Genomic DNA, 63,376 nt, shown 5'->3' on the forward strand with positions numbered 1-63,376 from the left:
GAAAAATATATACTTTTTTACCACTTTTCTCACAAGTTACAGCTTTTTATTAACTTTTTTTGCAAATGAAACTGCAGTCAGCCTGCTTATATTCAGAGTAGACAGACACAGCAGAGCAGCAGCCACTGACTGGAGTGGATGGACAGTGCACACAGCACAACAAAGAAGCAGCATTGTAGAGGATATGGACTCATTTGGGATCAGATCTCCTCAAGGGATACTCAATGGGTTTTTGTTCGGATCCACAAAATCCTGGTCGATTCGGCTTTCTGGAGAACTGAACCGCACATCTCTAGTAACACTCTAAAGGCCCCCACACACTAGAACAATTTTTTGGCCGATTGTCCGTTCTAGTATGTGGGGGCCTTTACTTTGTGTTATAACTAAAACTAGGTACTACTGCTGATGAATGAGGTACACCTTAATATGGGGACTAAGTACAAACTGGAACCGGACCAGACCCCTGAATGCCGGACCGGACAGGCTCCATTCATCAAACCAAATTCCGGAGCTTGTAGTATCTAGTCCATGGGGAGCTTGTCCGGGGTGTGCCTGTGATAACTTTCAACAGGGACATGGGGAAGGAGAGATTATAGCCTCCCTGCATTGTCTGTTTCTGGACCATACAGGTAGGTGTTATTCTCTCCCTCCTCCTCTCCTCGGAGACACGTGCCACAGGCAGCACCACTGGATGGAACACTCTCCAGACAAACACCCCCGGACCGGACACTACAAGCTCCGGAATGACCCGGGAACATGTGTAGTCCAATTATAATAAATATGCAGCTTTAAATGTGTAGTGCAAACCAGGTTGTTTTAGTAATTGAGTGCTTCTAAGGATAGTCACAATATTCTAAAAACTAGTAAAATTCAGAATTGATTTTTCATCGTGAAGCTGCCAGTTTAGAAATTATAAAATATTTCCAGTGCAGATAAAGTGTCCTCCTGTGAGCAGGGCTAATTACACACCAGAGCTTCTGATCTCATCAATGCTCATACTCCGAGAGAACATATTCTGCTTTCAGTTATGTAAAGCTGGCTTAGCACTAAAGAGTAAGGAGCATCTGGACGGAGAACACATTCCTGTACAGCTGCGTCTGTAACAGTGAAAACTTTCCATCATTAATGCTCAGCAAGAACAAAGCTATTCTAATCCAACTTAAACCTTGTCTTGTACTTGGGGTGAGCTCTTAGCATTATGGGGTCAAATGTGGCACTGACAGCACTAATGAACAGGTTCTGGCTGTATTGATCTGGAAGCTGTGGGATATAATTGTAGACTGGAACTGCTACTTTGTATCACATGTTATTGCTGGAAAAGGATAACGTAACCCCAGAATATAACCTGATTTATATAAAAGTACTAGCAACTAGGGATGCCAATCCCAGGCATTTTTTCAATCCTGGGATTCAGGATTGAAAAATGCTAAATCCTGGGATTTGCTTTCCTAATAAAAAAAAACCTCAGCCACCCCGCATATTTTCTTATATGGGCGGGTGCGGTCGGGAGCCAGGTTGGCAGTGTGACCGGGAGCCGGATGGGCCGTTGCGGCCAGGGGCGGGTGGTGCGACCTGTGCAGCGTGACCTCTAACCACATCACCCTGCAGAGAACCGTAAAAAAAAAAGGAGAGGAGAAGCCGGGCAGTCTGATCCGGAAAACTCCAATCCCGGGATTGAAATCCATGCAATTTTGGGGCCAAATACTGGTATCCCGCTGATCCCAATCCCAGGATTGGTCACCCTACTAGCAACACTGCCAAATATATATATATATATATATATATATATGTGTGTGTTCAATAGATGAAGATGCGGCGACTATTGCTCTTTAAAAATAAATAGTAGTGCAACCTGCCCTAATCAGAACATGGTTTGCCAATGCTGAATATGGACCTAGAACCACTATAGGTGAATTAATTGGCTATGGTTATCAATTAAAAGTAATCACTAGATGTTAGTAAAAAAATTACATTTATTATTACAATAAAAATATATGGATAATAATACAGTAAAAAATGGGATATTTTCTAAAAACAATACAATTCCTATCCTAAAAAATTCTTTAAGAATATAATGAAGAGATACAACTAAAAAAATATATTCAAGGTGCAAAAAGTAAGTAAGGTCTTGTCTTAGATGAGGCAGGAGGGCTAGAGTGTCTCAACGCGTTTCGTCCTTCTGACTTTATCAAGGGATTATCCCTTGATAAAGTCAGAAGGACGAAACGCGTTGGGTCACTCTAGCCCTCCTGTGTGATTCTGTGAGGAGACCTTCAAAACATGCAGTGTGTGGGGTCCTGAGGACCGGCTTTGAGAACCTTTAGTCTATAGGCTTTTTAGTAAAGATATCCAAATATGAGCTGCCTGCACAGTCGAAGAACAACCTTCATGAACGACCGGTGGGTACGCGCATCATCGTTCGCAGCATACACACTGAACAATATTTTCACCAATATCGTTCAGAAGGGCCAACATGAATGATATGAATGTGTAGGCACCTTAACAGATATTTTAAAATATGTCAGTGAGGAATGAGTACACCTGTGCACCTGCTGGGTGACTTTGAAAACATGAGCAGTTAGATGCCACAAAACTTATTGGGTGAAATTTACTAAGATGTGTATTCTACCTCACATGTGATGTTGCTATGGGCAACCAATCAGATCCTGTCTACTATCTTCTACAGGGTGGTAAATAAATAAGAAGTAGATTCTGATTGGTTGCCCATAGCAGTATTACATGTGAAGTAGAATACACATCTTAGTAAATTTCCCCCATTGTGTTTTCATATTATTAAATATAAGAGTGGTCTCTGTGATTTTTTTTAAAGGTATATAGATTGCAAGCTTACAGCAGGACCCTCTTACCACCAAGTATGTCTGTTGTTACCCAGTTTTATCACTGTGGGCTAGATTCTCTAAGCTTCAAAAGTGATAAAATGGAGAGTGATAAACCACCAGCCAATCAGCTCCTTCCTGCCATGTCACAGACTGTGTTTGAAAAAATGTCAGACAGGAGCTGATTGGTTGGCTGTTTATCACTCTCCATTTTATCACTTTTGAAGCTTAGAGAATCTGGCCCTGTCTCTACAATTGTAAAGCGTGCTCAGACGCGGCTTCTCCCATCCCTGGCAATGCGCAGCCGGATGAGGTCGGAGGTCACGCTGCCCAGGCTACACAGCCCCCCACCGTCCTGAGCTGCACAGCCTGCCTCCATCCTGAACCGCACAGCATGCCTCCCTCCTGGGCATGGCCCACCCAGGTTCCATCAGCCCGACTTGCCACCCGCCCCGGCTCCATCAGCACGGCTCACCCACCCGCCCACAGTGGGGATCCCAGCAGTCATTATCCCAACGTCAGGATCCTGACTGCCGGTGCTCCGACAGGGGGGCGAGCACAAAGAAGCCCCTTGCGGGCTCGCTGTGCTTGCTCACCACAGGTTCTGTTCTCCCTCTATGGGGGTCATGGTCCCCCACAAGGGAGAATAGCCGCTGTGAGTTGGGATACCCCCTGTCGGAGCACCGGCAGTTGGGATCCCGATGTCGTGATACTGACTGTCGGGATCCCCACTGTTGGAGCGTCATCCGCCCCCCAAAAATTCAGGGAAAAAAAGATGTAGGTTTTCCCCAGAATTTTTACAACCAGCGCCTGGCACAAGGGCGAGTCCTGATTCCCAAAATGTGGGGGACAAAAGGAGTATGGGTCCTCAGTATTTTGAGAACCAGAGAGCAAAGTAATGCCACAGCCCAGAGGCAATTATTTATATTAGTTCCCCAGCCAAAACATTAACCACCTGACTGGTCAGCCTGGGCAGGGACCCTGGGGGAGTGGAGAACCCCAAAAAAGGGTTCCACCTGTCCAGAATTAACCATTACCGGGCTGAAACCAGTGCCGATGGCATTTGTGTAAAAAACAGAATTAACTATGAGTCCCAGCAGGCCTCCCTAGCCTACTGGAACTTGGAGAACCACAAGTTGCAGCATGCAGGGCATCAATGGGCATGGTGGGACTCTTAGTTCCCCAGCAAAACGAATAGCCCTAAAAAAACACACATACACACCAGAACAATAAATCTTTATTACATCTAGAGCCCACTAATACCGATACTCACCAACCTTGACACGAAGGATCAGACCCCTTCTCCAGTAGTATCCACCGTGTACCTGCGGAAGGAAACTATACTCACCAGCTGCTAAGTATTTACATTCTCTGCTCCTCCCCCGAAATGCGCAATTGGCAGCCTAGCGGCTAATCAGGAGCCGGGTTTAGGCAAACTCGGCTACTGATTGGCTGCTAGGCTGTCAACCATGCACTTTGGGGGGAAAGAGGAGAATATAAAGATTACATTCTCTGCTACTCCGGTCCGTGGGAATGGGTGGTTGTGGCTTGTTTTTTTTCTTCGCATGGATGCCTACTTCGGAACTAAGAGGACGCGATCCACGCCCAGGACCTGGTCAGTATAATTTCTTTCCACAGGTGAATACTACTGGAGAAGGGGACCGATCCTTTGTGTCAAGGTAGGTGAGTATCAGTATAAGTATGAGTGTGCTCAGGATGTAAGAAAGTTTGGTACTTGTGTATTATCTGGGCGCCCAAGATTTCCATTGTAGGGCATTGTACAATCAAAAATTGGGTCCCATCGCATCGCATGCGACCCGATTTTTAATTGTACAGGCACCCTGATGCCTGATTCCTATGTTAAATGCACCCCCAGACCCAATATTTAATTGTACACCCACCCTGATGGGTAATTACTATGTTAAATGGCCCCCCCCATTGTTAACGCCACCCCACTATCAACGCCAACCCGAAGCGTGGAGAGGGGCGGCGGTACACGTCCTCCGACCTTTTCATACCCCCACTATCCACGTCGGCGAGCCACCGAGCCCGAAGCGTGGCGAGCCCCGAGAGGGGACGCGGAATACATGTGAAGTAATCCGCGTCCCCTCGCAGGGCTTGCTGCGCTAGCCACACTATATAAATTCAACTTCACGCCGAAGTGGATAGTTCACGCCGGCCATGCATGCTTGGAGTCCACGTGCTGCAGCTGCACATATGTGATTGCTGTGCTGTCTCGCAGCGGCGATGTCCCCTGCGAGACAGCACTGCTGGCTCGGCTATCTGAGGCCGATGTTGCTGACTGCCGCCCATAAAATGTGCCGCCCCTAGGCCCGTGCCTCACGGGCCTAGTGGGAAATCCAGGCCTGACTGCCACCCAAAACAAACTATATACACATATCCCCCTCCCCCCCACACACACAGAGTATATGCACACCACGCCCCCCACCCGTTTATGTGCGCGCGCACACACACACCCCAACACCTTATCACACACAAGTCTCAAGTGTGTTTGAAGGGCTTTATTTCTCACCAAGCTATGCTATCCCTGTACAGCACTTGCACTGGTAGCCCTGGTGACAACGCAGCAGCTGACTGGTCTTCTCTCCCTAGGGCTGCAAGCTGCGGAGGGGGGAGAGGACGCATCTGCTGTTCCTCTACCGATGCGTGTTGCTCCGGAATACTTCTCACTCCGACCTAGTATAGTACACTTGGCTGTGTGTGCGCGCGCGCGCGCCGCTTTCTCCTTAGCCCCGCCCACCACGAGCCATGCTATTAAGCCCCGCCCACCACGAGCCATGTCGTTAAGCCACGTCACATGTCGTGACGTGTGGGGCCAGATACCAGCGCGGGGACGAGATGAGAGACACGCGCTGGATGCGGCCGTTAAGTGGTCCCATGTTTCCATATTCAGGTGGGTTATTTACAGTCATTGCTTGCCAGCATATGGCCCAGCACGGAGAGGGAGAGGAGGCAGAGGTAGCTGCAACTGCGGTGTTATGGGCGGCCGCTGCCAAATAGGAGAGAGAGGCAGAAGCTGTCCCCTGTGTTGGAAGCGGCTGTCGGTGGAGGGCTGGCCCCGGGGTACGATGTGTGCACCCCACACCCCAGGCCAGTGCTGAGCTCGTGTCAGGGGGCTGAGTTCGGGGGCGGGGTTTCCGGGACACTCATCAAAGCCCCTCATTTAAATATAGTGAGAGAGTGTTGTCCTACTTGAGGATAACGGGATAGCCCGTTTTGATAGAATTGTACATTGGCTGGGCCCTCCGCTAGGACCAGCCATCAGTGGGAGGAGATGTTTTCCAGGCTGATCCCTCCTGTCATCAATGTCCAGCTTCCTGACCATAGTATTCTCCAGAAACCAGATAAATGAGTTACTCATTCAAATTACTGTGTGTGTACTTATATGTGTGTGTGTGTGTATGTGTGTATACACATACCGTATACGTACCTACAGTATAACATAATAGTTACAAGTAACTATACCACCCAACATGACCCTCTCCAGGAGGGACACAATGCTCTGATTCTGGACTTCCCTCATAATGTATGTTTGCCATCACCTGTTTCACACAGGTTAATTGATTAGAAAGGTGGTTCAACACAGGTAATGGCAATCATTAATTAAGGGACAGGTCCAGAAACAGAGCAATGTGTCCCTCCTGGGGAAGGGCATGTTGGGAGGTATGAGTAAATAGGATCCAATCACCTCAGTCCACCCCCACCATCCAGTCTCTGCGGATCATCCTGCCTCCGTGCACGCTCATGTTTACCCTATTCAGACATATCTATCGATCGATTGATCTATATAAATAAAATTTGCATAGAAATATCTGTCAGACTGGCATAAATTATTGGTGTGGGGTGTTTTATTTGGGGGGGGGGGGGGGGGGGCTGCACCCAGGTGTCACCTTTCAGTGGGATGACACCAAAAAGAGCTGCACTCTCAGACTCGCATCCACACATCCCGCCAGCTGACTTAAACCCCGGGCCAGTACAATATTGCTGTTTTCGGCCAGCAGGTACAGTGTATTAATGCATAACCCATGCTCACGTGGACTCGGGGTCAGTGTTTTGGAGGTGGGGATATTCGGGTCAAGCCCCTTATCTATAACAGAATGTGCTGTCTTCACATAATATTATTGACAGCCTCCTTTAGCCAATACAGTGGTTGGCCCCACCCATGGGACAAGCCATCAATGAGTTGAGTTCCTTACCAGACCAGTCTCCTATCCTCCGCCCTTCTGTGTCCCAGGCTCCTCCTTTGCCTGTAATAATCCTTCCACCTGATTTCTACTACATACACAGGGTAAGTTGGTAGTATATTGAAACCAATCACCTCAGTGCCCACCACTCTCCTTGTTCTGCTGTTCAGCCTGTCATAAATTATGTGTTTATATTATATAGATCATGCTTTGTAGTTATAGTATTATTTCTCTTTTTTTTCTTTGCATTTTTTCTCCCCTCCCCACCATGCCCCTACCCCCACCCTGTTTTTCATGCTATTTTATACTTGTTTTGTATATTATAAAAAAAAAATTCAGTTTAATATATGTTTGCTTTATTGTTTATATTGTTACCCACTGATGAGGGTTAATCTTGGTGTATCTTGGTGTATTCAACAGCCAAAATATTTGCTGTAGACTTTGGTATAAAGGATTGTTTTATACTAGCCCCGCTGGTGCTAGATATTATAGTATTATGGGTTATATGTAATTGTAAGGGGCATTTTGGTGTGTGTTATAATATGTAAGGGGCATTTTGGTGTGTGTTATAATATGTGAGGGGCATTACGTGTGTTATAATATGTAAGGGGCATTACGGTGTGCCATTATGTATGGTCCTTACAGTGTGTAATGGGTCCCGCGGTGTGTGGTATATTGTATAATAGGCATTATGGTGTGTGGCGTAATGTGTAATGGGCCTTATGGTGCATGGCATAATGTGTTATGGGCCTTACAGTGTGGCATAATATGTAATAGGCATTATGTGTGTGGCATAACTTGTAGTTACTGTATAGTATTGTTTCTCTTTTTTTCCTTTGCTTCAAAAAGTGGTAAAGTGGAGAGTGATAAACAACCAGCCAATCAGCTCCTCCCTGACATTTTTCAAACCCAACCTTTAACGTGGCAGTTAGGAGCTGATTGTCTGGCTGTTTATCACTTGTAATGTGTGCCTATGGCAAGAGCAAATTAGTTATTTATAGATTATCATAGATTATGGATTTATTCAGCATGCTGGATATTAATCGGCGCATCGCTATCGCATTGGCCCCTGCATTTGGTTTGCTAATGGACAAAACCATGCTGCACTGCAGGGGGCAGATACAACATGAGCAGAGAGAGTAAGATTTGGGTGAGTTATTTTGTTTCTGTGCAGTGCAAATACTGGCTACTTTATTTTTACACTGCAATATAGATATCTGTTTGAAGCACACACCCCACCCAAATGTAACTCTCTAATACCCTAACATCTCTACTGTAACACCCTAACATTACATCTGCCCCACCTGCAGTACACATGGTTTTGTCCAGTAGCAAACCAAATGTGCTTTGCGAATGAAACTGAATCAGGCCCTAAATAATACTTGCCTACCTGTCTATCTCTTCACTGGCTCCCCATTCCTTTCCGGGTTCTCTTTAAACTCCTCACCACCACCTACAAGGCTCTCTCCTCCTCCACCGCTCCTTACCTCTCTTCACTGATCTCTATCCACAATCCCTCCCGTCCTCTTAGCTCCTCAGCCGACCGCCGACTTACCTCTCACCTAATCACCTCCTCCCACTCCCGTGTCCAAAATTTCTCTCGCGCTGCCAAAATTTTTACCTACTTTGGTAGAAATGAAGTGATAATATATAGGCCTCATATATCATTTTCACACCGCTGTACCCTTTCACACTTGATTGGGTTGTGAAAATCGGAATCGGCAAATAACTTGTTCCGTATCTAGCTATGTGATTGAAGGGTCAAAGCTGGAACCAGTGAATGAAATGTTCCCACCTTGGCAAGGTGCTTGGGGGGGTTAAAGCCAGAACCGACGCATGAGATTTTCTGGCCCCTGTGAGGTACTTATATTCTTCAAAAGTAGGTGAAAATTGTAATTTTTCACCTATTTTGGTAGAAATTAAATGATAATGTATAGGCCCTATATACCACTTTCACACCGCTGTACCCTTTCACACTTGATTTGGGAGTGAAAACCGGAACCAGCGAATAACTTGTTCCATAGGTGGCTATGTGCCTGGTGGATAAAAGCTGGAACCTGTGGATGAAATGTTCCTGCCCTGGCAAGGTGCTTGGAGGTTAAAGCCAGAACCGACGCATGAGATGTTCTGGCCGCGACGAGGTGCTTTTGGGGGGTGAAAGCCGGAACCGGCGCAAGAAATGTTCTGGCCGCGGCGTGGTAGTTGGGGAATGAAAGCCGAAACCGACGCATGACATGTTTCGGCCGCGACAAGGGCTTCGAAAGGGTGAAAGCTGAATCCGGCGCATGAGCTGTTCTGGCAGCGGTGAGGTGCTTGGAGAGGGATGAAAGACTAAACCGGAGAATGAGATGTTCCGGACGCTGTGAGGTACTTATTTTCTACAAAATAGGTGAAAATTTAAATTTTTACCTACTTTGGTAGAAATGAAGTGATAATATATAGGCCTCACACCATTTTCACACCGCTGTACCCTTTCACACTTGATTGGGTTGTGAAAATCGGAACCGGCGAATAATTTGCGAATAACTTGTAACCTGCAATGTGATTGGAGGGTCAAAGCTGGAACCAGTAAATGAAATGTTACCACCTTGGCAAGGTGCTTGGGGGGTTAAAGCTGGAACCGACGCATAAGATGTTCTGGCCCCTGTGAGGTACTTAGTTTCTACAAAAGTAGGTGAAAATTGTAATTTTTCACCTATTTTGGTAGAAATTAAATGATAATGTATAGGCCCTATATTCCACTTTCACACCTCTGTACCCTTTCAAACTTGATTGGGGAGTGAAAACCGGAACCAGCGAATAACTTGTTCCGTAGGTGGCTATGTGCCTGGAGGGTAAAAGGTGGAACCTGTGGATAAAATGTTCCCACTTGGGAAGGTGCTTGGAGGTTAAAGCCAGAACCGACGCATGAGATGTTCCGGCCACGACGAGTTGCTTTTGGGGGGTGAAAGCCGGAACCGGCGAAAGAAATGTTCTGGCCGCGGCGTGGTGGTTGGGGAATGAAATCCGAAACCGACGCATGAGATGTTTCGGCCGCGACGAGGGCTTCGAAGGGGTGAAAGATGGATCTGGCGCATGAGCTGTTCTGGCAGCGGTGAGTTGCTTGGAGAGGGGTGAAAGCCTAAACCGGAGAATGAGGTGTTCCGGCCGGTGTGAGGTACTTTTTTTCTTCAAAATATGTGAAAATTTTCGTTTTTCACCTACTTTGTTAGAAATGAAGTGATAATATATAGGCCCCATATACCACTTTAACACCGATGTACCCTTTCATACTTGATTGAGGTGTGAAAACCGGAACCGGCGAATTACTTGTTCCGTACATGGCTATGTGTCCGGAGGGTAAAAGCTGGAACCTGTGAATGCAATGTTCCCACCTTGGTGAGGTGCTTGGGGGGTTAAAGACGGAATCGAGACCTGAGATGTTCAGGCTGCGGCAATGTGCTTTCAGGGTGCAAGTCAGAACCGACGCAATATATATTCCGGTTGCGGCGAGGTGCTTGGAAGGGGATAAAATCCGAGACCAGTGCAGTTTGTAAAACTGTGTCCCGGGTCCACAGTTCAGCGTAAAATATGTGCTGTAGCGTGTATTTGCAATCACTGCGGCAGGGCCTGAAAAGGATGACTTGTGTTGTCTGTACAGTTCGGCATTTATGTGTGTTACGATGTAAGACACAGTAATAATAAATATGCATGTATGTCATGAACATATTATCGCGCCTCCTTCTATTTTTCAGGTAGGCCTTCTCCACAAATGAAATGTGATGTCATCTACTTACCCAGCTACGTTTCTGGACTACTGTGACGTCATTTTTAGTACAGCATATTCTAAAGGTCGAATGGCAGGAGCAGCTACCCACAACAGGTAAGGAGGCGCGATAATATCTTCCTGGCATACATGCATATTTATCAAATATGTATGTTTGTTATAGACCCTTTCCGTACATTATGTTTAAAGTTTGATGAATTTAGGTCCTTATATTATTTTATGCAAACAGCTAGCCAAAACAGGATTAATATCTGTGCAGGAGATATCAGTGATATCGTCTGCATTGCCTTTTTATTGAATGTCAATAATACTTATTTTCTACAAAAGTAGATGAAAGTAATCATTTTCACCTACTTTGGTACAAATTAAGTGACAATATTTAGGCCCTTTATACCACTTTCACACCGCTGTACCCTTTCAAAATTGATTGGGGTGTGAAAACCTGAATCGGAGAATAACTTGTTCCGTACACGGCTATGTACCTGGATGGTAAAAGCTGGAACCTGTGAATAAAATACTTCCGCCTTGGCATGGTGCTTGGAGAGGTTAAAGCCAGAACCGACGCATGAGATGTTCTGGCCGCGACGAGGTGCTTTGGGGGGTGAAAGCTGGAACCAGCCCAAAACAAGTTCAGACCGTGGCGTGGTGGTTGGGGGTGAAAGCCGGAGCCGGCGCATGAGATGTTCTGGCAGCGGCGAGGGGATTGGAGGGGGTGAAAGCCTAAACCAGCGCATGAGATTTTCCGGCTGCTGTGAGGTACTTATTTTCTACAAAATAGGTGAAAATTTTAATTTTCAACTACTTTGGTAGAAATGAATTGATAATATATAGCCCCATATACCACTTTCATACCACTGTACCCTTTCACACTTGATTGGGGTGTAAAAACCAGAACCGGTGAATAACTTGTTCCATATCTGGCTATGTGATTGGAGGGTCAAAGCTGGAATCAGTGAATGAAATGTTCCCACCTTGGCAAGTTTCTTGGGAGGGTTAAAGCCAGAACCGACGCATGATATGTTCTGGCCGCGACGAGGTGCTTTTGGAGGTTAAAGCTGGAAACGGCGCAAGAAATGTCCCGGCTGCGACGTGGTGGTTTGGGAAAGAAAGCCGAAACCGGCGTATGAGATGTTCCGGACGCTGTGAGGTACTTATTTTCTACAAAATAGGTGAATTTTTTAATTTTTACCTACTTTGGTAGAAATGAAGTGATAATATATAGGCCTCATATACCATTTTTACACCTCTGTACCCTTTCACACTTGATTGGGTTGTGAAAATCTGAACCGGCGAATAACTTGTTTTCAGTATCTAGCTATGTGATTGGAGGGTCAAAGCTGGAACCAGTGAATGAAATGTTCCCACCTTGGCAAGGTGCTTGGGGGGTTAAAGCCGGAACCGACGCATGAGATGTTCTGGCCCCTGTGAGGTACTTATTTTCCACAAAAGTAGGTGAAAATTGTAATTTTTCACCTATTTTGGTAGAAATTAAATGATAATGTATAGGCCCTATATTCCACTTTCACACCGCTGCACCCTTTCACACTTGATTGGGGAGTGAAAACCGGAACCAGCGAATAACTTGTTCCGTAGGTGGCTATGTGCCTGTAGGATAAAAGCTGGAACCTTTGGATGAAATGTTCCTGCCCTGGCAAGGTGCTTGGAGGTTAAAGCCAGAACCAACGCATGAGATGTTCTGGCCGCGACAAGGTGCTTTTGGGGGGTGAAAGCCGGAACCGGCGCAAGAAATGTTCTGGCCGCGGCGTGGTGGTTGGGGAATGAAAGCCGAAACCGACGCATGACATGTTTCGGCCGCGACGAGGGCTTCGAAAGGGTGAAAGCTGGATCCGGCGCATGAGCTGTTCTGGCAGCGGTGAGGTGCTTGGAGAGGGATGAAAGACTAAACCGGAGAATGAGATGTTCCGGACGCTGTGAGGTACTTATTTTCTACAAAATAGGTGAAAATTTAAATTTTTACCTACTTTGGTAGAAATTAAGTGATAATATATAGGCCTCATATACCATTTTTACACCGCTGTACCCTTTCACGCTTGATTGGGTTGTGAAAATCTGAATCGGCAAATAACTTGTTCCGTATCTAGCTATGTGATTGAAGGGTCAAAGCTGGAACCAGTGAATGAAATGTTCCCACCTTGGCAAGGTGCTTGGGGGGGTTAAAGCCGGAACGGACGCATGAGATGTTCTGGCCCCTGTGAGGTACTTATTTTCTACAAAAGTAGGTGAAAATTGTAATTTTTCACCTATTTTGGTAGAAATTAAATGATAATGTATAGGCCCTATATACCACTTTCACACCGCTGTACCCTTTCACACTTGATTGGGGAGTGAAAACCGGAACCAGCGAATAACTTGTTCCGTAGGTGGCTATGTGCCTGATGGATAAAAGCTGGAACCTGTGGATGAAATGTTCCTGCTCTGGCAAGGTGCTTGGAGGTTAAAGCCAGAACCGACGCATGAGATGTTCTGGCAGCGACGAGGTGCTTTTGGGGGGTGAAAGCCGGAACCGGCGCAAGAAATGTTCTGGCTGCGGCGTGGTGGTTGGGGAATGAAAGCCGAAACCGACGCATGACATGTTTCGGCCACGACGAGGGCTTCGAAAGGGTGAAAGCTGGATCCGGCGCATGAGCTGTTCTGGCAGCGGTGAGGTGCTTGGAGAGGGATGAAAGACTAAACCGGAGAATGAGATGTATCGGACGCTGTGAGGTACTTATTTTCTACAAAATAGGTGAAAATTTAAATTTTTACCTACTTTGGTAGAAATGAAGTGATAATATATAGGCCTCACACCATTTTCACACCGCTGCACCCTTTCACACTTGATTGGGTTGTGAAAATCGGAACCGGCGAATAATTTGAGAATAACTTGTAACCTGCAATGTGATTGGAGGGTCAAAGCTGAAACCAGTGAATGAAATGTTCCCACCTTGGCAAGGTGCTTGGGGGGTTAAAGCCGGGACCGACGCATGAGATGTTCTGGCCCCTGTGAGGTACTTAGTTTCTACAAAAGTAGGTGAAAATTGTAATTTTTCACCTATTTTGGTAGAAATTAAATGATAATGTATAGGCCCTATATTCCACTTTTACACCTCTGTACCCTTTCACACTTGATTTGGGAGTGAAAACCGGAACCAGCGAATAACTTGTTCCGTAGGTGGCTATGTGCCTGGAGGGTAAAAGGTGGAACCTGTGGATGAAATGTTCCCACTTGGGAAGGTGCTTGGAGGTTAAAGCCAGAACCGACGCATGAGATGTTCTGGCCGCGACGAGGTGCTTTTGGGGGGTGAAAGCCGGAACCGGCGAAAGAAATGTTCTGGCCGCGGCGTGGTGGTTGGGGAATGAAATCCGAAACCGACGCATGAGATGTTTCGGCCGCGACGAGGGCTTCGAAGGGGTGAAAGATGGATCTGGCGCATGAGCTGTTCTGGCAGCGGTGAGTTGCTTGGAGAGGGGTGAAAGCCTAAACCGGAGAATGAGGTGTTCCGGCCGGTGTGAGGTACTTTTTTTCTTCAAAATATGTGAAAATTTTCGTTTTTCACCTACTTTGTTACAAATGAAGTGATAATATATAGGCCCCATATACCACTTTAACACCGATGTACCCTTTCATACTTGATTGAGGTGTGAAAACCGGAACCGGCGAATTACTTGTTCCGTACATGGCTATGTGTCCGGAGGGTAAAAGCTGGAACCTGTGAATGCAATGTTCCCGCCTTGGTGAGGTGCTTGGGGGGTTAACCCCTTCCTGACAGAGCCAGTTTTTGCGTTCCTGACAGAGCCCTTTTTTTCAAATCTGACATGTCTCACTTAAGTGGGGATAACTTTTTTTTGCTTTTACTTATCCCAGTGATTTTGAGATTGTTTTTTCGTGACACATTGTACTTCAAATTAGTGGTAAATTTGGGTCGATACAGTCTGTGTTTTTTTGTGAAAAATACCAAAATATCGTGAAAAAATGGAAAATTTAGCGATTTGCAAAATGTTAAATTTTCTGCTTGTGAGACAAATAATCTTACCACTCAAAATAGTGAATAACTAACATAGACCATATGTCTACTTTATGTTGACATCATTATTTCAACTTCCTTTTAATTTTTTGGGACACTAGGAGGCTTACAATATGAATAGCAAATTCTCAAATTTTCAAGAAAATTTCAAACACTGATTTTTTTAGGGACCAGTTCAGTTCTGATGTAACTTTGAGGGACTTGTATGTGAGACACCCCCATAAATGATGCCATTTCAAAAACTGCACCCCTCACAGTATTCAAAACAGCATTTTGGAAGTTTGTTAACCCTTTAGGTGTTTCACAGGAATTAAAACAAAGTGTAGGTGAAATTTCAAAATTTCTTTTTTTTTGCAGATTTGCAATTTTAATACATTTTTATAAGGAACACAGTACATTTTACTAGAGAAATGTGACTAAAAATTGATTCCCCCAATTCTTTTGTTTTCATAAATATCCTATATGTGGCCCTAGTGTGCACGGTGACCAAACCACAGGCTTCATAATAGAAGGAGCACCTACTTGATTTTGGAGCCTCCTTTTTATGAGATTATTTTTTAGGCACCATGTAGGTTTCAAGGCACCATAAGATGCTAAAAGTTAGGAACCCCCCCACAAGTGACCCCATTTTGCAAACTACACCCCTCAGGGAATTCATCTAGGGGTATAGTGTACATTTCAAACCCCCAGGGGTTTCACCAATTGTGGTACAACTGGGCAGTGAAAATGAAAAATTATTTTTTTTACACAAAAATGCAGTTCTGGCTCCAAATTTGTCATTTTCAGAAGGTATGAAGGAGACAAAGCACCCCAAAATCTGTGCCCCAATTTCTCCCGAGTACGGCAATGCCTCACATGTGACCAAAAAATACCAGTTGGGTGCATGGCAGGACTCAGAAGGGAAGGAGTGATTTTTGGATTTTGCAGCTCAGATTCTGGTGGAATTTTGGTGGGTGCTATGTCGCATTAGCAAGACCCCCCAAGCACCAATACAGTGGAACCCCCCCACAAGTCACCCCATTTTGCAAACTACACCCCTCAGGGAATTCATCTAGGGGTATAGTGTACATTTCAAACCCCCAGGGGTTTCACCAATTTTGATACAAGTGGGCAGTGAAAATGAAAAATTACATTTTTTTACACAAAAATGCAGTTCTGGCTCAAAATTTTTCATTTTCAGAAGGTATGAAGGAGAAAAAGCACCCCAAAATCTGTGCCCCAATTTCTCCCGAGTACGGCAATGCCTCACATGTGACCAAAAAATACCAGTTGGGTGCATGGCAGGACTCAGAAGGGAAGGAGTGATTTTTGGATTTTGCAGCACAGATTCTGGTGGAATGAATGGTGGGTGCTATGTTGCACCAATACAGTGGAACCCCCCCACAAGTCACCCCATTTTGCAAAGTACACCCCTCAGGGAATTCATCTAGGGGTATAGTGTACATTTCAAACCCCCAGGGGTTTCACCAATTTTGATACAAGTGGGCAGTGAAAATGAAAAATTACATTTTTTTACACAAAAATGCAGTTCTGGCTCAAAATTTTTCATTTTCAGAAGGTATGAAGGAGAAAAAGCACCCCAAAATATGTGCCCCAATTTCTCCCGAGTACGGAAATGCCTCACATGTGACCAAAAAATACCAGTTGGGTGCATGGCAGGACTCAGAACGGAAGGAGTGATTTTTGGATTTTGCGGCTCAGATTCTGGTGGAATTTTGGTGGGTGCTATGTCGCATTAGCAAGACCCCCCAAGCACCAATACAGTGGAACCCCCCCACAAGTCACCCCATTTTGAAAACTACACCCCTCAGGGAATTCATCTAGGGGTATAGTGTACATTTCAAACCCCCAGGGGTTTCACCAATTTTGATACAAGTGGGCAGTGAAATTGAAAAATTACATTTTTTACACAAAAATGCAGTTCTGGCTCGAAATTTTTCATTTTCAGAAGGTATGAAGGAGAAAAAGCACCCCAAAATCTGTGCCCCAATTTCTCCCGAGTACGGCAATGCCTCACATGTGACCAAAAAATACCAGTTGGGTGCATGGCAGGACTCAGAACGGAAGGAGTGATTTTTGGATTTTGCAGCTCAGATTCTGGTGGAATTTTGGTGGGTGCTATGTCGCATTAGCAAGACCCCCCAAGCACCAATACAGTGGAACCCCCCCACAAGTCACCCCATTTTGAAAACTACACCCCTCAGGGAATTCATCTAGGGGTATAGTGTACATTTCAAACCCCCAGGGGTTTCACCAATTTTGATACAAGTGGGCAGTGAAAATGAAAAATTACATTTTTTTACACAAAAATGCAGTTCTGGCTCAAAATTTTTCATTTTCAGAAGGTATGAAGGAGAAAAAGCACCCCAAAATATGTGCCCCAATTTCTCCCGAGTACGGAAATGCCTCACATGTGACCAAAAAATACCAGTTGGGTGCATGGCAGGACTCAGAACGGAAGGAGTGATTTTTGGATTTTGCGGCTCAGATTCTGGTGGAATTTTGGTGGGTGCTATGTCGCATTAGCAAGACCCCCCAAGCACCAATACAGTGGAACCCCCCCACAAGTCACCCCATTTTGAAAACTACACCCCTCAGGGAATTCATCTAGGGGTATAGTGTACATTTCAAACCCCCAGGGGTTTCACCAATTTTGATACAAGTGGGCAGTGAAATTGAAAAATTACATTTTTTACACAAAAATGCAGTTCTGGCTCGAAATTTTTCATTTTCAGAAGGTATGAAGGAGAAAAAGCACCCCAAAATCTGTGCCCCAATTTCTCCCGAGTACGGCAATGCCTCACATGTGACCAAAAAATACCAGTTGGGTGCATGGCAGGACTCAGAACGGAAGGAGTGATTTTTGGATTTTGCAGCTCAGATTCTGGTGGAATTTTGGTGGGTGCTATGTCGCATTAGCAAGACCCCCCAAGCACCAATACAGTGGAACCCCCCCACAAGTCACCCCATTTTGAAAACTACACCCCTCAGGGAATTCATCTAGGGGTATAGTGTACATTTCAAACCCCCAGGGGTTTCACCAATTTTGATACAAGTGGGCAGTGAAAATGAAAAATTACATTTTTTTACACAAAAATGCAGTTCTGGCTCAAAATTTTTCATTTTCAGAAGGTATGAAGGAGAAAAAGCACCCCAAAATCTGTGCCCCAATTTCTCCCGAGTACGGCAATGCCTCACATGTGACCAAAAAATACCAGTTGGGTGCATGGCAGGACTCAGAACGGAAGGAGTGATTTTTGGATTTTGCAGCACAGATTCTGGTGGAATGAATGGTGGGTGCTATGTTGCACCAATACAGTGGAACCCCCCCACAAGTCACCCCATTTTGCAAAGTACACCCCTCAGGGAATTCATCTAGGGGTATAGTGTACATTTCAAACCCCCAGGGGTTTCACCAATTTTGATACAAGTGGGCAGTGAAAATGAAAAATTACATTTTTTTACACAAAAATGCAGTTCTGGCTCCAAATTTTTCATTTTCAGAAGGTATGAAGGAGACAAAGCACCCCAAAATATGTGCCCCAATTTCTCCCGAGTACGGCAATGCCTCACATGTGACCAAAAAATACCAGTTGGGTGCATGGCAGGACTCAGAAGGGAAGGAGTGATTTTTGGATTTTGCAGCTCAGATTCTGGTGGAATTTTGGTGGGTGCTATGTTGCATTAGCAAGACCCCCCAAGCACCAATACAGTGGAACCCCCCCACAAGTGACCCCATTTTGCAAACTACACCCCTCAGGGAATTCATCTAGGGGTATAGTGTACATTTCAAACCCCCAGGGGTTTCACCAATTTTGATACAAGTGGGCAGTGAACATGAAAAATTACATTTTTTACACAAAAATGCAGTTCTGGCTCAAAATTTTTCATTTTCAGAAGGTATGAAGGAGAAAAAGCACCCCAAAATCTGTGCCCCAATTTCTCCCGAGTACGGCAATGCCTCACATGTGACCAAAAAATACCAGTTGGGTGCATGGCAGGACTCAAAAGGGAAGGAGTGATTTTTGGATTTTGCAGCTCAGATTCTGGTGGAATTTTGGTGGGTGCTATGTCGCATTAGCAAGACCCCCCAAGCACCAATACAGTGGAACCCCCCCACAAGTGACCCCATTTTGCAAACTACACCCCTCAGGGAATTCATCTAGGGGTATAGTGTACATTTCAAACCCCCAGGGGTTTCACCAATTTTGATACAAGTGGGCAGTGAAAATGAAAAATTACATTTTTTACACAAAAATGCAGTTCTGGCTCAAAATTTTTAATTTTCAGAAGGTATGAAGGAGAAAAAGCACCCCAAAATCTGTGCCCCAATTTCTCCCGAGTACGGCAATGCCTCACATGTGACCAAAAAATACCAGTTGGGTGCATGGCAGGACTCAGAAGGGAAGGAGTGATTTTTGGATTTTGCAGCACAGATTCTGGTGGAATGAATGGTGGGTGCTATGTTGCACCAATACAGTGGAACCCCCCCACAAGTCACCCCATTTTGCAAACTACACCCCTCAGGGAATTCATCTAGGGGTATAGTGTACATTTAAAACCCCCAGGGGTTTCACCAATTTTGATACAAGTGGGCAGTGAAAATGAAAAATTACATTTTTTTACACAAAAATGCAGTTCTGGCTCAAAATTTTTCATTTTCAGAAGGAATGAAGGAGACAAAGCACCCCAAAATCTGTGCCCCAATTTCTCCCGAGTACGGCAATGCCTCATGTGTGACCAAAAAGTGGCAGGACTCAGAAGGGAAGGAGTGATATTTGGATTTTGCAGCACAAATTCTGGTGGAATGATGGTGGGTGCTATGTCGCATTAGCAAGACCCCCAAAGCACCAATACAGTGGAACCCCCCCACAAGTGACCCCATTTTGCAAACTACACCCCTCAGGGAATTCATCTAGGGGTATAGTGTACATTTCAAACCCCCAGGGGTTTCACCAATTTTGATACAAGTGGGCAGTGAACATGAAAAATTACATTTTTTTACACAAAAATGCAGTTCTGGCTCAAAATTTTTCATTTTCACAAGGAATGAAGGAGACAAAGCACCCCAAAATATGTGCCCCAATTTCTCCCGAGTACGGCAATGCCTCACATGTGACCAAAAAATACCAGTTGGGTGCATGGCAGGACTCAGAAGGGAAGGAGTGATTTTTGGATTTTGCGGCTCAGATTCTGGTGGAATGAATGGTGGGTGCTATGTGGCATTAGCAAGACCCCCGAAGCACGGTGAAATTATGAACCTAATATTCCATAGATGTGTGGTATATTTTAAAACACTCCTTTATACATAGGCCGGGTTTGTCGGGGCAAGTGTCACACTGGAAAATAGTTTGCTTTCTTATTCCCTTTTTATAGCAAACTTTGCACCTTTTTTGTGTCCTGCCCTTTTTTCCAGTGGAGGGGATTTCATCAGGAAAATGCTGCCCTGGTACAATACGGGGGCCAGTACTAGAAGTACTGGGGCCCTCTGCCTGCTGGTTCCCAAATATTAGGCCCTTTATGACTTCCTCTTGAAAGTGCATAAATGTCCCCCTCTGGCCGGTAGAACGGAATAGCACGTAAGCGTTATACAGTGCCATCTGGATGATATACACGGCCACCTTCTTGTACCAGATTTTTGTTTTCCGCAGGGCACTGTACGGCTTCAGTACCTGATCTGAAAGATCCACTCCGCCCATGTACCTATTGTAATCCAGGATACAATTAGGTTTTGAGGTGTGGGTACTGGTACCTCGTACAGGGACGGAGGTGGTACTGTCTCCGTGAATTGTTGTCAGTATAAGGACATCCCTCTTGTCCTTATATTTGACCAACAACATATTTTCGGTGCATATTCCCCTGCTTTCACCCCTTCTCATTACTTGGGCAATGTGCGTTTTTGGGAGGCCTCTTTGGTTCTTGCGCACAGTACCGCAAGCTGCTGTACCTCTTGAACCAAGGGCCTTAAACAGGGGGATGCTGGTGTAAAAGTTATCCACATAGAGGTGATAACCTTTATCCAGGAAGGGGTGCACTAAATCCCAGACAATTTTCCCACTAACACCTACGAGGGAGGGGGGGCATTCTGGCGGTTCAATTCTTGAATCCTTCCCTTCATAAACCCTAAACCTGTGGGTGTACCCTGAGGTGCTTTCACACAGTTTGTACATTTTTATGCCATACCTTGCCCTCTTACTGGGAAGGTACTGGCGGAATTTAACCCTTCCTTTAAAATGTATAAGGGACTCGTCGATACAAATAAATTTTTCAGGGATGTACACCTCTTCAAATTTGGCACTGAAATGATCAATGACCGGCCTGACTTTGAATAGCCGGTCAAAGGTGGGATCATCTCTGGGTGGGCACTGTGCATTATCGGTGTAATGTATAAATTTAAGAATTGTCTCAAATCGAGTCCGGGTCATGGCCATACGGTAAAATGGAGTACTGTACAGAACATCTGTACTCCAATATTGCCTAATTTCTGGCTTTTTTACTATGCCCATATGAAACACCAGACCCCAAAACGTCATCATCTCTACTGCATCTACAGGGGTCCACCTAGCAAATGATGACGTGGGGTTTTGAGCAATAAACTGCTGGGCATATAAATTAGTTTGGTCCACCATTAAATTTATAAAATCATCAGAGAAAAATAATTTGAAAAAGTCAATTTCTCTGAGACCTGTGGAATCAAATTGGATTCCTGGCATGGCCAAAAACTCAGGAACCTGGGGCTCAAAATTGTCTGGTGGTGGGGTCCATACGAGATTAATTATTGGGGGGGGGGTCTCAGCTGCTCTACGGGGGCGTCTTTGAGGGGGTCCCTCATCACCAGAGGAGGAAGAGGAGCTTAAGGCGAATCCTTCAAATTCCCCGCTTGCATCACTGGCTGTGTCAGAGTCAGAAGCAAGCAGGGCATATGCCTCCTCCGCTGAATACATTCTCCTGGATGACTGGGAGGACATTTGGGAGGACATTTGGGAGGACATTTGGGATGCCATTTTTATTTTTGTGTTACTGGTAGTGAAATGTTTCAACACGTGTATAGTGTAGGGGGGGGGTACAAACTTTATTTCAATCCGGGGGGTATGTAGTGTGTAGTGTGTATGTGGTGCAGAAAAAAAAAAATACTTTATACCAATAAAAAAAAAAAAAAATGAAGGGGTTAAAAATAAAAAATTTAAGGGGTTAAAAAAAAAAAAAAGGTCCTGCGCCAAAAATTGAGCACAGATGTTGGTCAGTAACGTCTGTCACTGAACAGCGCTCAAAGGCAACAGGAATTTGATCAAAAAAAAAAAAAATATAGATCAACCCTGTGCCGAAAAAGATGATCAGTGATGTACGTCACTGATCAGCGCACAGCGGCCACAGGACACCCACAAAATCACAGTGTGTGTAAAAAAAAAATTAAAAAAAGACCCCACAGCACACACACAAAAAAAAAAGGTGATCAGTGATGCGACACTGATTACCAGTGAGGTGCAGCAGGTGCACAACCTTTGGTGCAACTGACAGGTATATATAAAAAAAAAAAAACCTCTGTACCCCCAAAAAAGTTGCTGATCACCTCAGATATAGTGATCAGCACAAAAGGCGGGGGCAGCAGACAAAAAATTTAGCACTCTCTATCACTCTCTGTCACTATCTCTCTCTATCTCTCTATCTCTCACTATCTATCACTCTATGACACTGCAGCAGCAGCACTGACAGGTATATCTATATATAAAAAAAAAACTGCGCCCCCAAAAAGTTGCTGATCAGTTAATTTATACTGATCAGCACAAAAGGAGGGGGCAGCAGTCAGTTATATCAAAAATATATAGCACAATCTGTCACTATCTCTCTCTATCTCTCTCTCTCTATCTCTCTCTATCTCTCTATAACTATAACACTGCAGCAGCACAAAATATAGCACTCTGTCACTAGGCCTCTCTATCTATCTCTCTCTCTCTATCTCTCTCTATCTATAACTATATCACACTGCAGCAGCACAAAATATAGCACTCTCTGACACTATCTCTCTCTCTATCTCTCTCTATCTCTCTATAACTATCACACTGCAGCAGCACAAAATATAGCACCCTGTCACTAGGCCTCTCTATCTATCTCTCTCTCTCTATCTCTCTCTCTCTATCTATAACTAGATCACACTGCAGCAGCACAAAATATAGCACTCTCTGACACTATCTCTCTCTCTATCTCTCTCTATCTCTCTCTATCTCTCTCTATCTCTCTATCTATCTCTCTCTATCTATCTCTCTCTATCTAGCTAGTACACTGCAGCAGCACAATTTCACAGGAAGGCACAAGTAGTAACAGGATCCAGGAAGCAGTGATGAAGCAGCGATCAGGTAAGTATGGAGCAAGCTATGGAGCAAGGTTCTGGTCAGTATGGCGGCAGGGAGGTACGGTGACCGCACTGCACGCTATTCCAGACCGGAATGGCGTCTGCAGTGCAGTCACCGTTAGTTTAAATCCCCCTCCTTGGCTGTGATTGGTCCGTCGGTCCGACGAACCAATCACGGCCTTTGGGGGCGGGCGGGGTGCGGTGGGGTGACACCAGTGTCACCCTTACACCCCGCGGTGATTGGTGCTGTACTTTACAGCACCAATCACCTCTGATCCCGTGTCACCGGCGAACGTTATTCGCCGGTGACACAGGAAAACGCTGTAATTGGCTGTTCACACTGAACAGCCAATCACAGCGATCGCCGACGGGGGGGCGGCATCGCAGCCCCCCCTGGGCATGCACGGACATGTCTGCTGTCAGGGACAGCAGACATGTTGAAACTGTCACCGCGTCTATAGACGCGGTGACAGTTAAATGCCATGACGTACATTTACGCCATGTGTCGGGAAGTACTTCCCGACCATGACGTAAATGTACGTCAAATGTCGGGAAGGGGTTAAAGACGGAATCGAGACTTGAGATGTTCAGGCTGCGGCAATGTGCTTTCAGGGTGCAAGTCAGAACCGACGCAATATATATTCCGGTTGCGGCGAGGTGCTTGGGAGGGTATAAAATCAGAGACCAGTGCAGTTTGTAAAACTGTGTCCCGGGTCCACAGTTCAGCGTAAAATATGTACTGTAGCGCGTATTTGCAATCACTGCGGCAGGGCCTGAAAAGGATGACTTGTGTTGTCTGTACAGTTTGGCATTTATGTATGTTACGATGTAAGACACAGTAATAATAAATATGCATGTATGTCATGAACATATTATCGCGCCTCCTTCTATTTTTCAGGTAGGCCTTCTGCACAAATGAAATGTGAGGTCATCTACTTACCCAGCTACGTTTCTGGACTACTGTGACGTCATTTTTAGTACAGCATATTCTAAAGGTCGAATGGCAGGAGCAGCTACCCACAACAGGTAAGGAGGCGCGATAATATCTTCCTGGCATACATGCATATTTATCAAATATGTATGTTTGTTATAGACCCTTTCCGTACATTATGTTTAAAGTTTGATGAATTTAGGTCCTTATATTATTTTATGCAAACAGCTAGCCAAAACAGGACTAATATCTGTGCAGGAGATATCAGTGATATCGTCTGCATTGCCTTTTTATTGAATGTCAATAATACTTATTTTCTACAAAAGTAGATGAAAGTAATCATTTTCACCTACTTTGGTACAAATTAAGTGACAATATTTAGGCCCTATATACCACTATTACACCGCTGTACCCTTTCACAATTGATTGGGGTGTGAAAACCAGAATCGGAGAATAACTTGTTCCGTACACGGCTATGTACCTGGATGGTAAAAGCTGGAACCTGTGAATGAAATACTTCCGCCTTGGCATGGTGCTTGGAGAGGTTAAAGCCAGAACCGACGCATGAGATGTTCTGGCCGCGACGAGGTGCTTTGGGGGGTGAAAGCTGGAACCAGCCCAAAACAAGTTCAGACCGTGGCGTGGTGTTTGGGGGTGAAAGCCGGAACCGGCGCATGAGATGTTCTGGCAGCGGCGAGGGGATTGGAGGGGGTGAAAGCCTAAACCAGCGCATGAGATTTTCCGGCTGCTGTGAGGTACTTATTTTCTACAAAATAGGTGAAAATTTTAATTTTCAACTACTTTGGTAGAAATGAATTGATAATATATAGCCCCATATACCACTTTCATACCACTGTACCCTTTCACACTTGATTGGGGTGTGAAAACCAGAACCGGTGAATAACTTGTTCCATATCTGGCTATGTGATTGGAGGGTCAAAGCTGGAATCAGTGAATGAAATGTTCCCATCTTGGCAAGTTTCTTGGGAGGGTTAAAGCCAGAACCGACGCATGATATGTTCTGGCCGCGACGAGGTGCTTTTGGAGGTTAAAGCCGGAACCGGCGCAAGAAATGTCCCGGCTGCGACGTGGTGGTTTGGGAAAGAATGTCGGAACCTTGGCAAGGTGCTTGGGGGGTTAAAGCCGGAACCGACGCATGAGATGTTCTGGCCCCTGTGAGGTACAGTAATTATTTTCTTCAAAAGTAGGTGAAAATTGTAATTTTTCACCTGTTTTGGTAGAAATTAAATGATGATGTATAAGCCCTATATTCCACTTTCACACTTGATTGGGGAGTGAAAACCGGAACCAGCGAATAACTTGTTCCGTAGGTGGCTATGTGCCTGGCGGATAAAAGGTGGAACCTGCTTGGAGAGGGATGAAAGACTAAACCGGAGAATGAGATGTTCCGGACGCTGTGAGGTACTTATTTTCTACAAAATAGGTGAAAATTAAAATTTTTACCTACTTTGGTAGAAATTAAGTGATAATATATAGGCCTCATATACCATTTTCACACCGCTGTACCCTTTCACACTTGATTGGGGAGTGAAAACCGGAACCAGCGAATAACTTGTTCCGTAGGTGGCTATGTGCCTGGTGGATAAAAGCTGGAACCTGTGGATGAAATGTTCCTGCTCTGGCAAGGTGCTTGGAGGTTAAAGCCAGAACCGACGCATGAGATGTTCTGGCCGCGACGAGGTGCTTTTGGGGGGTGAAAGCCGGAACCGGCGCAAAAAAATGTTCTGGCCGCGGCGTGGTGGTTGGGGAATGAAAGCCGAAACCGACGCATGACATGTTTCGGCCGCGACGAGGGCTTCGAAAGGGTGAAAGCTGGATCCGGCGCATGAGCTGTTCTGGCAGCGGAGAGGTGATTGGAGAGGGATGAAAGACTAAACCGGAGAATGAGATGTTCCGGACGCTGTGAGGTACTTATTTTCTACAAAATAGGTGAAAATTTTAATTTTTACCTACTTTGGTAGAAATGAAGTGATAATATATAGGCCTTATATACCATTTTCACACCACTGTACCCTTTCACACTTGATTGGGTTGTGAAAATCGGAAGCGGCGAATAACTTGTTCCGTATCTAGCTATGTGATTGGAGGGTCAAAGCTGGAACCAGTGAATAACTTGTTCCGTAGGTGGCTATGTGCCTGATGGATAAAAGCTGGAACCTGTGGATGAAATGTTCCTGCTCTGGCAAGGTGCTTGGAGGTTAAAGCCAGAACCGACGCATGAGATGTTCTGGCCGCGACGAGGTTCTTTTGGGGGGGTGAAAGCCAGAACCGGCGCAAGAAATGTTCTGGCCGCGGCGTGGTGGTTGGGGAATTAAAGCCGAAACCGACGCATGACATGTTTCGGCCGCGACGAGGGCTCCGAAAGGGTGAAAGCTGGATCCGGCGCATGAACTGTTCTGGCAGCGGTGAGGTGCTTGGAGAGGGATGAAAGACTAAACCAGAGAATGAGATGCTCCGGACGCTGTGAGGTACTTATTTTCTACAAAATAGGTGAAAATTTTCATTTTTACCGACTTTGGTAGAAATGAATTGATAATATATAGGCCCCATATACCACTTTCAACACCGCTGCAACCTTTGACACTTGATTGGGGAGTGATAAATGGAATTAGCGAATAACTTGTTCCGTAGGTGGCTATGTGCCTGGAGGGTCAAAGCTGGAACCAGTGAATGAAATGTTCCCACCTTGGCAAGGTGCTTGGGGGTTAAAGCCAGAACCAACGCATGAGATGTTCTGGCCGCGACGAGGTGCTTTTGGGGGGTGAAAGCCGGAACCGGAGCAAGAAATGTTCTGGCCGCGGCGTGGTGGTTGGGGAATGAAAGCCGAAACCGACGCATGACATGTTTCGGCCGCGACGAGGGCTTCGAAAGGGTGAAAGCTGGATCCAGCGCATGATCTGTTCTGGCAGCGGTGAGGTGCTTGGAGAGGGATGAAAGACTAAACCGGAGAATGAGATGTTCCGGACGCTGTGAGGTACTTATTTTCTACAAAATAGGTGATAATATATAGGCCTCATATACCATTTTCACACCACTGTACCCTTTCACACTTGATTGGGTTGTGAAAATCGGAAGCGGTGAATAACTTGTTCCGTATCTAGCTATGTGATTGGAGGGTCAAAGCTGGAACCAGTGAATAACTTGTTCCGTAGGTGGCTATGTGCCTGATGGATAAAAGCTGGAACCTGTGGATGAAATGTTCCTGCTCTGGCAAGGTGCTTGGAGGTTAAAGCCAGAACCGACGCATGAGATGTTCTGGCCGCGACGAGGTTCTTTTGGGGGGGTGAAAGCCAGAACCGGCGCAAGAAATGTTCTGGCCGCGGCGTGGTGGTTGGGGAATTAAAGCCGAAACCGACGCATGACATGTTTCGGCCGTGACGAGGGCTCCGAAAGGGTGAAAGCTGGATCCGGCGCATGAGCTGTTCTGGCAGCGGTGAGGTGCTTGGAGAGGAATGAAAGACTAAACCGGAGAATGAGATGCTCCGGACGCTGTGAGGTACTTATTTTCTACAAAATAGGTGAAAATTTTCATTTTTACCGACTTTGGTAGAAATGAATTGATAATATATAGGCCCCATATACCACTTTCAACACCGCTGCACCCTTTGACACTTGATTGGGGAGTGATAACCGGAACCAGCGAATAACTTGTTCCGTAGGTGGCTATGTGCCTGGAGGGTCAAAGCTGGAACCAGTGAATGAAATGTTCCCACCTTGGCAAGGTGCTTGGGGGTTAAAGCCAGAACAAACGCATGAGATGTTCTGGCCGCGACGAGGTGCTTTTGGGGGGTGAAAGCCGGAACCGGAGCAAGAAATGTTCTGGCCGCGGCGTGGTGGTTGGGGAATGAAAGCCGAAACCGACGCATGACATGTTTTGGCCGCGACGAGGGCTTCGAAAGGGTGAAAGCTGGATCCAGCGCATGATCTGTTCTGGCAGCGGTGAGGTGCTTGGAGAGGGATGAAAGACTAAACCGGAGAATGAGATGTTCCAGACGCTTTGAGGTACTTATTTTCTACAAAATAGGTGAAAATTTTAATTTTTACCTACTTTGGTAGAAATGAAGTGATAATATATAGGCCCCATATACCACTTTCAACACCGTTGCACCCTTTGACACTTGATTGGGGAGTGAAAACCGGAACCAGCGAATAACTTGTTCCGTAGGTGGCTATGTGCCTGGAGGATAAAAGCTGGAACCTGTGGATGAAATGTTCCTGCCCTGGCAAGGTGCTTGGAGGTTAAAGCCAGAACCGACGCATGAGATGTTCTGGCCGCGACGAGGTGCTTTTGGGGGGTGAAAGCCAGAACCGGCGCAAAAAAATGTTCTGGCCGCGGCGTGGTGGTTGGGGAATGAAAGCCGAAACCGACGCATGACATGTTTCGGCCACGACGAGGGCTTCGAAAGGGTGAAAGCTGGATCCGGCGCATGAGCTGTTCTGGCAGCGGTGAGGTGCTTGGAGAGGGATGAAAGACTAAACCGGAGAATGAGATGTATCGGACGCTGTGAGGTACTTATTTTCTACAAAATAGGTGAAAATTTAAATTTTTACCTACTTTGGTAGAAATGAAGTGATAATATATAGGCCTCACACCATTTTCACACCGCTGTACCCTTTCACACTTGATTGGGTTGTGAAAATCGGAACCGGCGAATAATTTGAGAATAACTTGTAACCTGCAATGTGATTGGAGGGTCAAAGCTGAAACCAGTGAATGAAATGTTCCCACCTTGGCAAGGTGCTTGGAGGTTAAAGCCAGAACCGACGCATGAGATGTTCTGGCCCCTGTGAGGTACTTATTTTCTACAAAAGTAGGTGAAAATTGTAATTTTTCACCTATTTTGGTAGAAATTAAATGATAATGTATAGGCCCTATATACCACTTTCACACCTCTGTACCCTTTCACACTTGATTGGGGAGTGAAAACCGGAACCAGCGAATAACTTGTTCTGTAGGTGGCTATGTGCCTGATGGATAAAAGCTGGAACCTGAGGATGAAATGTTCCTGCTCTGGCAAGGTGCTTGGAGGTTAAAGCCAGAACCGACGCATGAGATGTTCTGGCCGCGACGAGGTGCTTTTGGGGGGTGAAAGCCGGAACCGGCGCAAGAAATGTTCTGGCCGCGGCGTGGTGGTTGGGGAATGAAAGCCGAAACCGACGCATGAGATGTTCTGGCCGCGACGAGGGCTTCGAAAGGGTGAAAGCTGGATCCGGCGCATGAGCTGTTCTGGCAGCGGTGAGGTGCTTGGAGAGGGATGAAAGACTAAACCGGAGAATGAGATGTTCCGGACGCTGTGAGGTACTTATTTTCTACAAAGTAGGTGAAAATTTAAATTTTTAACTACTTTGGTAGAAATGAAGTGATAATATATAGGCCTCACACCATTTTGACACCGCTGTACCCTTTCACACTTGATTGGGTTGTGAAAATCGGAACCGGCGAATAATTTGAGAATAACTTGTAACCTGCAATGTGATTGGAGGGTCAAAGCTGGAACCAGTGAATGAAATGTTCCCACTTTGGCAAGGTGCTTGGGGGGTTAAAGCCGGAACCGACGCATGAGATGTTCTGGCCCCTGTGAGGTACTTAGTTTCTACAAAAGTAGGTGAAAATTTTAATTTTTCACCTATTTTGGTAGAAATTAAATGATAATGTATAGGCCCTATATTCCACTTTCACACCTCTGTACCCTTTCACACTTGATTGAGGAGTGAAAACCGGAACCAGCGAATAACTTGTTCCGTAGGTGGCTATGTGCCTGGATGGTAAAAGGTGGAACCTGTGGATGAAATGTTCCCACTTAGGAAGGTGCTTGGAGGTTAAAGCCAGAACCGACGCATGAGATGTTCTGGCCGCGACAAGGTGCTTTTGGGGGGTGAAAGCCGGAACCGGCGAAAGAAATGTTCTGGCCGCGGCGTGGTGGTTGGGGAATGAAATCCGAAACCGACGCATGAGATGTTTCGGCCGCGTCGAGGGCTTCGAAGGTGTGAAAGATGGATCTGGCGCATGAGCTGTTCTGGCAACGGTGAGTTGCTTGGAGAGGGGTGAAAGCCTAAACCGGAGAATGAGGTGTTCCGGCCGGTGTGAGGTACTTTTTTTCTTCAAAATATGTGAAAATTTTCGTTTTCACCTACTTTGTTAGAAATGAAGTGATAATATATAGGCCCCATATACCACTTTAACACCGATGTACCCTTTCATACTTGATTGAGGTGTGAAAACCGGAACCGGCGAATTACTTGTTCCGTACATGGCTATGTGTCCGGAGGGTAAAAGCTGGAACCTGTGAATGCAATGTTCCCGCCTTGGTGAGGTGCTTGGGGGGTTAAAGACGGAATCGAGACATGAGATGTTCAGGCTGCGGCAATGTGCTTTCAGGGTGCAAGTCAGAACCGACGCAATATATATTCCGGTTGCGGCGAGGTGCTTGGGAGGGGATAAAATCAGAGACCAGTGCAGTTTGTAAAACTGTGTCCCGGGTCCACAGTTCAGCGTAAAATATGTACTGTAGCGCGTATTTGCAATCACTGCGGCAGGGCCTGAAAAGGATGACTTGTGTTGTCTGTACAGTTCGGCATTTATGTGTGTTACGATGTAAGACACAGTAATAATAAATATGCATGTATGTCATGAACATATTATCGCGCCTCCTTCTTCTATTTTTCAGGTAGGCCTTCTCCACAAATGAAATGTGAGGTCATCTACTTACCCAGCTACGTTTCTGGACTACTGTGACGTCATTTTTAGTACAGCATATTCTAAAGGTCGAATGGCAGGAGCAGCTACCCACAACAGGTAAGGAGGCGCGATAATATCTTCCTGGCATACATGCATATTTATCAAATATGTATGTTTGTTATAGACCCTTTCCGTACATTATGTTTAAAGTTTGATGAATTTAGGTCCTTATATTATTTTATGCAAACAGCTAGCCAAAACAGGACTAATATCTGTGCAGGAGATATCAGTGATATCGTCTGCATTGCCTTTTTATTGAATGTCAATAATACTTATTTTCTACAAAAGTAGATGAAAGTAATCATTTTCACCTACTTTGGTACAAATTAAGTGACAATATTTAGGCCCTATATACCACTTTCACACCGCTGTACCCTTTCACAATTGATTGGGGTGTGAAAACCAGAATCGGAGAATAACTTGTTCCGTACACGGCTATGTACCTGGATGGTAAAAGCTGGAACCTGTGAATGAAATACTTCCGCCTTGGCATGGTGCTTGGAGAGGTTAAAGCCAGAACCGACGCATGAGATGTTCTGGCCGCGACAAGGTGCTTTCGGGGGTGAAAGCTGGAACCGGCCCAAAACAAGTTCAGATCGTGGCGTGGTGGTTGGGGGTGAAAGCCGGAACCGGCGCATGAGATGTTCTGGCAGCGGCGAGGGGATTAGAGGGGGTGAAAGCCTAAACCAGCGCATGAGATTTTCCGGCTGATGTGAGGTACTTATTTTCTACAAAATAGGTGAAAATTTTATTTTTCAACTACTTTGGTAGAAATGAATTGATAATATATAGCCCCATATACCACTTTCATACCACTGTACCCTTTCACAGTTGATTGGGGTGTGAAAACCAGAACCGGTGAATAACTTGTTCCATATCTGGTTATGTGATTGGAGGGTCAAAGCTGGAATCAGTAAATGAAATGTTCCCACCTTGGCAAGTTGCTTGGGAGGGTTAAAGCCAGAACCGACGCATGATATGTTCTGACAGCGACGAGGTGCTTTTGGAGGTTAAAGCCGGAACCTGCGCAAGAAATGTCCCGACTGCGACGTGGTGGTTTGGGAAAGAAAGCCGGAACCGGCGTATGAGATGTTCCGGACGCTGTGAGGTACTTATTTTCTACAAAATAGGTGAAAATTTTAATTTTTACCTACTTTGGTAGAAATGAAGTGATAATATATAGGCCTCATATACCATTTTCACACCGCTGTACCCTTTCACACTTGATTGGGTTGTGAAAATCGGAACCGGCGAATAACTTGTTCCGTATCTAGCTATATGATTGGAGGGTCAAAGCTGGAACCAGTGAATGAAATGTTCCCACCTTGGCAAGGTGCTTGGGGGGGTTAAAGCCGGAACCGACGCATGAAATGTTCTGGCCCCTGTGAGGTACTTATTTTCTACAAAAGTAGGTGAAAATTGTAATTTTTCACCTATTTTGGTGGAAATTAAATTATAATGTATAGGCCCTATATACCACTTTCACACCACACCGCTGCACCCTTTCACACTTGATTGGGGAGTGAAAACCGGAACCAGCGAATAACTTGTTCCGTAGGTGGCTATGTGCCTGGAGGATAAAAGGTGGAACCTGTGGATGAAATGTTCCCACTTGGCAAGGTGCTTGGAGGTTAAAGCCAGAACCGACGCATGAGATGTTCTGGCTGCGAGGAGGTGCTTTTGGGGGGTGAAAGCCGGAACCAGCGCAAGAAATGTTCTGGATGCGGCGTGGTGGTTGGGGAATGAAAGCCGAAACCGACGCATGACATGTTTCGGCCGCGACGAGGGCTTCGAAAGGGTGAAAGCTGGATCCGGCGCCTGAGCTGTTCTGGCAGCGGTGAGGTGCTTGGAGAGGGATGAAAGACTAAACCGAAGAATGAGATGTTCCGGACGCTGTTAGGTACTTATTTTCTACAAAATAGGTGAAAATTTTCATTTTTACCGACTTTGGTAGAAATGAAGTGATAATATATAGGCCCCATATACCACTTTCAACACCGCTGCACCCTTTGACACTTGATTGGGGAGTGAAAACCGGAACCAGCGAATAACTTGTTCCGTAGGTGGCTATGTGCCTGGAGGGTCAAAGCTGGAACCAGTGAATGAAATGTTCCCACCTTGGCAAGGTGCTTGGAGGTTAAAGCCAGAACCAACGCATGAGATGTTCTGGCCGCGACGAGGTGCTTTTGGGAGGTGAAAGCCGTAACCGGCGCAAGAAATGTTCTGGCCGCGGCGTGGTGGTTGGGGAATGAAAGCCAGAACCGACGCATGACATGTTTCGGCCGCGACGAGGGCTTCAAAAGGGTTAAAGCTGGATCCAGAGCATGATCTGTTCTGGCAGCGGTGAGGTGCTTGGAGAGGGATGAAAGACTAAACCGGAGAATGAGATGTTCCAGACGCTTTGAGGTACTTATTTTCTACAAAATAGGTGAAAATTTTCATTTTTACAGACTTTGGTAGAAATGAAGTGATATTATATAGGCCCCATATACCACTTTCAACACCGCTGCACCCTTTGACACTTGATTGGGGAGTGAAAACCGGAACCGGCGAATAACTTGTTCCGTAGGTGGCTATGTGCCTGGAGGGTCAAAGCTGGAACCAGTGAATGAAATGTTCCTGCCCTGGCAAGGTGCTTGGAGGTTAAAGCCAGAACCGACGCATGAGATGTTCTGGCCGCGACGAGTTGCTTTTGGGGGGTGAAAGCCGGAACCGGCGCAAGAAATGTTCTGGCCGCGGCGTGGTGGTTGGGGAATGAAAGCCGAAACCGACGCATGACATGTTTCGGCCGCGACGAGGGCTTCGAAAGGGTGAAAGCTGGATCCGGCGCATGAGCTGTTCTGGCAGCGGTGAATTGCTTGGAGAGGGATGAAAGACTAAACCGGAGAATGAGATGTTCCGGACGCTGTGAGGTACTTATTTTCTACAAAATAGGTGAAAATTTTAATTTTTACCTACTTTGGTAGAAATGAAGTGATAATATATAGGCCTCATATACCATTTTCACACCACTGTACCCTTTCACACTTGATTGGGTTGTGAAAATCGGAAGCGGCGAATAGCTTGTTCCGTATCTAGCTATGTAAATGGAGGGTCAAAGCTGGAACCAGTGAATGAAATGTTCCCACCTTGGCAAGGTGCTTGGGGGGTTAAAGCGGGAACCGACGCATGAGATGTTCTGGCCCCTGTGAGGTACAGTACTTATTTTCTACAAAAGTAGGTGAAAATTTTAATTTTTCACCTATTTTGGTAGAAATTAAATGATAATGTATAGACCCTATATTCCACTTTTACACCTCTGTACCCTTTTACACTTGATTGGGGAGTGAAAACCGGAACCAGCGAATAACTTGTTCCGTAGGTGGCTATGTGCCTGGAGGGTCAAAGCTGGAACCAGTGAATGAAATGTTCCCACCTTGGCAAGGTGCTTGGAGGTTAAAGCCTGAACCAACGCATGAGATGTTCTGGCCGCGACGAGGTGCTTTTGGGGGGTGAAAGCCGGAACCGGTGCAAGAAATGTTCTGGCCGCGGCGTGGTGGTTGGGGAATGAAAGCCGAAACCGACGCATGACATGTTTCGGCCGCGACGAGGGCTTCGAAAGGGTGAAAGCTGGATCCAGCGCATGATCTGTTCTGGCAGCGGTGAGGTCCTTGGAGAGGGATGAAAGACTAAACCGGAGAATGAGATGTTCCAGACGCTTTGAGGTACTTATTTTCTACAAAATAGGTGAAAATTTTAATTTTTACCTACTTTGGTAGAAATGAAGTGATAATATATAGGCCCCATATACCACTTTCAACACCGCTGCACCCTTTGACACTTGATTGGGGAGTGAAAACCGGAACCAGCGAATAACTTGTTCCGTAGGTGGCTATGTGCCTGGAGGATAAAAGCTGGAACCTGTGGATGATATGTTCCTGCCCTGGCAAGGTGCTTGGAGGTTAAATCCAGAACCGACGCATGAGATGTTCTGGCCGCGACGAGTTGCTTTTGGGGGGTGAAAGCCGGAACCGGCGCAAGAAATGTTCAGGCCGCGGCGTGGTGGTTGGGGAATGAAAGCCGAAACCGACGCATGACATGTTTCGGCCGCGACGAGGGCTTCGAAAGGGTGAAAGCTGGATCCGGCGCATGAGCTGTTCTGGCAGCGGTGAGGTGCTTGGAGAGGGATGAAAGACTAAACCGGAGAATGAGATGTTCCGGACGCTGTGAGGTACTTATTTTCTACAAAATAGGTGAAAATTTTAATTTTTACCTACTTTGGTAGAAATGAAGTGATAATATATAGGCCTCATATACCACTTTCAACACCGCTGCACCCTTTGACACTTGATTGGGGAGTGAAAACCGGAACCGGCGAATAACTTGTTCCGTAGGTGGCTATGTGCCTGGAGGGTCAAAGCTGGAACCAATGAATGAAATGTTCCCACCTTGGCAAGGTGCTTGGAGGTTAAAGCCAGAACCAACGCATGAGATGTTCTGGCCGCGACGAGGTGCTTTTAGGGGGTGAAAGCCGGAACCGGCGCAAGAAATGTTCTGGCCGCGGCGTGGTGGTTGGGGAATGAAAGCCGAAACCGACGCATGACGTTTCGGCCGCGACGAGGGCTTCGAAAGGGTGAAAGCTGGATCCAGCGCATGATCTGTTCTGGCAGCGGTGAGGTGCTTGGAGAGGTATGAAAGACTAAACCGGAGAATGAGATGTTCCAGACGCTTTGAGCTACTTATTTTCTACAAAATAGGTGAAAATTTAAATTTTTACCTACTTTGGTAGAAATGAAGTGATAATATATAGGCCCCATATACCACTTTCAACACCGCTGCACCCTTTGACACTTGATTGGGGAGTGAAAACCGGAACCAGCGAATAACTTGTTCCGTAGGTGGCTATGTGCCTGGAGGATAAAAGCTGGAACCTGTGGATGAAATGTTCGTGCCCTGGCAAGGTGCTTGGAGGTTAAAGCCAGAACCGACGCATGAGATGTTCTGGCCGCGACGAGGTGCTTTTGGGGGGTGAAAGCCGGAACCGGCGCAAGAAATGTTCTGGCCGCTGCGTGGTGGTTGGGGAATGAAAGCCGAAACCGACGCATGACATGTTTCGGCCGCGACGAGGGCTTCGAAAGGGTGAAAGCTGGATCCGGCGCATGAGCTGTTCTGGCAGCGGTGAATTGCTTGGAGAGGGATGAAAGACTAAACCGGAGAATGAGATGTTCCGGACGCTGTGAGGTACTTATTTTCTACAAAATAGGTGAAAATTTTAATTTTTACCTACTTTGGTAGAAATGAAGTGATAATATATAGGCCTCATATACCATTTTCACACCACTGTACCCTTTCACACTTGATTGGGTTGTGAAAATCGGAAGCGGCGAATAGCTTGTTCCGTATCTAGCTATGTGATTGGAGGGTCAAAGCTGGAACCAGTGAATGAAATGTTCCCACCTTGGCAAGGTGCTTGGGGGGTTAAAGCCGGAACCGACGCATGAGATGTTCTGGCCCCTGTGAGGTACAGTACTTATTTTCTACAAAAGTAGGTGAAAATTTTAATTTTTCACCTATTTTGGTAGAAATTAAATGATGATGTATAGACCCTTTTTTCCACTTTCACACCTCTGTACCCTTTCACACTTGATTGGGGAGTGAAAACCGGAACCAGCGAATAACTTGTTCCGTAGGTGGCTATGTGCCTGGAGGATAAAAGCTGGAACCTGTGGATGAAATGTTCCCACTTGGCAAGGTGCTTGGAGGTTAAAGCCAGAACCAACGCATAAGATGTTCTGGCCGCGACGAGGTGCTTTTGGGGGGGTGAAAGCCGGAACCAGCGCAAGAAATGTTCTAGCCGCGGCGTGGTGGTTGGGGAATGAAAGCCGAAACCGACGCATGACATGTTTCGGCCGCGACGAGGGTTTCGAGAGGGTGAAAGCTGGATCCGGCGCATGAGCTGTTCTGGCAGCGGTGAGGTGCTTGGAGAGGGATGAAAGACTAAACCGGAGAATGAGATGTTCCGGACGATGTGAGGTACTTATTTTCTACAAAATACGTGAAAATTTTCATTTTTACCGACTTTGGTAGAAATGAAGTGATAATATATAGGCCCCATATACCACTTTCAACACCGCTGCACACTTTGACACTTGATTGGGGAGTGAAAACCGGAATTAGCGAATAACTTGTTCCGTAGGTGGCTATGTGCCTGGAGGGTCAAAGCTGGAACCAGTGAATGAAATGTTCCCACCTTGGCAAGGTGCTTGGAGGTTAAAGCCTGAACCAACGCATGAGATGTTCTGGCCGCGACGAGGTGCTTTTGGGGGGTGAAAGCCGGAACGCCGCAAGAAATGTTCTGGCCGCGGCGTGGTGGTTGGGGAATGAAAGCCGAAACCGACGCATGACATGTTTCGGCCGCGACGAGGGCTTCGAAAGGGTGAAAGCTGGATCCAGCGCATGATCTGTTCTGGCAGCGGTGAGGTGCTTGGAGAGGGATGAAAGACTAAACCGGAGAATGAGATGTTCCGGACGCTGTGAGGTACTTATTTTCTACAAAATAGGTGAAAATTTTAATTTTTACCTACTTTGGTAGAAATGAAGTGATAATATATAGGCCTCATATACCACTTTCAACACCGCTGCACCCTTTGACACTTGATTGGGGAGTGAAAACCGGAACCGGCGAATAACTTGTTCCGTAGGTGGCTATGTGCCTGGAGGGTCAAAGCTGGAACCAATGAATGAAATGTTCCCACCTTGGCAAGGTGCTTGGAGGTTAAAGCCAGAACCAACGCATGAGATGTTCTGGCCGCGACGAGGTGCTTTTAGGGGGTGAAAGCCGGAACCGGCGCAAGAAATGTTCTGGCCGCGGCGTGGTGGTTGGGGAATGAAAGCCGAAACCGACGCATGACGTTTCGGCCGCGACGAGGGCTTCGAAAGGGTGAAAGCTGGATCCAGCGCATGATCTGTTCTGGCAGCGGTGAGGTGCTTGGAGAGGTATGAAAGACTAAACCGGAGAATGAGATGTTCCAGACGCTTTGAGCTACTTATTTTCTACAAAATAGGTGAAAATTTAAATTTTTACCTACTTTGGTAGAAATGAAGTGATAATATATAGGCCCCATATACCACTTTCAACACCGCTGCACCCTTTGACACTTGATTGGGGAGTGAAAACCGGAACCAGCGAATAACTTGTTCCGTAGGTGGCTATGTGCCTGGAGGATAAAAGCTGGAACCTGTGGATGAAATGTTCGTGCCCTGGCAAGGTGCTTGGAGGTTAAAGCCAGAACCGACGCATGAGATGTTCTGGCCGCGACGAGGTGCTTTTGGGGGGTGAAAGCCGGAACCGGCGCAAGAAATGTTCTGGCCGCTGCGTGGTGGTTGGGGAATGAAAGCCGAAACCGACGCATGACATGTTTCGGCCGCGACGAGGGCTTCGAAAGGGTGAAAGCTGGATCCGGCGCATGAGCTGTTCTGGCAGCGGTGAATTGCTTGGAGAGGGATGAAAGACTAAACCGGAGAATGAGATGTTCCGGACGCTGTGAGGTACTTATTTTCTACAAAATAGGTGAAAATTTTAATTTTTACCTACTTTGGTAGAAATGAAGTGATAATATATAGGCCTCATATACCATTTTCACACCACTGTACCCTTTCACACTTGATTGGGTTGTGAAAATCGGAAGCGGCGAATAGCTTGTTCCGTATCTAGCTATGTGATTGGAGGGTCAAAGCTGGAACCAGTGAATGAAATGTTCCCACCTTGGCAAGGTGCTTGGGGGGTTAAAGCCGGAACCGACGCATGAGATGTTCTGGCCCCTGTGAGGTACAGTACTTATTTTCTACAAAAGTAGGTGAAAATTTTAATTTTTCACCTATTTTGGTAGAAATTAAATGATGATGTATAGACCCTTTTTTCCACTTTCACACCTCTGTACCCTTTCACACTTGATTGGGGAGTGAAAACCGGAACCAGCGAATAACTTGTTCCGTAGGTGGCTATGTGCCTGGAGGATAAAAGCTGGAACCTGTGGATGAAATGTTCCCACTTGGCAAGGTGCTTGGAGGTTAAAGCCAGAACCAACGCATAAGATGTTCTGGCCGCGACGAGGTGCTTTTGGGGGGGTGAAAGCCGGAACCAGCGCAAGAAATGTTCTAGCCGCGGCGTGGTGGTTGGGGAATGAAAGCCGAAACCGACGCATGACATGTTTCGGCCGCGACGAGGGTTTCGAGAGGGTGAAAGCTGGATCCGGCGCATGAGCTGTTCTGGCAGCGGTGAGGTGCTTGGAGAGGGATGAAAGACTAAACCGGAGAATGAGATGTTCCGGACGATGTGAGGTACTTATTTTCTACAAAATACGTGAAAATTTTCATTTTTACCGACTTTGGTAGAAATGAAGTGATAATATATAGGCCCCATATACCACTTTCAACACCGCTGCACACTTTGACACTTGATTGGGGAGTGAAAACCGGAATTAGCGAATAACTTGTTCCGTAGGTGGCTATGTGCCTGGAGGGTCAAAGCTGGAACCAGTGAATGAAATGTTCCCACCTTGGCAAGGTGCTTGGAGGTTAAAGCCTGAACCAACGCATGAGATGTTCTGGCCGCGACGAGGTGCTTTTGGGGGGTGAAAGCCGGAACGCCGCAAGAAATGTTCTGGCCGCGGCGTGGTGGTTGGGGAATGAAAGCCGAAACCGACGCATGACATGTTTCGGCCGCGACGAGGGCTTCGAAAGGGTGAAAGCTGGATCCAGCGCATGATCTGTTCTGGCAGCGGTGAGGTGCTTGGAGAGGGATGAAAGACTAAACCGGAGAATGAGATGTTCCAGACGCTTTGAGGTACTTATTTTCTACAAAATAGGTGAAAATTTTAATTTTTACCTACTTTGGTAGAAATGAAGTGATAATATATAGGCCCCATATACCACTTTCAGCACCGCTGCACCCTTTGACACTTGATTGGGGAGTGAAAACCGGAACCGGCGAATAACTTGTTCCGTAGGTGGCTATGTGCCTGGAGGATAAAAGCTGGAACCTGTGGATGAAATGTTCCTGCCCTGGCAAGGTGCTTGGAGGTTAAAGCCAGAACCGACGCATGAGATGTTCTGGCCGCGACGAGTTGCTTTTGGGGGGTGAAAGCCGGAACCGGCGCAAGAAATGTTCTGGCCGCGGCGTGGTGGTTGGGGAATGAAAGCCGAAACCGACGCATGACATGTTTCGGCCGCGACGAGGGCTTCGAAAGGGTGAAAGCTGGATCCGGCGCATGAGCTGTTCTGGCAGCGGTGAGTTGCTTGGAGAAGGATGAAAGACTAAACCGGAGAATGAGATGTTCCGGACGCTGTGAGGTACTTATTTTCTACAAAATAGGTGAAAATATTAATTTTTACCTACTTTGGTAGAAATGAAGTGATAATATATAGGCTTCATATACCATTTCCACACCGCTGTACCCTTTCACACTTGATTGGGTTGTGAAAATCGGAATCGGCAAATAACTTGTTCCTTATCTAGCTATGTGATTGAAGGGTCAAAGCTGGAACCAGTGAATGAAATGTTCCCACCTTGGCAAGGTGCTTGGGGGGGTTAAAGCCGGTTCCGACACATGAGATGTTCTTGCCCCTGTGAGGTACTTAGTTTCTACAAAAGTAGGTGAAAATTGTAATTTTTCACCTATTTTGGTAGAAATTAAATGATAATGTATAGGCCCTACTGTATATTCCACTTTCACACCTCTGTACCCTTTCACACTTGATTGGGAAGTGAAAACCGGAACCAGCGAATAACTTGTTCCGTAGGTGGCTATGTGCCTGGAGGATAAAAGGTGGAACCTGTGGATGAAATGTTCCCACTTGGGAAGTTGCTTGGAGGGTAAAGCCAGAACCGACGCATGAGATGTTCTGGCCGCGACGAGGTGCTTTTGGGGGGTGAAAGCCGGAACCGGCGAAAGAAATGTTCTGGCCGCGGCGTGGTGGTTGGGGAATGAAATCCGAAACCGATGCATGAGATGTTTCGGCCGCGACGAGGGCTTCGAAGGGGTGAAAGATGGATCTGGCGCATGAGCTGTTCTGGCAGCGGTGAGTTGCTTGGAGAGGGGTGAAAGCCTAAACCGGAGAATGAGGTGTTCCGGCCGCTGTGAGGTACTTTTTTTCTTCAAAATAGGTGAAAATTTTCATTTTTACCGACTTTGGTAGAAATGAATTGATAATATATAGGCCCCATATACCACTTTCAACACCGCTGCAACCTTTGACACTTGATTGGGGAGTGATAAATGGAATTAGCGAATAACTTGTTCCGTAGGTGGCTATGTGCCTGGAGGGTCAAAGCTGGAACCAGTGAATGAAATGTTCCCACCTTGGCAAGGTGCTTGGGGGTTAAAGCCAGAACCAACGCATGAGATGTTCTGGCCGCGACGAGGTGCTTTTGGGGGGTGAAAGCCGGAACCGGAGCAAGAAATGTTCTGGCCGCGGCGTGGTGGTTGGGGAATGAAAGCCGAAACCGACGCATGACATGTTTCGGCCGCGACGAGGGCTTCGAAAGGGTGAAAGCTGGATCCAGCGCATGATCTGTTCTGGCAGCGGTGAGGTGCTTGGAGAGGGATGAAAGACTAAACCGGAGAATGAGATGTTCCGGACGCTGTGAGGTACTTATTTTCTACAAAATAGGTGATAATATATAGGCCTCATATACCATTTTCACACCACTGTACCCTTTCACACTTGATTGGGTTGTGAAAATCGGAAGCGGTGAATAACTTGTTCCGTATCTAGCTATGTGATTGGAGGGTCAAAGCTGGAACCAGTGAATAACTTGTTCCGTAGGTGGCTATGTGCCTGATGGATAAAAGCTGGAACCTGTGGATGAAATGTTCCTGCTCTGGCAAGGTGCTTGGAGGTTAAAGCCAGAACCGACGCATGAGATGTTCTGGCCGCGACGAGGTTCTTTTGGGGGGGTGAAAGCCAGAACCGGCGCAAGAAATGTTCTGGCCGCGGCGTGGTGGTTGGGGAATGAAAGCCGAAACCGACGCATGACATGTTTCGGCCGCGACGAGGGCTCCGAAAGGGTGAAAGCTGGATCCGGCGCATGAGCTGTTCTGGCAGCGGTGAGGTGCTTGGAGAGGGATGAAAGACTAAACCGGAGAATGAGATGTTCCGGACGCTGTGAGGTACTTATTTTCTACAAAATAGGTGAAAATTAAAATTTTTACCTACTTTGGTAGAAATTAAGTGATAATATATAGGCCTCATATACCATTTTCACACCGCTGTACCCTTTCACACTTGATTGGGGAGTGAAAACCGGAACCAGCGAATAACTTGTTCCGTAGGTGGCTATGTGCCTGGTGGATAAAAGCTGGAACCTGTGGATGAAATGTTCCTGCTCTGGCAAGGTGCTTGGAGGTTAAAGCCAGAACCGACGCATGAGATGTTCTGGCCGCGACGAGGTGCTTTTGGGGGGTGAAAGCCGGAACCGGCGCAAAAAAATGTTCTGGCCGCGGCGTGGTGGTTGGGGAATGAAAGCCGAAACCGACGCATGACATGTTTCGGCCGCGACGAGGGCTTCGAAAGGGTGAAAGCTGGATCCGGCGCATGAGCTGTTCTGGCAGCGGTGAGGTGCTTGGAGAGGGATGAAAGACTAAACCGGAGAATGAGATGTTCCGGACGCTGTGAGGTACTTATTTTCTACAAAATAGGTGAAAATTTTAATTTTTACGTACTTTGGTAGAAATGAAGTGATAATATATAGGCCTCATATACCATTTTCACACCGCTGTACCCTTTCACACTTGATTGGGTTGTGAAAATCGGAAGCGGCGAATAACTTGTTCCGTATCTAGCTATGTGATTGGAAGGTCAAAGCTGGAACCAGTGAATAACTTGTTCCGTAGGTGGCTATGTGCCTGATGGATAAAAGCTGGAACCTGTGGATGAAATGTTCCTGCTCTGGCAAGGTGCTTGGAGGTTAAAGCCAGAACCGACGCATGAGATGTTCTGGCCGCGACGAGGTTCTTTTGGGGGGGTGAAAGCCAGAACCGGCGCAAGAAATGTTCTGGCCGCGGCGTGGTGGTTGGGGAATGAAAGCCGAAACCGACGCATGACATGTTTCGGCCGCGACGAGGGCTCCGAAAGGGTGAAAGCTGGATCCGGCGCATGAGCTGTTCTGGCAGCGGTGAGGTGCTTGGAGAGGGATGAAAGACTAAACCGGAGAATGAGATGCTCCGGACGCTGTGAGGTACTTATTTTCTACAAAATAGGTGAAAATTTTCATTTTTACCGACTTTGGTAGAAATGAATTGATAATATATAGGCCCCATATACCACTTTCAACACCGCTGCACCCTTTGACACTTGATTGGGGAGTGATAACCGGAACCAGCGAATAACTTGTTCCGTAGGTGGCTATGTGCCTGGAGGGTCAAAGCTGGAACCAGTGAATGAAATGTTCCCACCTTGGCAAGGTGCTTGGGGGTTAAAGCTAGAACAAACGCATGAGATGTTCTGGCCGCGACGAGGTGCTTTTGGGGGGTGAAAGCCGGAACCGGAGCAAGAAATGTTCTGGCCGCGGCGTGGTGGTTGGGGAATGAAAGCCGAAACCGACGCATGACATGTTTTGGCCGCGACGAGGGCTTCGAAAGGGTGAAAGCTGGATCCAGCGCATGATCTGTTCTGGCAGCGGTGAGGTGCTTGGAGAGGGATGAAAGACTAAACCGGAGAATGAGATGTTCCAGACGCTTTGAGGTACTTATTTTCTACAAAATAGGTGAAAATTTTAATTTTTACCTACTTTGGTAGAAATAAAGTGATAATATATAGGCCCCATATACCACTTTCAACACCGCTGCACCCTTTGACACTTGATTGGGGAGTGAAAACCGGAACCAGCGAATAACTTGTTCCGTAGGTGGCTATGTGCCTGGAGGATAAAAGCTGGAACCTGTGGATGAAATGTTCCTGCCCTGGCAAGGTGCTTGGAGGTTAAAGCCAGAACCGACGCATGAGATGTTCTGGCCGCGACGAGGTGCTTTTGGGGGGTGAAAGCCAGAACCGGCGCAAAAAAATGTTCTGGCCGCGGCGTGGTGGTTGGGGAATGAAAGCCGAAACCGACGCATGACATGTTTCGGCCACGACGAGGGCTTCGAAAGGGTGAAAGCTGGATCCGGCGCATGAGCTGTTCTGGCAGCGGTGAGGTGCTTGGAGAGGGATGAAAGACTAAACCGGAGAATGAGATGTATCGGACGCTGTGAGGTACTTATTTTCTACAAAATAGGTGAAAATTTAAATTTTTACCTACTTTGGTAGAAATGAAGTGATAATATATAGGCCTCACACCATTTTCACACCGCTGTACCCTTTCACACTTGATTGGGTTGTGAAAATCGGAACCGGCGAATAATTTGAGAATAACTTGTAACCTGCAATGTGATTGGAGGGTCAAAGCTGAAACCAGTGAATGAAATGTTCCCACCTTGGCAAGGTGCTTGGAGGTTAAAGCCAGAACCGACGCATGAGATGTTCTGGCCCCTGTGAGGTACTTATTTTCTACAAAAGTAGGTGAAAATTGTAATTTTTCACCTATTTTGGTAGAAATTAAATGATAATGTATAGGCCCTATATTCCACTTTCACACCTCTGTACCCTTTCACACTTGATTGAGGAGTGAAAACCGGAACCAGCGAATAACTTGTTCCGTAGGTGGCTATGTGCCTGGATGGTAAAAGGTGGAACCTGTGGATGAAATGTTCCCACTTAGGAAGGTGCTTGGAGGTTAAAGCCAGAACCGACGCATGAGATGTTCTGGCCGCGACAAGGTGCTTTTGGGGGGTGAAAGCCGGAACCGGCGAAAGAAATGTTCTGGCCGCGGCGTGGTGGTTGGGGAATGAAATCCGAAACCGACGCATGAGATGTTTCGGCCGCGTCGAGGGCTTCGAAGGTGTGAAAGATGGATCTGGCGCATGAGCTGTTCTGGCAACGGTGAGTTGCTTGGAGAGGGGTGAAAGCCTAAACCGGAGAATGAGGTGTTCCGGCCGGTGTGAGGTACTTTTTTTCTTCAAAATATGTGAAAATTTTCGTTTTCACCTACTTTGTTAGAAATGAAGTGATAATATATAGGCCCCATATACCACTTTAACACCGATGTACCCTTTCATACTTGATTGAGGTGTGAAAACCGGAACCGGCGAATTACTTGTTCCGTACATGGCTATGTGTCCGGAGGGTAAAAGCTGGAACCTGTGAATGCAATGTTCCCGCCTTGGTGAGGTGCTTGGGGGGTTAAAGTAGGAAACCAGACATGAGATGTTCAGGCTGCGGCAATGTGCTTTCAGGGTGCAAGTCAGAACCGACGCAATATATATTCCGGTTGCGGCGAGGTGCTTGGGAGGGGATAAAATCAGAGACCAGTGCAGTTTGTAAAACTGTGTCCCGGGTCCACAGTTCAGCGTAAAATATGTACTGTAGCGCGTATTTGCAATCACTGCGGCAGGGCCTGAAAAGGATGACTTGTGTTGTCTGTACAGTTCGGCATTTATGTGTGTTACGATGTAAGACACAGTAATAATAAATATGCATGTATGTCATGAACATATTATCGCGCCTCCTTCTTCTATTTTTCAGGTAGGCCTTCTCCACAAATGAAATGTGAGGTCATCTACTTACCCAGCTACGTTTCTGGACTACTGTGACGTCATTTTTAGTACAGCATATTCTAAAGGTCGAATGGCAGGAGCAGCTACCCACAACAGGTAAGGAGGCGCGATAATATCTTCCTGGCATACATGCATATTTATCAAATATGTATGTTTGTTATAGACCCTTTCCGTACATTATGTTTAAAGTTTGATGAATTTAGGTCCTTATATTATTTTATGCAAACAGCTAGCCAAAACAGGACTAATATCTGTGCAGGAGATATCAGTGATATCGTCTGCATTGCCTTTTTATTGAATGTCAATAATACTTATTTTCTACAAAAGTAGATGAAAGTAATCATTTTCACCTACTTTGGTACAAATTAAGTGACAATATTTAGGCCCTATATACCACTTTCACACCGCTGTACCCTTTCACAATTGATTGGGGTGTGAAAACCAGAATCGGAGAATAACTTGTTCCGTACACGGCTATGTACCTGGATGGTAAAAGCTGGAACCTGTGAATGAAATACTTCCGCCTTGGCATGGTGCTTGGAGAGGTTAAAGCCAGAACCGACGCATGAGATGTTCTGGCCGCGACGAGGTGCTTTCGGGGGTGAAAGCTGGAACCGGCCCAAAACAAGTTCAGATCGTGGCGTGGTGGTTGGGGGTGAAAGCCGGAACCGGCGCATGAGATGTTCTGGCAGCGGCGAGGGGATTAGAGGGGGTGAAAGCCTAAACCAGCGCATGAGATTTTCCGGCTGATGTGAGGTACTTATTTTCTACAAAATAGGTGAAAATTTTATTTTTCAACTACTTTGGTAGAAATGAATTGATAATATATAGCCCCATATACCACTTTCATACCACTGTACCCTTTCACAGTTGATTGGGGTGTGAAAACCAGAACCGGTGAATAACTTGTTCCATATCTGGTTATGTGATTGGAGGGTCAAAGCTGGAATCAGTAAATGAAATGTTCCCACCTTGGCAAGTTGCTTGGGAGGGTTAAAGCCAGAACCGACGCATGATATGTTCTGACAGCGACGAGGTGCTTTTGGAGGTTAAAGCCGGAACCTGCGCAAGAAATGTCCCGACTGCGACGTGGTGGTTTGGGAAAGAAAGCCGGAACCGGCGTATGAGATGTTCCGGACGCTGTGAGGTACTTATTTTCTACAAAATAGGTGAAAATTTTAATTTTTACCTACTTTGGTAGAAATGAAGTGATAATATATAGGCCTCATATACCATTTTCACACCGCTGTACCCTTTCACACTTGATTGGGTTGTGAAAATCGGAACCGGCGAATAACTTGTTCCGTATCTAGCTATATGATTGGAGGGTCAAAGCTGGAACCAGTGAATGAAATGTTCCCACCTTGGCAAGGTGCTTGGGGGGGTTAAAGCCGGAACCGACGCATGAAATGTTCTGGCCCCTGTGAGGTACTTATTTTCTACAAAAGTAGGTGAAAATTGTAATTTTTCACCTATTTTGGTGGAAATTAAATTATAATGTATAGGCCCTATATACCACTTTCACACCACACCGCTGCACCCTTTCACACTTGATTGGGGAGTGAAAACCGGAACCAGCGAATAACTTGTTCCGTAGGTGGCTATGTGCCTGGAGGATAAAAGGTGGAACCTGTGGATGAAATGTTCCCACTTGGCAAGGTGCTTGGAGGTTAAAGCCAGAACCGACGCATGAGATGTTCTGGCTGCGAGGAGGTGCTTTTGGGGGGTGAAAGCCGGAACCAGCGCAAGAAATGTTCTGGATGCGGCGTGGTGGTTGGGGAATGAAAGCCGAAACCGACGCATGACATGTTTCGGCCGCGACGAGGGCTTCGAAAGGGTGAAAGCTGGATCCGGCGCCTGAGCTGTTCTGGCAGCGGTGAGGTGCTTGGAGAGGGATGAAAGACTAAACCGAAGAATGAGATGTTCCGGACGCTGTTAGGTACTTATTTTCTACAAAATAGGTGAAAATTTTCATTTTTACCGACTTTGGTAGAAATGAAGTGATAATATATAGGCCCCATATACCACTTTCAACACCGCTGCACCCTTTGACACTTGATTGGGGAGTGAAAACCGGAACCAGCGAATAACTTGTTCCGTAGGTGGCTATGTGCCTGGAGGGTCAAAGCTGGAACCAGTGAATGAAATGTTCCCACCTTGGCAAGGTGCTTGGAGGTTAAAGCCAGAACCAACGCATGAGATGTTCTGGCCGCGACGAGGTGCTTTTGGGAGGTGAAAGCCGTAACCGGCGCAAGAAATGTTCTGGCCGCGGCGTGGTGGTTGGGGAATGAAAGCCAGAACCGACGCATGACATGTTTCGGCCGCGACGAGGGCTTCAAAAGGGTTAAAGCTGGATCCAGAGCATGATCTGTTCTGGCAGCGGTGAGGTGCTTGGAGAGGGATGAAAGACTAAACCGGAGAATGAGATGTTCCAGACGCTTTGAGGTACTTATTTTCTACAAAATAGGTGAAAATTTTCATTTTTACAGACTTTGGTAGAAATGAAGTGATATTATATAGGCCCCATATACCACTTTCAACACCGCTGCACCCTTTGACACTTGATTGGGGAGTGAAAACCGGAACCGGCGAATAACTTGTTCCGTAGGTGGCTATGTGCCTGGAGGGTCAAAGCTGGAACCAGTGAATGAAATGTTCCTGCCCTGGCAAGGTGCTTGGAGGTTAAAGCCAGAACCGACGCATGAGATGTTCTGGCCGCGACGAGTTGCTTTTGGGGGGTGAAAGCCGGAACCGGCGCAAGAAATGTTCTGGCCGCGGCGTGGTGGTTGGGGAATGAAAGCCGAAACCGACGCATGACATGTTTCGGCCGCGACGAGGGCTTCGAAAGGGTGAAAGCTGGATCCGGCGCATGAGCTGTTCTGGCAGCGGTGAATTGCTTGGAGAGGGATGAAAGACTAAACCGGAGAATGAGATGTTCCGGACGCTGTGAGGTACTTATTTTCTACAAAATAGGTGAAAATTTTAATTTTTACCTACTTTGGTAGAAATGAAGTGATAATATATAGGCCTCATATACCATTTTCACACCACTGTACCCTTTCACACTTGATTGGGTTGTGAAAATCGGAAGCGGCGAATAGCTTGTTCCGTATCTAGCTATGTAAATGGAGGGTCAAAGCTGGAACCAGTGAATGAAATGTTCCCACCTTGGCAAGGTGCTTGGGGGGTTAAAGCGGGAACCGACGCATGAGATGTTCTGGCCCCTGTGAGGTACAGTACTTATTTTCTACAAAAGTAGGTGAAAATTTTAATTTTTCACCTATTTTGGTAGAAATTAAATGATAATGTATAGACCCTATATTCCACTTTTACACCTCTGTACCCTTTTACACTTGATTGGGGAGTGAAAACCGGAACCAGCGAATAACTTGTTCCGTAGGTGGCTATGTGCCTGGAGGGTCAAAGCTGGAACCAGTGAATGAAATGTTCCCACCTTGGCAAGGTGCTTGGAGGTTAAAGCCTGAACCAACGCATGAGATGTTCTGGCCGCGACGAGGTGCTTTTGGGGGGTGAAAGCCGGAACCGGTGCAAGAAATGTTCTGGCCGCGGCGTGGTGGTTGGGGAATGAAAGCCGAAACCGACGCATGACATGTTTCGGCCGCGACGAGGGCTTCGAAAGGGTGAAAGCTGGATCCAGCGCATGATCTGTTCTGGCAGCGGTGAGGTCCTTGGAGAGGGATGAAAGACTAAACCGGAGAATGAGATGTTCCAGACGCTTTGAGGTACTTATTTTCTACAAAATAGGTGAAAATTTTAATTTTTACCTACTTTGGTAGAAATGAAGTGATAATATATAGGCCCCATATACCACTTTCAACACCGCTGCACCCTTTGACACTTGATTGGGGAGTGAAAACCGGAACCAGCGAATAACTTGTTCCGTAGGTGGCTATGTGCCTGGAGGATAAAAGCTGGAACCTGTGGATGATATGTTCCTGCCCTGGCAAGGTGCTTGGAGGTTAAATCCAGAACCGACGCATGAGATGTTCTGGCCGCGACGAGTTGCTTTTGGGGGGGTGAAAGCCGGAACCGGCGCAAGAAATGTTCAGGCCGCGGCGTGGTGGTTGGGGAATGAAAGCCGAAACCGACGCATGACATGTTTCGGCCGCGACGAGGGCTTCGAAAGGGTGAAAGCTGGATCCGGCGCATGAGCTGTTCTGGCAGCGGTGAGGTGCTTGGAGAGGGATGAAAGACTAAACCGGAGAATGAGATGTTCCGGACGCTGTGAGGTACTTATTTTCTACAAAATAGGTGAAAATTTTAATTTTTACCTACTTTGGTAGAAATGAAGTGATAATATATAGGCCTCATATACCACTTTCAACACCGCTGCACCCTTTGACACTTGATTGGGGAGTGAAAACCGGAACCGGCGAATAACTTGTTCCGTAGGTGGCTATGTGCCTGGAGGGTCAAAGCTGGAACCAATGAATGAAATGTTCCCACCTTGGCAAGGTGCTTGGAGGTTAAAGCCAGAACCAACGCATGAGATGTTCTGGCCGCGACGAGGTGCTTTTAGGGGGTGAAAGCCGGAACCGGCGCAAGAAATGTTCTGGCCGCGGCGTGGTGGTTGGGGAATGAAAGCCGAAACCGACGCATGACGTTTCGGCCGCGACGAGGGCTTCGAAAGGGTGAAAGCTGGATCCAGCGCATGATCTGTTCTGGCAGCGGTGAGGTGCTTGGAGAGGTATGAAAGACTAAACCGGAGAATGAGATGTTCCAGACGCTTTGAGCTACTTATTTTCTACAAAATAGGTGAAAATTTAAATTTTTACCTACTTTGGTAGAAATGAAGTGATAATATATAGGCCCCATATACCACTTTCAACACCGCTGCACCCTTTGACACTTGATTGGGGAGTGAAAACCGGAACCAGCGAATAACTTGTTCCGTAGGTGGCTATGTGCCTGGAGGATAAAAGCTGGAACCTGTGGATGAAATGTTCGTGCCCTGGCAAGGTGCTTGGAGGTTAAAGCCAGAACCGACGCATGAGATGTTCTGGCCGCGACGAGGTGCTTTTGGGGGGTGAAAGCCGGAACCGGCGCAAGAAATGTTCTGGCCGCTGCGTGGTGGTTGGGGAATGAAAGCCGAAACCGACGCATGACATGTTTCGGCCGCGACGAGGGCTTCGAAAGGGTGAAAGCTGGATCCGGCGCATGAGCTGTTCTGGCAGCGGTGAATTGCTTGGAGAGGGATGAAAGACTAAACCGGAGAATGAGATGTTCCGGACGCTGTGAGGTACTTATTTTCTACAAAATAGGTGAAAATTTTAATTTTTACCTACTTTGGTAGAAATGAAGTGATAATATATAGGCCTCATATACCATTTTCACACCACTGTACCCTTTCACACTTGATTGGGTTGTGAAAATCGGAAGCGGCGAATAGCTTGTTCCGTATCTAGCTATGTGATTGGAGGGTCAAAGCTGGAACCAGTGAATGAAATGTTCCCACCTTGGCAAGGTGCTTGGGGGGTTAAAGCCGGAACCGACGCATGAGATGTTCTGGCCCCTGTGAGGTACAGTACTTATTTTCTACAAAAGTAGGTGAAAATTTTAATTTTTCACCTATTTTGGTAGAAATTAAATGATGATGTATAGACCCTTTTTTCCACTTTCACACCTCTGTACCCTTTCACACTTGATTGGGGAGTGAAAACCGGAACCAGCGAATAACTTGTTCCGTAGGTGGCTATGTGCCTGGAGGATAAAAGCTGGAACCTGTGGATGAAATGTTCCCACTTGGCAAGGTGCTTGGAGGTTAAAGCCAGAACCAACGCATAAGATGTTCTGGCCGCGACGAGGTGCTTTTGGGGGGGTGAAAGCCGGAACCAGCGCAAGAAATGTTCTAGCCGCGGCGTGGTGGTTGGGGAATGAAAGCCGAAACCGACGCATGACATGTTTCGGCCGCGACGAGGGTTTCGAGAGGGTGAAAGCTGGATCCGGCGCATGAGCTGTTCTGGCAGCGGTGAGGTGCTTGGAGAGGGATGAAAGACTAAACCGGAGAATGAGATGTTCCGGACGATGTGAGGTACTTATTTTCTACAAAATACGTGAAAATTTTCATTTTTACCGACTTTGGTAGAAATGAAGTGATAATATATAGGCCCCATATACCACTTTCAACACCGCTGCACACTTTGACACTTGATTGGGGAGTGAAAACCGGAATTAGCGAATAACTTGTTCCGTAGGTGGCTATGTGCCTGGAGGGTCAAAGCTGGAACCAGTGAATGAAATGTTCCCACCTTGGCAAGGTGCTTGGAGGTTAAAGCCTGAACCAACGCATGAGATGTTCTGGCCGCGACGAGGTGCTTTTGGGGGGTGAAAGCCGGAACGCCGCAAGAAATGTTCTGGCCGCGGCGTGGTGGTTGGGGAATGAAAGCCGAAACCGACGCATGACATGTTTCGGCCGCGACGAGGGCTTCGAAAGGGTGAAAGCTGGATCCAGCGCATGATCTGTTCTGGCAGCGGTGAGGTGCTTGGAGAGGGATGAAAGACTAAACCGGAGAATGAGATGTTCCGGACGCTGTGAGGTACTTATTTTCTACAAAATAGGTGAAAATTTTAATTTTTACCTACTTTGGTAGAAATGAAGTGATAATATATAGGCCTCATATACCACTTTCAACACCGCTGCACCCTTTGACACTTGATTGGGGAGTGAAAACCGGAACCGGCGAATAACTTGTTCCGTAGGTGGCTATGTGCCTGGAGGGTCAAAGCTGGAACCAATGAATGAAATGTTCCCACCTTGGCAAGGTGCTTGGAGGTTAAAGCCAGAACCAACGCATGAGATGTTCTGGCCGCGACGAGGTGCTTTTAGGGGGTGAAAGCCGGAACCGGCGCAAGAAATGTTCTGGCCGCGGCGTGGTGGTTGGGGAATGAAAGCCGAAACCGACGCATGACGTTTCGGCCGCGACGAGGGCTTCGAAAGGGTGAAAGCTGGATCCAGCGCATGATCTGTTCTGGCAGCGGTGAGGTGCTTGGAGAGGTATGAAAGACTAAACCGGAGAATGAGATGTTCCAGACGCTTTGAGCTACTTATTTTCTACAAAATAGGTGAAAATTTAAATTTTTACCTACTTTGGTAGAAATGAAGTGATAATATATAGGCCCCATATACCACTTTCAACACCGCTGCACCCTTTGACACTTGATTGGGGAGTGAAAACCGGAACCAGCGAATAACTTGTTCCGTAGGTGGCTATGTGCCTGGAGGATAAAAGCTGGAACCTGTGGATGAAATGTTCGTGCCCTGGCAAGGTGCTTGGAGGTTAAAGCCAGAACCGACGCATGAGATGTTCTGGCCGCGACGAGGTGCTTTTGGGGGGTGAAAGCCGGAACCGGCGCAAGAAATGTTCTGGCCGCTGCGTGGTGGTTGGGGAATGAAAGCCGAAACCGACGCATGACATGTTTCGGCCGCGACGAGGGCTTCGAAAGGGTGAAAGCTGGATCCGGCGCATGAGCTGTTCTGGCAGCGGTGAATTGCTTGGAGAGGGATGAAAGACTAAACCGGAGAATGAGATGTTCCGGACGCTGTGAGGTACTTATTTTCTACAAAATAGGTGAAAATTTTAATTTTTACCTACTTTGGTAGAAATGAAGTGATAATATATAGGCCTCATATACCATTTTCACACCACTGTACCCTTTCACACTTGATTGGGTTGTGAAAATCGGAAGCGGCGAATAGCTTGTTCCGTATCTAGCTATGTGATTGGAGGGTCAAAGCTGGAACCAGTGAATGAAATGTTCCCACCTTGGCAAGGTGCTTGGGGGGTTAAAGCCGGAACCGACGCATGAGATGTTCTGGCCCCTGTGAGGTACAGTACTTATTTTCTACAAAAGTAGGTGAAAATTTTAATTTTTCACCTATTTTGGTAGAAATTAAATGATGATGTATAGACCCTTTTTTCCACTTTCACACCTCTGTACCCTTTCACACTTGATTGGGGAGTGAAAACCGGAACCAGCGAATAACTTGTTCCGTAGGTGGCTATGTGCCTGGAGGATAAAAGCTGGAACCTGTGGATGAAATGTTCCCACTTGGCAAGGTGCTTGGAGGTTAAAGCCAGAACCAACGCATAAGATGTTCTGGCCGCGACGAGGTGCTTTTGGGGGGGTGAAAGCCGGAACCAGCGCAAGAAATGTTCTAGCCGCGGCGTGGTGGTTGGGGAATGAAAGCCGAAACCGACGCATGACATGTTTCGGCCGCGACGAGGGTTTCGAGAGGGTGAAAGCTGGATCCGGCGCATGAGCTGTTCTGGCAGCGGTGAGGTGCTTGGAGAGGGATGAAAGACTAAACCGGAGAATGAGATGTTCCGGACGATGTGAGGTACTTATTTTCTACAAAATACGTGAAAATTTTCATTTTTACCGACTTTGGTAGAAATGAAGTGATAATATATAGGCCCCATATACCACTTTCAACACCGCTGCACACTTTGACACTTGATTGGGGAGTGAAAACCGGAATTAGCGAATAACTTGTTCCGTAGGTGGCTATGTGCCTGGAGGGTCAAAGCTGGAACCAGTGAATGAAATGTTCCCACCTTGGCAAGGTGCTTGGAGGTTAAAGCCTGAACCAACGCATGAGATGTTCTGGCCGCGACGAGGTGCTTTTGGGGGGTGAAAGCCGGAACGCCGCAAGAAATGTTCTGGCCGCGGCGTGGTGGTTGGGGAATGAAAGCCGAAACCGACGCATGACATGTTTCGGCCGCGACGAGGGCTTCGAAAGGGTGAAAGCTGGATCCAGCGCATGATCTGTTCTGGCAGCGGTGAGGTGCTTGGAGAGGGATGAAAGACTAAACCGGAGAATGAGATGTTCCAGACGCTTTGAGGTACTTATTTTCTACAAAATAGGTGAAAATTTTAATTTTTACCTACTTTGGTAGAAATGAAGTGATAATATATAGGCCCCATATACCACTTTCAGCACCGCTGCACCCTTTGACACTTGATTGGGGAGTGAAAACCGGAACCGGCGAATAACTTGTTCCGTAGGTGGCTATGTGCCTGGAGGATAAAAGCTGGAACCTGTGGATGAAATGTTCCTGCCCTGGCAAGGTGCTTGGAGGTTAAAGCCAGAACCGACGCATGAGATGTTCTGGCCGCGACGAGTTGCTTTTGGGGGGTGAAAGCCGGAACCGGCGCAAGAAATGTTCTGGCCGCGGCGTGGTGGTTGGGGAATGAAAGCCGAAACCGACGCATGACATGTTTCGGCCGCGACGAGGGCTTCGAAAGGGTGAAAGCTGGATCCGGCGCATGAGCTGTTCTGGCAGCGGTGAGTTGCTTGGAGAAGGATGAAAGACTAAACCGGAGAATGAGATGTTCCGGACGCTGTGAGGTACTTATTTTCTACAAAATAGGTGAAAATATTAATTTTTACCTACTTTGGTAGAAATGAAGTGATAATATATAGGCTTCATATACCATTTCCACACCGCTGTACCCTTTCACACTTGATTGGGTTGTGAAAATCGGAATCGGCAAATAACTTGTTCCTTATCTAGCTATGTGATTGAAGGGTCAAAGCTGGAACCAGTGAATGAAATGTTCCCACCTTGGCAAGGTGCTTGGGGGGGTTAAAGCCGGTTCCGACACATGAGATGTTCTTGCCCCTGTGAGGTACTTAGTTTCTACAAAAGTAGGTGAAAATTGTAATTTTTCACCTATTTTGGTAGAAATTAAATGATAATGTATAGGCCCTACTGTATATTCCACTTTCACACCTCTGTACCCTTTCACACTTGATTGGGAAGTGAAAACCGGAACCAGCGAATAACTTGTTCCGTAGGTGGCTATGTGCCTGGAGGATAAAAGGTGGAACCTGTGGATGAAATGTTCCCACTTGGGAAGTTGCTTGGAGGGTAAAGCCAGAACCGACGCATGAGATGTTCTGGCCGCGACGAGGTGCTTTTGGGGGGTGAAAGCCGGAACCGGCGAAAGAAATGTTCTGGCCGCGGCGTGGTGGTTGGGGAATGAAATCCGAAACCGATGCATGAGATGTTTCGGCCGCGACGAGGGCTTCGAAGGGGTGAAAGATGGATCTGGCGCATGAGCTGTTCTGGCAGCGGTGAGTTGCTTGGAGAGGGGTGAAAGCCTAAACCGGAGAATGAGGTGTTCCGGCCGCTGTGAGGTACTTTTTTTCTTCAAAATAGGTGAAAATTTTCATTTTTACCGACTTTGGTAGAAATGAATTGATAATATATAGGCCCCATATACCACTTTCAACACCGCTGCAACCTTTGACACTTGATTGGGGAGTGATAAATGGAATTAGCGAATAACTTGTTCCGTAGGTGGCTATGTGCCTGGAGGGTCAAAGCTGGAACCAGTGAATGAAATGTTCCCACCTTGGCAAGGTGCTTGGAGGTTAAAGCCAGAACCAACGCATAAGATGTTCTGGCCGCGACGAGGTGCTTTTGGGGGGGTGAAAGCCGGAACCAGCGCAAGAAATGTTCTAGCCGCGGCGTGGTGGTTGGGGAATGAAAGCCGAAACCGACGCATGACATGTTTCGGCCGCGACGAGGGCTTCAAAAGGGTTAAAGCTGGATCCAGAGCATGATCTGTTCTGGCAGCGGTGAGGTGCTTGGAGAGGGATGAAAGACTAAACCGGAGAATGAGATGTTCCAGACGCTTTGAGGTACTTATTTTCTACAAAATAGGTGAAAATTTTCATTTTTACAGACTTTGGTAGAAATGAAGTGATATTATATAGGCCCCATATACCACTTTCAACACCGCTGCACCCTTTGACACTTGATTGGGGAGTGAAAACCGGAACCGGCGAATAACTTGTTCCGTAGGTGGCTATGTGCCTGGAGGGTCAAAGCTGGAACCAGTGAATGAAATGTTCCTGCCCTGGCAAGGTGCTTGGAGGTTAAAGCCAGAACCGACGCATGAGATGTTCTGGCCGCGACGAGTTGCTTTTGGGGGGTGAAAGCCGGAACCGGCGCAAGAAATGTTCTGGCCGCGGCGTGGTGGTTGGGGAATGAAAGCCGAAACCGACGCATGACATGTTTCGGCCGCGACGAGGGCTTCGAAAGGGTGAAAGCTGGATCCGGCGCATGAGCTGTTCTGGCAGCGGTGAATTGCTTGGAGAGGGATGAAAGACTAAACCGGAGAATGAGATGTTCCGGACGCTGTGAGGTACTTATTTTCTACAAAATAGGTGAAAATTTTAATTTTTACCTACTTTGGTAGAAATGAAGTGATAATATATAGGCCTCATATACCATTTTCACACCACTGTACCCTTTCACACTTGATTGGGTTGTGAAAATCGGAAGCGGCGAATAGCTTGTTCCGTATCTAGCTATGTAAATGGAGGGTCAAAGCTGGAACCAGTGAATGAAATGTTCCCACCTTGGCAAGGTGCTTGGGGGGTTAAAGCGGGAACCGACGCATGAGATGTTCTGGCCCCTGTGAGGTACAGTACTTATTTTCTACAAAAGTAGGTGAAAATTTTAATTTTTCACCTATTTTGGTAGAAATTAAATGATAATGTATAGACCCTATATTCCACTTTTACACCTCTGTACCCTTTTACACTTGATTGGGGAGTGAAAACCGGAACCAGCGAATAACTTGTTCCGTAGGTGGCTATGTGCCTGGAGGGTCAAAGCTGGAACCAGTGAATGAAATGTTCTCACCTTGGCAAGGTGCTTGGAGGTTAAAGCCTGAACCAACGCATGAGATGTTCTGGCCGCGACGAGGTGCTTTTGGGGGGTGAAAGCCGGAACCGGCGCAAGAAATGTTCTGGCCGCGGCGTGGTGGTTGGGGAATGAAAGCCGAAACCGACGCATGACATGTTTCGGCCGCGACGAGGGCTTCGAAAGGGTGAAAGCTGGATCCAGCGCATGATCTGTTCTGGCAGCGGTGAGGTCCTTGGAGAGGGATGAAAGACTAAACCGGAGAATGAGATGTTCCAGACGCTTTGAGGTACTTATTTTCTACAAAATAGGTGAAAATTTTAATTTTTACCTACTTTGGTAGAAATGAAGTGATAATATATAGGCCCCATATACCACTTTCAACACCGCTGCACCCTTTGACACTTGATTGGGGAGTGAAAACCGGAACCAGCGAATAACTTGTTCCGTAGGTGGCTATGTGCCTGGAGGATAAAAGCTGGAACCTGTGGATGATATGTTCCTGCCCTGGCAAGGTGCTTGGAGGTTAAATCCAGAACCGACGCATGAGATGTTCTGGCCGCGACGAGTTGCTTTTGGGGGGTGAAAGCCGGAACCGGCGCAAGAAATGTTCAGGCCGCGGCGTGGTGGTTGGGGAATGAAAGCCGAAACCGACGCATGACATGTTTCGGCCGCGACGAGGGCTTCGAAAGGGTGAAAGCTGGATCCGGCGCATGAGCTGTTCTGGCAGCGGTGAGGTGCTTGGAGAGGGATGAAAGACTAAACCGGAGAATGAGATGTTCCGGACGCTGTGAGGTACTTATTTTCTACAAAATAGGTGAAAATTTAAATTTTTACCTACTTTGGTAGAAATGAAGTGATAATATATAGGCCTCATATACCACTTTCAACACCGCTGCACCCTTTGACACTTGATTGGGGAGTGAAAACCGGAACCGGCGAATAACTTGTTCCGTAGGTGGCTATGTGCCTGGAGGGTCAAAGCTGGAACCAATGAATGAAATGTTCCCACCTTGGCAAGGTGCTTGGAGGTTAAAGCCAGAACCAACGCATGAGATGTTCTGGCCGCGACGAGGTGCTTTTAGGGGGTGAAAGCCGGAACCGGCGCAAGAAATGTTCTGGCCGCGGCGTGGTGGTTGGGGAATGAAAGCCGAAACCGACGCATGACGTTTCGGCCGCGACGAGGGCTTCGAAAGGGTGAAAGCTGGATCCAGCGCATGATCTGTTCTGGCAGCGGTGAGGTGCTTGGAGAGGTATGAAAGACTAAACCGGAGAATGAGATGTTCCAGACGCTTTGAGCTACTTATTTTCTACAAAATAGGTGAAAATTTAAATTTTTACCTACTTTGGTAGAAATGAAGTGATAATATATAGGCCCCATATACCACTTTCAACACCGCTGCACCCTTTGACACTTGATTGGGGAGTGAAAACCGGAACCAGCGAATAACTTGTTCCGTAGGTGGCTATGTGCCTGGAGGATAAAAGCTGGAACCTGTGGATGAAATGTTCGTGCCCTGGCAAGGTGCTTGGAGGTTAAAGCCAGAACCGACGCATGAGATGTTCTGGCCGCGACGAGGTGCTTTTGGGGGGTGAAAGCCGGAACCGGCGCAAGAAATGTTCTGGCCGCTGCGTGGTGGTTGGGGAATGAAAGCCGAAACCGACGCATGACATGTTTCGGCCGCGACGAGGGCTTCGAAAGGGTGAAAGCTGGATCCGGCGCATGAGCTGTTCTGGCAGCGGTGAATTGCTTGGAGAGGGATGAAAGACTAAACCGGAGAATGAGATGTTCCGGACGCTGTGAGGTACTTATTTTCTACAAAATAGGTGAAAATTTTAATTTTTACCTACTTTGGTAGAAATGAAGTGATAATATATAGGCCTCATATACCATTTTCACACCACTGTACCCTTTCACACTTGATTGGGTTGTGAAAATCGGAAGCGGCGAATAGCTTGTTCCGTATCTAGCTATGTGATTGGAGGGTCAAAGCTGGAACCAGTGAATGAAATGTTCCCACCTTGGCAAGGTGCTTGGGGGGTTAAAGCCGGAACCGACGCATGAGATGTTCTGGCCCCTGTGAGGTACAGTACTTATTTTCTACAAAAGTAGGTGAAAATTTTAATTTTTCACCTATTTTGGTAGAAATTAAATGATGATGTATAGACCCTTTTTTCCACTTTCACACCTCTGTACCCTTTCACACTTGATTGGGGAGTGAAAACCGGAACCAGCGAATAACTTGTTCCGTAGGTGGCTATGTGCCTGGAGGATAAAAGCTGGAACCTGTGGATGAAATGTTCCCACTTGGCAAGGTGCTTGGAGGTTAAAGCCAGAACCAACGCATAAGATGTTCTGGCCGCGACGAGGTGCTTTTGGGGGGGTGAAAGCCGGAACCAGCGCAAGAAATGTTCTAGCCGCGGCGTGGTGGTTGGGGAATGAAAGCCGAAACCGACGCATGACATGTTTCGGCCGCGACGAGGGTTTCGAGAGGGTGAAAGCTGGATCCGGCGCATGAGCTGTTCTGGCAGCGGTGAGGTGCTTGGAGAGGGATGAAAGACTAAACCGGAGAATGAGATGTTCCGGACGATGTGAGGTACTTATTTTCTACAAAATACGTGAAAATTTTCATTTTTACCGACTTTGGTAGAAATGAAGTGATAATATATAGGCCCCATATACCACTTTCAACACCGCTGCACACTTTGACACTTGATTGGGGAGTGAAAACCGGAATTAGCGAATAACTTGTTCCGTAGGTGGCTATGTGCCTGGAGGGTCAAAGCTGGAACCAGTGAATGAAATGTTCCCACCTTGGCAAGGTGCTTGGAGGTTAAAGCCTGAACCAACGCATGAGATGTTCTGGCCGCGACGAGGTGCTTTTGGGGGGTGAAAGCCGGAACGCCGCAAGAAATGTTCTGGCCGCGGCGTGGTGGTTGGGGAATGAAAGCCGAAACCGACGCATGACATGTTTCGGCCGCGACGAGGGCTTCGAAAGGGTGAAAGCTGGATCCAGCGCATGATCTGTTCTGGCAGCGGTGAGGTGCTTGGAGAGGGATGAAAGACTAAACCGGAGAATGAGATGTTCCAGACGCTTTGAGGTACTTATTTTCTACAAAATAGGTGAAAATTTTAATTTTTACCTACTTTGGTAGAAATGAAGTGATAATATATAGGCCCCATATACCACTTTCAGCACCGCTGCACCCTTTGACACTTGATTGGGGAGTGAAAACCGGAACCGGCGAATAACTTGTTCCGTAGGTGGCTATGTGCCTGGAGGATAAAAGCTGGAACCTGTGGATGAAATGTTCCTGCCCTGGCAAGGTGCTTGGAGGTTAAAGCCAGAACCGACGCATGAGATGTTCTGGCCGCGACGAGTTGCTTTTGGGGGGTGAAAGCCGGAACCGGCGCAAGAAATGTTCTGGCCGCGGCGTGGTGGTTGGGGAATGAAAGCCGAAACCGACGCATGACATGTTTCGGCCGCGACGAGGGCTTCGAAAGGGTGAAAGCTGGATCCGGCGCATGAGCTGTTCTGGCAGCGGTGAGTTGCTTGGAGAAGGATGAAAGACTAAACCGGAGAATGAGATGTTCCGGACGCTGTGAGGTACTTATTTTCTACAAAATAGGTGAAAATATTAATTTTTACCTACTTTGGTAGAAATGAAGTGATAATATATAGGCTTCATATACCATTTCCACACCGCTGTACCCTTTCACACTTGATTGGGTTGTGAAAATCGGAATCGGCAAATAACTTGTTCCTTATCTAGCTATGTGATTGAAGGGTCAAAGCTGGAACCAGTGAATGAAATGTTCCCACCTTGGCAAGGTGCTTGGGGGGGTTAAAGCCGGTTCCGACACATGAGATGTTCTTGCCCCTGTGAGGTACTTAGTTTCTACAAAAGTAGGTGAAAATTGTAATTTTTCACCTATTTTGGTAGAAATTAAATGATAATGTATAGGCCCTACTGTATATTCCACTTTCACACCTCTGTACCCTTTCACACTTGATTGGGAAGTGAAAACCGGAACCAGCGAATAACTTGTTCCGTAGGTGGCTATGTGCCTGGAGGATAAAAGGTGGAACCTGTGGATGAAATGTTCCCACTTGGGAAGTTGCTTGGAGGGTAAAGCCAGAACCGACGCATGAGATGTTCTGGCCGCGACGAGGTGCTTTTGGGGGGTGAAAGCCGGAACCGGCGAAAGAAATGTTCTGGCCGCGGCGTGGTGGTTGGGGAATGAAATCCGAAACCGATGCATGAGATGTTTCGGCCGCGACGAGGGCTTCGAAGGGGTGAAAGATGGATCTGGCGCATGAGCTGTTCTGGCAGCGGTGAGTTGCTTGGAGAGGGGTGAAAGCCTAAACCGGAGAATGAGGTGTTCCGGCCGCTGTGAGGTACTTTTTTTCTTCAAAATAGGTGAAAATTTTCATTTTTACCGACTTTGGTAGAAATGAATTGATAATATATAGGCCCCATATACCACTTTCAACACCGCTGCAACCTTTGACACTTGATTGGGGAGTGATAAATGGAATTAGCGAATAACTTGTTCCGTAGGTGGCTATGTGCCTGGAGGGTCAAAGCTGGAACCAGTGAATGAAATGTTCCCACCTTGGCAAGGTGCTTGGGGGTTAAAGCCAGAACCAACGCATGAGATGTTCTGGCCGCGACGAGGTGCTTTTGGGGGGTGAAAGCCGGAACCGGAGCAAGAAATGTTCTGGCCGCGGCGTGGTGGTTGGGGAATGAAAGCCGAAACCGACGCATGACATGTTTCGGCCGCGACGAGGGCTTCGAAAGGGTGAAAGCTGGATCCAGCGCATGATCTGTTCTGGCAGCGGTGAGGTGCTTGGAGAGGGATGAAAGACTAAACCGGAGAATGAGATGTTCCGGACGCTGTGAGGTACTTATTTTCTACAAAATAGGTGATAATATATAGGCCTCATATACCATTTTCACACCACTGTACCCTTTCACACTTGATTGGGTTGTGAAAATCGGAAGCGGTGAATAACTTGTTCCGTATCTAGCTATGTGATTGGAGGGTCAAAGCTGGAACCAGTGAATAACTTGTTCCGTAGGTGGCTATGTGCCTGATGGATAAAAGCTGGAACCTGTGGATGAAATGTTCCTGCTCTGGCAAGGTGCTTGGAGGTTAAAGCCAGAACCGACGCATGAGATGTTCTGGCCGCGACGAGGTTCTTTTGGGGGGGTGAAAGCCAGAACCGGCGCAAGAAATGTTCTGGCCGCGGCGTGGTGGTTGGGGAATGAAAGCCGAAACCGACGCATGACATGTTTCGGCCGCGACGAGGGCTCCGAAAGGGTGAAAGCTGGATCCGGCGCATGAGCTGTTCTGGCAGCGGTGAGGTGCTTGGAGAGGGATGAAAGACTAAACCGGAGAATGAGATGTTCCGGACGCTGTGAGGTACTTATTTTCTACAAAATAGGTGAAAATTAAAATTTTTACCTACTTTGGTAGAAATTAAGTGATAATATATAGGCCTCATATACCATTTTCACACCGCTGTACCCTTTCACACTTGATTGGGGAGTGAAAACCGGAACCAGCGAATAACTTGTTCCGTAGGTGGCTATGTGCCTGGTGGATAAAAGCTGGAACCTGTGGATGAAATGTTCCTGCTCTGGCAAGGTGCTTGGAGGTTAAAGCCAGAACCGACGCATGAGATGTTCTGGCCGCGACGAGGTGCTTTTGGGGGGTGAAAGCCGGAACCGGCGCAAAAAAATGTTCTGGCCGCGGCGTGGTGGTTGGGGAATGAAAGCCGAAACCGACGCATGACATGTTTCGGCCGCGACGAGGGCTTCGAAAGGGTGAAAGCTGGATCCGGCGCATGAGCTGTTCTGGCAGCGGTGAGGTGCTTGGAGAGGGATGAAAGACTAAACCGGAGAATGAGATGTTCCGGACGCTGTGAGGTACTTATTTTCTACAAAATAGGTGAAAATTTTAATTTTTACGTACTTTGGTAGAAATGAAGTGATAATATATAGGCCTCATATACCATTTTCACACCGCTGTACCCTTTCACACTTGATTGGGTTGTGAAAATCGGAAGCGGCGAATAACTTGTTCCGTATCTAGCTATGTGAATGGAAGGTCAAAGCTGGAACCAGTGAATAACTTGTTCCGTAGGTGGCTATGTGCCTGATGGATAAAAGCTGGAACCTGTGGATGA

The 63,376-nt window shown here is 46.9% G+C and overlaps 1 long non-coding RNA gene across 1 annotated transcript; it reads left to right on the forward strand.

The window, feature by feature from the left end:
- Positions 1-5,589: 5,589 nt before the first annotated feature.
- Positions 5,590-48,136, forward strand: LOC146042845 (uncharacterized). Its single transcript, XR_014464036.1, has 5 exons — positions 5,590-5,751; positions 10,777-10,904; positions 24,082-24,209; positions 30,804-30,931; positions 45,473-48,136. It is a non-coding gene; the product is annotated as an uncharacterized LOC146042845 (long non-coding RNA).
- The last annotated feature ends 15,240 nt before the right edge of the window (positions 48,137-63,376 follow it).

This window comes from Crinia signifera, chromosome 19 (genome assembly GCF_055691185.1).
Source record: "Crinia signifera chromosome 19, ASM5569118v1, whole genome shotgun sequence".
Classification (NCBI taxonomy): Eukaryota; Metazoa; Chordata; class Amphibia; order Anura; family Myobatrachidae; genus Crinia; species Crinia signifera.